This window comes from Passer domesticus, chromosome 6, assembly GCF_036417665.1.
Source record: "Passer domesticus isolate bPasDom1 chromosome 6, bPasDom1.hap1, whole genome shotgun sequence".
NCBI classification, from domain to species: Eukaryota; Metazoa; Chordata; class Aves; order Passeriformes; family Passeridae; genus Passer; species Passer domesticus.
The window spans coordinates 7,282,329-7,352,556 of record NC_087479.1 but is presented as its reverse complement, the minus strand read 5'-3'; the positions used below and the strand labels follow the sequence as shown (position 1 = coordinate 7,352,556).

General features: G+C 46.1%; 1 protein-coding gene and 1 long non-coding RNA gene across 12 annotated transcripts; one reads left to right on the top strand and one right to left on the bottom strand.

Annotated features, from left to right (window-relative positions):
• Window positions 1-17,154: 17,154 nt before the first annotated feature.
• LOC135302524 (uncharacterized) lies at window positions 17,155-26,093 on the bottom strand. Of its 7 annotated transcripts, none has more exons than XR_010364118.1 (4): window positions 24,122-25,218; window positions 21,269-21,443; window positions 18,773-18,922; window positions 17,155-18,631 (listed from the first exon to the last, which is right to left on the bottom strand). It is a non-coding gene; the product is annotated as an uncharacterized LOC135302524 (long non-coding RNA). The 7 variants fall into 7 exon arrangements; XR_010364116.1 differs by having other exon boundaries at window positions 17,155-18,922; window positions 24,122-24,192; window positions 24,553-25,218; XR_010364114.1 differs by lacking the exon at window positions 24,122-25,218 and adding an exon at window positions 25,385-26,093 and having other exon boundaries at window positions 17,155-18,922.
• Window positions 26,094-26,204: 111 nt separating this feature from the next.
• Window positions 26,205-59,119, top strand: TMEM260 (transmembrane protein 260). 5 transcript variants are annotated; one of them, XM_064423033.1, is made up of 16 exons: window positions 26,205-26,259; window positions 31,581-31,612; window positions 32,461-32,609; window positions 44,658-44,835; window positions 46,744-46,857; window positions 48,684-48,863; window positions 51,617-51,657; window positions 52,013-52,096; window positions 52,467-52,584; window positions 52,835-53,010; window positions 54,212-54,383; window positions 54,997-55,145; window positions 55,947-56,123; window positions 56,849-56,902; window positions 57,296-57,386; window positions 57,480-57,958. In XM_064423033.1, exons 1-16 carry the CDS (start codon window positions 26,220-26,222, stop codon window positions 57,795-57,797), a joined length of 2,073 nt encoding a protein of 690 aa, XP_064279103.1. In that variant the 5' UTR covers window positions 26,205-26,219; the 3' UTR covers window positions 57,798-57,958. The 5 variants fall into 5 exon arrangements, 3 of the variants coding, with proteins under 3 accessions (XP_064279103.1, XP_064279101.1, XP_064279102.1); XM_064423031.1 differs by lacking the exon at window positions 26,205-26,259 and adding an exon at window positions 26,380-26,586; XR_010364111.1 differs by lacking the exons at window positions 26,205-26,259; window positions 57,480-57,958 and adding exons at window positions 26,381-26,586; window positions 58,478-59,119 and having other exon boundaries at window positions 54,997-55,134; window positions 55,970-56,123.
• The last annotated feature ends 11,109 nt before the right edge of the window (window positions 59,120-70,228 follow it).

Sequence of the window (70,228 nt, the reverse complement as noted above, 5' to 3'; positions counted from 1 at the left end):
GTGAGCGTTACAGCCACTTGTTTTTACAAGATTTGCACCCTGCTGGGGTTGGGTTGGGGTGGGGGGAGGATTATTCTTTTCTTTCTTGTTCTTGAACCCACTCCAGGGCGAAGCTAATTCTCCTCCCTGGCTGGGAAAAGGCACGGTGGCAGTAGCCATGGTGACAGCAGGGCATGGTGGCAACCAGAACGCAGTAACATTCCCTCCATCTTCCCCAGGTCCTGCCACCACTGCAGGGGACATGCTGTGGCACCAAACACCTGCAGGACCCAGCCAGGAGACCCACAACACTCCAAACCTTTCCCAGCACGGTGCTTCCACCGAGCCTGAAGTGCTCCTTGGCGTCTGGTGCACCCAAAACTGGAGCATCTCCAGCTGGGCTGGGCAGGGCTGTTGGGCTGGATGGTGGGAACCTGGTGGTTTCCATGTGGCCTGGTACCTCTAATTGCTTGAATTCAAACTACGGCTTCTTTGGAACCAAACCTGTGTGATTTTGAGCTATTTCTTGAAGGGAACAAGCCCCACAGTCTAAACTGTGTGATCACAGCCAGGTTAAGTTGAATGTGCCCGTGTATGTGTACAAGTTTTCCATACTAAAGCCAGGTTCTTTTAGGCTGTTAGGAATTAATTCTGTTAGGAAGTGGATCCTCGCTCTGGCGCAGCACAGGGTTGTTGTATTTCTATCTAATTACCCAGGTAATGCAATTAGAAAATCAGGTCTAAGCTGACATCAGGAGGAGAGGCCCCCAGGTTTGCACAGCAACAGGACTACGGCGATTAAATGTGCCACACTCAATTACTGACACGTGAAAGCATCTTTGGGAAACTCCATCTCCACCCACATTCTCTGTGATAATCAACAGGTCTGAGCTGCAGCTCACTGCTTTTGTGGACAGAGAAGGATTTTATGAGGGCCTGGAGGGACAGGACAAGGGGGAATGGATTCAGACAGGCAGAGGACAGGGTTAGATGGGATATTGGGAATAAATTGTTCCCCGTGAGGGTACTGAGGCCCTGGCACAAGGTGCCCAGAGAATCTCTGGATGCCCCATCCCTGGAATTACCCAAGGATAGGGCTTGGAGCATCCTGATCTGGTGGAAGGTGTCCCTGCCCATGGCAGGGAGGTGCGAATGAGATGAGCTTTAAGGCCCAACCCAAACTATTCTGGGATTCTGTGAACACGAGCTCCTTCTCCCAGAGTGTGTGGCACTGGTCTGACCCACCTCTTCAGGGCCTTCTGCTTGGGCTCAGCACCTTCCTCAGGAGACTTTCCCAGGCAGAGAGTGTGAGGGACAGGGATCACCTCTAGCTGGGAAGGACACTGCAGGACAGGTGGGGATAAACAGCAAATAAAGGTGCTCACAGATAGCACAGAGCCCCTTTCCCTTTCCTGCAGCACAGTTCTTTCCACAGAGCATGACCAAATCCCTTTAAACACAGGAGTAAATGGTTCCTGCTGAGGTGAGGACAAATGATGGAGCTGTGGATCTCCTCAGGAGCCCAGGAAGGTCCAAAGGACCACTCCTGGCTGGAAGCAGTGGCCTGGCAGAGCCATGGAGGTGAATAAAAGGTGTGAATTCACCAACCACTCCATGCTTAACTTCTGACCTCCAGCAGCAGCTGCAGAGGGTGGCTGGTCCTGCCTTTCTCTGACACTGCCCTCTGGGCAGCTTTGGCTTAATGCACTTGTATTTAACCATGTCTGTGCCAAGCTTTAATGACAGAATCATTTATTTCCATTTGAAGGAGTTGTGGACTGACTCCTGCTGTGGTTTGTCCAGCCCCATGGCTCTCATCCCTTTTTAGCAGGTTCTGAAAGCACTTTATTGTGTCCTTATGTCCCCTGAGCTTTGCTGGGGCTATCAGCTCCCTTTGGTGGCTGGATGGGTAGACAGGGACATGGGGTGGTCTCTCTGCCAGGCCTGTGACTGCAAGACACTCCACACAAAGCCTGATTGTCCAGACAGCTGAGCTGGTCCAGGTCACCCCATGCCTCAGTTTCCCCCTCTAGAGCTGGGGTGCTGCCACACAGTCCTTCCTTCCTGCCTTCTCCAAGCAGAGGGCAAGACACCCTATGGCCCATTAACATCCTCCCACACCATACTTTATACTTTGGGGTCTTCTTTGGGGTCTCAGTTTTATAGTGAGATCCTGGAAGTCTTTTCACACCAAATCAGATAATCACTTATGCTAGAAAAGGCCTCCAATACCATCAAGTCCAGCCTTTGACTGATCACCAGCTTGTCAACCAGACCAGAGCACTGAGTGCCATGTCCAGTATTTTCTGGAACATTTCCAGGGATGGTGACTCCTGGCCAGCCCATTCCAATGCCTGACAACCCTTTCCATGAAGAAAGACCTCCTGATGTTCAACCTGAATCTTCCTTGGTGCAGCTTGGGGCTGTTTGCTCTCATTCTGCCACTGGTTCCCTGGGAGAAAAGCCTGACCCCCACCAGGCTGCACCCTACTGCCAGGGAGATGTAGAGAACAAAAAGGTCCACCTGAGCCTTTTTTTCTCCAGGCTGAGCCTCCCAAGCTCCCTCAGCTGCTCCTCACAGTCCTCTCTCTCCAGTCTTGCATCTCATGGCAGGGCAGTGGGAATGTGGTCAACCCCATCAGCCCCAAACATGTTCCAGGTGGTCTCTCCTCACTCCCAGCTCACTCCAGGTTTTGAAAACCCCCCCTACCAAAGCCACACCATTGCACAACCTCTTTCTTTGCATTATCTCAGCACCTACCAATGCACTGGGGCCACCACGCGGCATCCCAGCGGGAGCTCCTGAGGGCTGGCAACTCCTCCATCCTCTGCAGCTCTCCCACCTCCTGCTCCTTTACAGGATTCTTGGAAATCCCGCTGGGTTTTGTTTGGGTTTTTGCAAAAGGGGTTTTTTTTGCAAAAGGGTTTTTGCCTGGGTTTTTTTGCTCACCTCCCCATTTTCCGCTCCCTCGGAAGGGGTTGCGCGCCCCACGAGCTTGGCGCGCTCTGAAAGAGACAAGCGTAAGTTCTCCGTCTCCACAGGTGAGCTTTCTGCGCTGGGATCAGCAAGGAGCCCTCACACACGGGGAAACATTCCCTGATTGTGCTCTGCCACCGCCAAAGCTCTCCTTGGCACCGGGTGCTCGGTGCAGTCAGCTTGGAAAAGGGGGAAAAACACAAAAACCAAGCAAAGCGCGGAGTTCGTGGGACAGTGGGGGAAGACAAGAGGTGGTGCTAAAAGAGCAGCAAGACAGGAATGCTGGGCACCACGGGGCACAGGATGAGGGGATAATTCCCCATGGCAGGAATATGCCATCTGTAAAAACCCATTTGGGCTGTTTTTGTAGGAAGCGAGGTGGTAAAACTACATTTGCTAGCAAATAATTTAAATATTGCCAGTCACGTCACATTGTGGTTGTTTGGAAATAATTATATCCATATCACAGACAGTAAATAATAGATGTGCTTTCACTAACATTTTATTCATGTTCTGTTTTAATATGGCAAACTTAGAAGTAATTTAATCTCCCAGTAAATTGAACTGGTAGGGGGTTCTTCACACAGAAGATTGCAAGTTATTAATTCCAGGCAGTCTTCATCTTGTACAATTAGTCACTGTTTGCAGCTGGAAATGTTTTATTAATTTTCCATAGCAGTTGATTTTCCACAGTTTTCTCAGTTTAAATTAAGCAGTAAGAGCCGCTGTTTCTTCTTAAATAAATTTCCTTTCCACAAAAATACATGCCTCTGGCTATGTCAATTTTCCCGTTTGATTAAAGTGCCAGCAGGCAATTAATAACTTAATGCATTTTAAAGTACTTTTGGAAAAGTAATTTGAATAGCCAAACTTGTATATTTGAATTGATTGTTGCAGAAGATTTAACACACATTCTTAAATCACAGAACCTTGTAAAGGACAAATGAAGAGTTGCAGAAGAAGCAGCCACCATCCAACACTGTCTCCTGAAAACAGAGGGATCTTCTACGTCTCCTTCCCTTCTGGGATTGTCACCCAGATGTTGGTCCTGGAAGAGGGGTTGGGGCTTGCAAGGGAAGGGATTTGCTGCCTTGGCTGAGCTCACTGGAGATGAGGTCCTTGGGAAAAGACCTGCTCTGGTAAATGATTGTCCCTTCTCCACTGCATAGGCTGGGACATTCCCAGCCCCAACAGAAGCTTCCAATGGCAGCAGGAATCTGCTCTCAGCTGGGCTCCAGAGGGTCCTTGTGGTGATTCAGACCTAATTTCAATGCACATCCATCACAGGATCACAGAATTGTTTCAGCTGGAAGGAACCTTAAATATTACCTGATTCCAGCCACTTCCATGGGCAGGGACACCTTCCACTAGATGAGGTTTCTCCAAGCCCCATCCAGCCTGGCCTGGAATTCTCTTCGATGGATGGGGCAGCCACAGCTTCTCTGGGCAACATCTGCCAGGGCCCAATCACCCCCACCAGCAAAAATTTCTTCCCAATATCCCATCTAAACCTTGTCCCTTTTAGTTTGAAGCCATTCCCCCTTGCCTCGTCACTTCATGCTACTGACAAAGTCTCTCTCCATCTCTCTTGCAGGCTCTCTTCAGGGTCTGGAAGGCTGCAATTAGGTCACAACAAAGACTTCTCCTTTCCAGGCTGAGAATTCCCAATTCTACCAGTGTTTAGCCGTCAAGAATTTCATCATAACCAACCTAAACCTGCCATCTGCCAATTCAAAACCATTCCCCCTTGTCCTCTCCCTATCTGCTCATGTAAAAATCAATCTCAATGTTCATCTCCAGACTCATGGTTATATCCATGCCCTTTCCCATGTCTGTCCATGGTCAGGCTCATCAGGAGCAGCTCAGCACGAGCCCCTCCTGTGATTCCAACCCTTCCCTGACACAGGAACAGGGACCTCAAAAGGCCACCTCACCCACGCCTGGCTCTCAGGTGGGATCAGTGTCCTCCAGACTGGAGAGATGTTTGTCACTTGCTCATGAGACCCCACCACATCCCCTGGGCACCCAGGCAGGCTTTGCTGCCCTTCCAAGGACTCTGTCCTGGCTGTAGCTCCCGTTGGAGGGGTTTTCCTGGGAAGTTGTGTGCAGGGGTGTGCTGAGGTCACGGCGGGCAGGCGAGCGGGGCGTTTCTCCTCCCACACCTGACACCCTGATCCAGCAAAGCCCTTAAGAGCCCTCATAAATACAACCAGATAAACACCCCCTTTGAGTCAGTGGCATTATTCCTCTGCTTGTCTTAAAGCAGGCGCTTAAGGACTTTGTTGGATTGGATTTGAAATGCTTTAGCCCTCGTCTTTATCTGCCTTAAAATCAGTCTTGGAATAAGGGTTGTCTTGTATTTGTTATTCCTTTCAAGACATCAGCAATCCCATCAACGTTTCCTCCTTTTTGCAGAAGTTGAGGAATGCTGTGGCACTGCCCAGCTGCCAGGAGCTGAGTGCACCATGAGAGACAACTGTGAATTTCACCTGGTGCATCCACCAGCTGGAAAAAGATGATTTTTCTTGATGCTGAGCTGATTTTCTGACCATCCTGGTGTAGACCTGGAGCCAAGTGTGGGGTGGCAGGAGGGGAAGGGGTGGGTGATTCACGTTGTGGCTATCAGTGTTTCACACATCTGAGAGCACGGCGTGCCCCAGCTGAGAACTTCAATCCACTTAGTGCCAGATAAAATGGCAGCTGTGTTGGATTGATAAAAAATAATAATCGTGATGAAATAATAAGATTAATGCCAGCTAGAGCTGTTTAACCAAAAGGTCATTTTGACAGACGTAACTTTTATCAGGAAGCATCAAAATATCAGTTTCATTTTTGCTTTTATTGAGGAGAGGGCACTAAGAAGACAAAGTGGGGATGTTGAACGTGCCAGGAGTTTTCTGGGCTGTGGCATTTGGCTGGAAGCAGCTCCCGGTCTGCAAAGAGCAGGTTCTCAGCTCCAGGGACATGGTGGCCAAAGCTCAGCCATGATCAGCACCAGGCTCTGTGTCCCAGCTGAGAAACTCATCCCCAAACCACATTTCTTTGGGTGAACTCTCAAGGGTTTTATTTTTCTCTAATTTCCTGAAACTGTGGGGTTGTTTCTGATTTCTCCACTAAAAACCACATTCCTGCTTGTCTTGGAAACCCAGTTCAGCATCACTCCAGTTCCCACCTGCCCCTGGTGGCCTGTCTGGTCCCCGTGGGCAGCCTTGGCTCTCCAGGGACTGCTCAGGCTATGCCAGCACTGACAGCTCTGCCTTTCCTCCCTCTCCCTGAACTGGCTTAGTGCCCATCCTAGGGATGATGGGGCTAAAAAACAGACAAATGAAAAAGGAAGAAAAGGTTGTAAAGCTCTTTCCTGGGGCTGTGGCAGAAGGAGAAAAGTTGTTTGGGAGGAAGAAGTCTTTAAGTGTGTCTCTCCCTTCTGCCAGTGGCTTTGCTGGGTCTCCACCTCTCTGTTTTCCCACCAAGCCTGTCCTGCAACCCTGGGTTTGCCCAGTGAGTCTCATGTCCCTCCTGGAGGAGGGACCCTGCTGCCAGGGAACTCTGGGCTCTCCATCTGTCCTTCCTGCACCGTGGTCTGTGCTTTTCCCCTCCTCTGAAGGCCAGGGTGGTGTCCTTGAACCTCCCGTGCACCTCACTGCCATGGGCACCCTGTCCAGGGGTGTCTCTGCTGGCTTCCCCACAACCTGGTGAGCTGGAGGTGTCCCTGTCCATGGGAGGCTGCACTGGATGTTCTTTGAAGGTCCTTTCCAACCTAAGCCATTCTGTGATTCTATGATTCCACGATAGCTTGCCTAGCCATGCTCTGTCAGTCTCAGGCCCCACATTTTTGGAAGCCCCTTGGCAATCCAGGACCAGAGCTGGAGGGCTGTCTCCTCCTTTCCTGCTCCACCTGCCACCTCCCTGCTGCTCAGGGTGCTTTGTGTCTTTCTGGGTGTGCACCCTCCAGCAGAGCCCAGTCAAAACCAGTGTACCCCAGTTCAGTGAGCGAGGGGTGGAATTGCTTTATTTTCACCTTTGGAAGCAAGAGGTGGTTTCCAGCAAAAGCCAAAAGTGGGTTTTCTCCTGGATTTGGCTGCTGAAGTGTGGGGCTGTGCTGTTTCCATCCCAGGAGCTGCTCCCCCACTGCTCCCATATCAAATGCAAACAGGAGCTGTGGGAGGCCAGCCCGTCTCTAACTGCGTGAATCCATCTGAAGGGAAGAGACAAAATCCCCAAATCTCGAAATAATGAAAACAAAGATATCCAAGTAATAAAATCTGTGAGAAGCACAAAGACAACATAACTCAGATCTCAGCTGGCTCAAAGAAAGTGTCCATTAACAAGGGATTAGCGGGAGGGAAGTACACAACCAGTCAATAGGAAGTGAAAACACACCACACAGTCACCTAATATCACAGCCCAATGCAGGGTTAGGATGAAGGAATAACAGCTACTCCAGAAATCTATCAAATCTAAAAAAAAAAAAAAAAAGTGCTGCCAAACCTGCCTTGGCTGTGGAGCCTGGTTCTTAAGAAACCTTGAAAAGCAGAGATTTGGGGTTTTTTTTGTTGGGCCTGTCTCCTCACAGATTTGGACCTTTGGGGTGCCTTCTTCACACAAATAGGAATCAAAAATCAGTGAGATTGATTATGTTCTCCCCACTGCTGTTTTTCAGCTAGTCTGAAAGGGTCCCAAACTCTTCCTTCCCAAAATTGCATTGCAATCACTTGTTTGAAAGGCACTGGTGGCTTGTGGAGTATTTCTTCAAAAGCAGGGCAGGAGCAAGTGCTGTGTAATTAGATATGCAGAGAGCGTAGCGTGTGTGGGTGATACATTCATTTGGAGTAATTCACACACTTGCACTTCCATCGTTATTTAGAGATTAAACCAGTTCAGCTCCTTAGTGCTCACATCTGCCCAACACCCCTGTGGAGTGCAGGCACTGGGGTACCTCCTGAAGCCACAAAATATCAAACCCCATCCCAAAATGCTGCTCTGACACGAGCGTTCACAAGCAAAGGCTTATTTCAGTAACTGCGTTTTAGCTGCTCTGTGTCAGGAGGATGGGGGAGAGGCTGGGTGGTTCCCAGCACCCCTCCATGGTGATTCACAGCCCCCTGGGGGGGTCAGCCCAGCTGCAGGGGAAACGGGGCCAGGTTCTAAATAGGGGCTTAATCTGAGTTAAAATTAAATGGGCTTAATCTGCTCTTAATCTGAAATAATACCTCCGGTGTTCTGGGTGTGTTGGCAGAGGGCTGGCAGGACCAGCCACCGTCCTTCAGGAGCCCTGCTGCCTCCCAAAATCACCTCTGGCTCTCTCTGGTGGTGATCACACCCTCATCCTGCCCACCCTCTGTGGACTAGGGACTCCTGAGTGCAAGACAGAAATCTGTGGGATTTGTAGGTTGGTGAATGCCCTCACAGGCAGTGCAGGTGCTGCTGTAGGTGGCACAGAGCTGTGGGCCCAGCCCCTGGCTGTGACACGAGCTGTCCCCTCGAGGCCCTGGCCACAGGGAAATGGAGCCCTGAGATAGAGGCTGTGGGTGAGCTGCCCGTCCTGCTGGATGCAGGAGAAAGGATCCACCTGGGCCTGGGAGAAAAGGAAACTGTAATGGGCACAGCAGGGAGGATGGGAAGGAGGCGTGACAGGCCTCAGGGACAGTGACACTGGCAGCCCAAGCGCAGCAGGACCTTGGTGGGGCTCAGCCCAGCACTGGGTCAGACACCTGCACTTCAAACATGAGCAAAAATAGCAAAAGGTTTCAGGAGCAGATGAGAGGCTCTCCCACCACCAAAGTCCATATATTCATAGGAGATCCTGAGCTGGAAGGGGACCCCAAGGATCACTGTGAGCAGCTCCTGGCCCTGCACAGACACCCCAGCAATCCCACCCTGTGCCTGAGAGTGTGTTGCAAAAACTCCTGGAGCTCTGGCAGCCTCAGGGCTGTGCCCATTCCCTGGGGAGGCTGTTCAGTGCTCAGTCACCCTCTGAGTGAAGAACCCTTTCCTGATATCCAACCTAAACCTCCCCTGACTCAGCTTGATGCCATCCCCACGGCCAAAACCCAGGGAAAGGAAAAGGGGAGCTTTTAACTTCCTTATTGGAGCCAGTGTACAGCTGAGCCCTTATCCACCCCAAAGCCATCTCAGCACCCATCAGAGGCACCAGCAGCTCCTGCTGAAAACCTTTCCCAGTTCTTCCAGCATCCCCCAGCGAGGGTAGAGTATGCACCCAAAGCCTTGCATGCCTTGCCAGAGGACCTGGAAAACTCCAGCTCAGAGGTTTCTGCTCCCTGGGTTTGCAAACTTAAAGCAAAATTGTTTTTCAGGATGTGCGTCCTGAATCCTGCTCCAGCCTGATGGATTTAGGTGAGCATTGGTCCGAGTGGCATCATCTGACATCAACTGGCACCTCTGGTGACAACTCCTGGACTGGGGGAGAAGTTTCTCAGCTTTGCTTTGCTTTTTGCCTGGCAATTGGCATGCAAACACCCGCTCCTCAGAAAATAATATACATTGTCCTGAGGATTTATGTGTTGCCAGCTGCAATTTATGAGATTCTGCAAGCTCTGCTGGTAGCTTTGTATACTGGAGGTTTCATTTGAGAGTCATCAGCCACAGATTATGACTGCAAGGGGTGCCTGTCTTTAATCTCATTTTTGAAGGAATAAATGTTATTAGTTTTGATGAATTAATGGTATTTAGGTGTGCAAGGTTAGCATGAATTAATGTCCACCTATTTCTGTTGTGTGGCTGACTGTTGTAAAAGGACTCTGGTAAGCAATCTTTACACAGTCTCTTTTTTTCTTCCCCTTCATTCTTTTCTAATGCTCTTTTAGGAGCTTAAAAATAATGTTTGAGAATTCTTTTTTTCCTCTTTCTTTTTAAGTAAAAAGAAATATTGAAGATTTTCCCCTGGGTAGAGCTGACATTAACTTAGCCACTGCTGAGTCACGGAAGGCTAACAAGCATTTGGGAGCCCAACCAAAAGGCTCTGATTTATGGATGCTGCAGGTGGAGGAATAATTCATGGCACAGCTCAGCTTTCTGGGGAGGGCTGGCTTTGCTGAGGATTGTGGATTTACTGGCTGACGGAAGAGCACCAGGAGAGGAGCTGCAGGGAACCTGCCACCTCCAAAGTGGTCACAGGAGTGCAGGACACTGGGATCTGCTGCCACATGGAGCCAGGGACCACAGTCCCCTTTATGAGCTGCTCACCTTCTGCTAAAACAATTTTGTTTTAATTTTGTCCTAGAATCATTGAGCCGCAGAATGGTGTGGGTTGGAAGGAACTATAGAGACAATCCCATTCCAAACCCCTGCCATGGCTGGGACACCTTCCACTATCCCAGGTGGCTCCAAAGCCTGTCCAACCTGGCCTGGAACGCTTCCAGGGATGGGGCAGCCACAGCTTCTCTGGGCACCCTGTGCCAGGGACTCAGCACCTTCACCCTCAGGCAAGATTTTTTTCTGTATATCTAATCTAAATTTCCCTTTTTTCAGTTTAAGCCCATTGCATTCTTCTTAAACTTCCATGTTTTCCTCTGATCAGAATCAACCAACCCTGATAATTACAAAACCTCATTTCCCCTGGCTGATTCATGATCATTGTAACCTGGCTTGTTTGTGCTCCATGCTGTCCATCAGATCAAGGCAAGCGTGCTGCTTCTACTTGTTTGAGATGGTTCTCTAGAAGAACATCACTTTCATGGTGGGGAAAAAACAATCAATACCAAAATTGCATATTTCATGTCCAAATGGTTGTGGCAGGTCATGTTTTGAATTTCTCTGCGTGGGCTGAGAAGGTTTAATTCTGTAATATGTGGACAGTGTGCTGAAGGTCCTCACTGCCACTCCATCCTTCAAAAGTAAGGACAGAGGGATGTATCTGGTGCTTTCTTTGCCCACCCTGCAGAGAGCTTGGCATGGGCATTGCACAAGGTTATGGGGAAAGATTAGACTGGCCTAATGAGTTTGGCCTCTCAGAAGGGGGCTCAGCACAGAGGTTTCTGGTGGCAGCTTTGTACTTGTGAGTGCAAACAAACAGCCTTTCTGAAAACAAGCAGCAATATTCACTTCCAAACCTTGAGGAATAATTCTACCAGAAAAATAATTTTCTGGCATAAAATAAGCATAAAATTGGGTTCCAAATCGATGTGCCATGAACACCTAGACTAGATATTTATTTATAGATCCCTGGCAATGTTCAAAGAAGGTTGGAGAGGCTTGGAACAACCTGGTCTAGTGGAAGGTGTCCCTGCCCATGGCAGGGGGTTGGAATGAGATGGGCTTTAAAGTCTCTTCCAACCCAAATAATTCTGTAATTCAATGATTGTCAACAACCTGGGGACTGAGAACAGTGATCATTAAAAAACCCAAGATTTCTCTGCCATCCCTTGGTCCCATCAACTGGGTACTTGCTCTGCTAAAATATAATAAGATCTAAGATCTGGCAGTGTTATCTGGATGGAAGGAACCTTTAACTGCGGATTTTTTTCTTTCTTAAGGAGGAGTCTCCAGGAACAGGCAGGGAATGCTGGAAGGATCCAGGTTTTATCGTGCTTGTCTTTATGAAATTCTGTGTCACCTGGTGACAGCTACAGAGCCTTCCCCAAAATTGGGTTTGTTACAGTGCATTTGCTGAAAAAAATTGCACACAAAAGATCTGAACCCCTTTACAAGGGAAGCACCTGTAGTATGTGATAGGCTTTTTTCTCCCATATAGGTATATTTAGAAATAACAAAAAGTCTGTGTAAAACTGCCTTGAGCTGTTCTTTAAGTTAATTATCACTTCTTTGGGTACTATGAATGGCTGTTCAATGACACTGTCAGCGAGTGGAATGAACCAAATTACTTTAATTATGGAGTAATTGCACAGAGTGATGGTAATTAAATCTTGATCAGTTTAAGTGAGTGAATTAATTGCTCCAACTTGGAATGCACACGGCAGCAAGAGGAGTTGTTTTGTAGTTTAATTAACACCAACCACTAAATTCTTATCATATCTAAAATGCAGACAATTAATGAGTTTGATGCTGCTCTCACCTTAATAGGAACTAGGACAGAACACATGCTGAGAAAGGTAGTTGTGGAAGCAAAATGACAGAAAACTTAATATTCCTGTCAGTAGTGGAGACACATTAGCTATACTCTCTGCTTTGCCTTGCAGTGAAATGTGCAAATAGAAATATTTCCATATAATTAGCTCCTGGCCCCATTTTGTTTCAATACTCGCTGATCAGGAGACATTGCCAAATTTGTTAATGTTTTCAACTTCAGCTGCTTGTGTTTCCATATGATTTTTAACCTCTTCTCCCTGTGTTGTCCAGCGTGCTGCTCCCACCCTGGATAAATGAGCTGCTCTTTCCTTGTACCACATGCAAAGGTGCTGCCATGATTTTGGGTGTGTGATGGTCACACAGAGCACTCCTGAAGGCAGTGTCCACCTTCTGCCTCACCTGACAGCCTCCCAAAAGTGACTCCTCTCATGGCAAGGTCTTTGCTTCTCTCCTTTTCACTCCTGCCATGATAACATCTTCCTGAAGGGTCAGGGGACGGAGAGGGTGGGGTGTTGACTTGTTGACAAAAGGGAGGAAAGGAAATGCAACCCACAAGTGCTTGCCATGCTGGTGACTGCTTAAGGGACACTTAAATATAAAGAAGAAGGGAGTTCCCAGCAGATGACGTGTCTGTGGGTTCAGAGTATTCATTTTTAACTTAATAATGGAGATCAGAGGAGGGGGGAAACTCCCTGGACTGATCCCAAATAGAACTTGGCTTAAAGGTGCTTTTAAATAATAAAATATCTGTGCTGAACACCTGCCTGGGGCACTTTAACACAGACAGACAGACAGCTCCATCTTTCATTAACAGCATCAGGGGGTGATAATTTACTCTGCAGAGAAGCTGGTGGAGGTGTGACCCTGAGCTGGAACTGTCATTCATGAGGTCACACCTACCACCATCCCACCAGGGCACTGATGGCCACTGGCCAGCATCCTGGAGGGCACTGGCCACAGTGGGAATGCCACGGCTTTGGTGGCACCGAGGTTCTGCAGGTGTCAAGTATTTAATTGGAATTTTCACCCCCAAAGTCTCTGAATTTGAGCAAACAGGGTAAATTTTCCAGTACAGAGAAGCACTCAGCGGTGTGACCAGGGACACTGCCCAGCTGGCAGTGCCAGAGCAGCTGTCTCTTCGTTAGCTCTGATTTCCGCCTCCTCTTTAATTGGTGCTCAGAGCCAGCACTCATGGATCTGCAATGCTGCTCTGCCCAAGGCCAGCTCTTGATCAAATTTTCCACATCTCGTCCCGACCTTGGTCACATTCCCTCACTCCTTCCACACCCCCACTCGGCTCCATGTCTTGGACATAGGCACAGCTCCAGGAGATAATTCCCTGCTGAGTGATATCTCCTCTGATTTGAATTGCTGGCAGTGGCAAAACACCATCTTCTGGAAGCAAAAGAAAGAACCTGCTGAATTAGAGGTATTTCTCCAACCATTTGCAAGATTTCATGGAGTTAATTTGAATGCATGGCTCCTGTGGCTGCCATGACAAAATCAGAGCCTCAGAGATGGCCAAGGAATTCCCATTTGTAGGGATTTTTGATCCCCTGAGGGATGCTCAGCTCCTGCTAAGGACTCAAGCCATGTAAAGGGTTTAGATAGCAGCTCCCTCCTCCTCCAACACCATCAGACTCAAAAAATAATTTTCATTTATTTCAAAGCATTTTCCTACTGTTTTCCAAAAATAACATGGTAGCACAATGTCTGGGGCTCACTACCCAGCATCCTAGAATTTATTTTAATTTTTTTTCTCTTCCTTCTTTGGTGACTTTGCTTGTGGACTGGTGCACGATGGGTTATGTCCTGAAGATATTTGAAGGCAAAAGGTTTTTTTCGTTCTGAAATCTGAGCCTCTTGAGTGAAAGGCCCTGTTGTTTGATTTTTGTGGTGCTGGAGTAATTGGCCACAGGACTTGCCGCAGCTCAAGGTCGCTGTGTTGAATGCAGCATCACAATTTATGTCCATACTAGGAAGGTGTGCCTAACCTGTGTGACAAAGTGGGAAATGCCAAATCATAAAGTCACAGCATTCCAGAATTTTTGGGGTCTGAAGGGACCTTAATGACCATCTCATTCCACCCCTGCCATGGGCAGGGACACCTTCCACTATCCCAGGTTGCTCCAAGCCCCATCCCACCTGACTTGGAACATCCTCAGGGATGGGGCAATCACTTTGTTTCACATTTTCCTCAAAGTGCAGGAAAACCAAACTTTTGCCACTTATTCTGCTCTATGCATCCCCTTCTCCACCCTTTCTTCTCTAGGCTTTACACAGCAGATTTCAGCCCTGAATGAAGGAGGCTGTGCCAGACTAGGTGGGCCTTCATCCCCTTTGGGACCTTCATTCCACTTTGTCTTTCCCCACAAGGCACCACCTTCGTTTTGGCACTGGAGAAGAGGCCACACTGTGATAATTTATTTGTGGGGAGTTTTGAATAAGTTAGAGATGGGATTTTTGAGTTGTTTTTGATCATGTGGTTTATTTTCTTATTTTTTACATCGGTAGGAAGGGTGAGTTTGTTTTACATTGTTACAGGATTGTTTAGAAAGTTATAAGACTTTTAGTTATAAGATTTTTTTAAGGAGTTATTAACTAGTAAAACACTGTTAACAAAGATATTTACATTTTTAACTGAATTTTTAAATATTTAGTTTCAGAGACTCATACTACAGTATAAGTTTTCTTAGTCATGTTATGACACACAAACCTACAGCACTACATTCTAATTATCCTTATTTACGTCTGTAACTACTTTTATTTATTCTATATCTTAAACTCTAAAACTCTAAACTTTCCTTAATGTGTCTCTACTATAAACTGTGAATCCACATTCTCACTTCTAGCACTTAAGTTTAGAAGCTTTTCCCAAAGTCTCAAATCAAATCTTGTATTTAATTCTAAGCTTTAACTTACAAACCCAAAATTCTAAAAATTCCTTACATTTCAAATTCCAACACCACACACCCACTCCACACAGACAGGGCCCTGTGCCACCCACCTTTGGGCACCTGCCTGAATGACCCATCACAATGTTTGCCCATGGAAAGACAGGGAAGGAAGGAATTGCTTGTTTTTACTCTAGGGAGGGTCTGGACCCACTTGGACCTGGATTCCTTCCAGCTGCCCATCCCTATGGCTTTTCTGCTACTCTCCCTACACCTCCTACCTGGGTTTTGCATGGTGCCAACCCTCGCAGTGCCACTGAGATGAGGATGAGCAGCAGTGACTTGCAGTGAGGGTGGAAAGGTTTGAACAGCCCCCACTCCCCGTGCCCTCAGCAATCCATCCCTCCTGCAGGACCCTGGCTATCAGGAAATTCTGCTAATCCCATGCAGCCATAGAGAGCTTTTCTCCCATTTGCTGGATGTACGAAATCCATATGTCATCAATCTCTTTCTGGTGGCTGGAGCCTGCCCATGAAGCTTAAATCTCTGGCATGTGGCTGGGAGCACGAGGGCCAAGTCCTGGTGCCTGCCAGCACAAGCTTCCACCTCCCACTTCTCCTGCTGCCCTCTTGTCTCCCTCCCCTGGCAGCCAGCACCCCCTGCAGCCGCTCTTGGATCTGTTTTAGGGGAACCAAATGGTTCCTGCATAAAGCTGGTGGTGGAGCAGCCCAGATGTGCTGTTGGAGCAAGGAGGGGGCAGAGCTGGGCAGCTGCCTGCGTGCTTTCCCCCGGGAGGGCATCACCAATGCTCCAAAATCTTCTTCCCAAACCACCTGCCAGGCCTCAAGCTGCCAAAAAAGCAATAAATGAAGTGCAGCAGGGTCAGCTGCTTGGCCTCCACCAGCACTGGGGAGCTGAGGCTGCTTAAAAATGATGGCATTGCCAAATTTGGGGCCAAAAATCAGCCTTTTGTCGATATTGTCTTTGCTTCAGCGCCCGGCTTGGGCTTTCCAAATTCCTCTCCAGAGGCTGGGCAAAGGAAATGGGCAAAGGGGGTTGGTCTGGGAAACAGCCCAGCCTTCCACAGTGGGAATGTGTGGCTGAGGGGGTCCTGCAGCTGGCAGGGAGGAGCTGGCAGAGGCTGGGCACCGTGGAGAGGTGACAGACCCGCTGGTGGGGACAGGGTGCCAGGAACACTGCCCCAGCACTGCCAAGCTGCCCCTGAGCCCCAGCACTGCCCAGGCACAGAGCAGATGTGGGAGGATGGGGAATGCTGCCACAGAGAGGTGCACAAGAACAGGGAATGAGGCCCAGGAGCAGCTCAGGGTTGGGATGAGGGGAGAATTCACATGGGGTCAGAGCCCTTCTCCCTTTATCTTTGGGAGATTTGGGTAGCTTACTTTATTTTAGTCCCTTGCAATACATTTATATAAAGCTGCTTTGGGCTGAGTGCTTCTTAGTGCTGGTCTCTGCTCTATTTAAACATAAATGTTTTAAAGTGCACAGATAGGTTTTTAACAGGGGAAAAAATTGCATGTGAATTACATTTATTTCTTGTTTACCCATACGGCTCCAGCCGACACTTATCGACAGATTAACTTTCACTAAACTTTCTGTGTAATATGTTTTAAAAACCCACTTCAAGTACAGATTCTATTAGTTCCTGACCTTATGTTTTAAGAGGAAGAAAGTGGCTTTACACCACATGAAATGTGTTAATGCATGGATAGAAGTCCTCTTATCCTCCTGCTTACATTAGGTCCAATCAGGAGAATGGATTATGTTTTTAATAATCTGACATTAGTCTTAAAAGTAATATTTAAGGCATTAGGATCCATAACTGCTGTGGTGTGTTCAGAGCTTTCTCTTTGTGCGTGTGCACACAGGGCTGGGCTAAAACATATGTTTATGAAACAATGCATTAGCCCAAAACCTCCCCAAATATATGGGGATAAATTGGGGCAGCAGATTACTGTTGACATCACTTTTTCAATTAGAGGCAGAGGGAAGATTTGATGGCCATTTTAAAACTGATTATGGAGGGCAGGGATTAGAGGCTGTTAGGAACAGGAGGTCTTGCTCTCCTCTCAGCCTTGGCCTCCTGGAGCTCTGTGGACTTCAGGACTGGGTGCTGCTTTATGGGGTGGAATAAGGCCAGAGGCACTGGTGGCACTGGTTTTATGTACAGGTCGTCTGTACATGGGGCTGGGCCTCTCTGCCTGTCTCAGTCCCTTGGAAACATTTCATGGGACAGGGGAAGAAATTTGGAGTCTTTATTTAGGGGAAAGCCAAATATTTCCAGCTGGTCTGGGTGGGTAAACACTGAACCCTGCTAGGCTGGATCTCTTCTCTCTGTCTTCACTCATGGTTGGAGGGACATTTAAGTCATCTCAAGCCCTGATGTCCCCTGCATCCCCTGGAAAAGACAAAAGGGAGCTGGAAAAGAAACAGGGAACACCAAGAGGAGAAAATGGTGTGTGTGGCCATCACCGTGCAGAGGAGTGGACTAGGATCTGCCATCCCAGCCAGATTTCTCAGTGTTTAATTCCTTCCACTCAGAACCTTTCTTCTAGGCGTAGTTTGTCTAATTGCAGCTTTTAGCACTTCAGGCTCACTTCAGCTTTGTCTGCTCAATTAATCATCCTTTCAGGATCAGAAATCTCCTCCTCATGGGGCACTCGCAGCCCACGGCCACGTTACTGGGGCACTCGCAGCCCACGGCCACGTTACTGCCCACCCTCCTTTTTGCTAAATTGGAGATTGCTCAGTGGAATTACAGAGGGGCTTTTTGCACCCCTACTGGTGCTCACAGCAAATTTTAGACCTGCCCTATTTTTTAAGAATCCTCCTTGGGAAGCCTAACCTGAGCCTAATGCTCCCATCAGTGCTGGACGCAGATGTAACCCCACGACTGCTGTTTCCTGTTGGCAAGAATTTGAGATCAAAATGCTTCAGCTTTCACTCCTCAGCTGCTGGGAGAGCATCCTCCCTTATTTTCACACACACCTTTCTCTCCCACATCTCCTGGACAGCAGGAATTGCAGGGAGCCTCTGCCTTTTCCCCCTCTGACAGCAAACAAGGCTTTATCTTCCCAACATACGTGCAGTAACTGTTGTTTGGTGGCAGAAGGGAAATCCACAAGCTATCCAGCCACTGCACCTGCCTGCTTGGACCAAATTCCCCTACTCGTGTTTGTTGACTGGAGTTAAACAGGTCCTGGGCTGGGAGACCAGCTGGGAAATCCAGTGATTACAGGCACAAACCAACGAGCGAGGGGCGGGGATGGGCAGCCGCTCCTGTTTGACCACCACTGAGGGAACCTGGCAACACACCATCCTGACTCTTTATTTTAATTCCAGTCAGGGGAAATTCGAGCCAGCCAAAGGAGGTGGGAGACAGGATATCCCCCACCCTCCAATCTGGACTGGTGACACATTTTGTCTGGGGGAACGCAGCGGTTCGAGGCGGCCACCCTGGGGTCTGCAGACTGTCCTGCCTTCCTCCTGCTCTGCCACGGCCTTTTCTAACTCTGAGGGGGTGTCTGAGCAGAGCCTCTTTGTCTCCAGCTTCCAGACACAACAGCTGTTTCTGGGGGTCCTGCTGGCGGCCTCTCACAGGTGTGGTTTTGGCCAGCACAGGGGTAAAAAGTGCCAGGTGAAAGGATGGGTTATGCAGAGCTCGTGGTGTTTAGCTGGAAACTTCCTTCCCCAAAGGTGCTGCAGAGCTGGGTCATTCCTGGGTAGGTAAGAGATGAGACACCACAGATATCTCCATGCTTGGAGTGACTCCTTGAACTCAGCACACAATGAATTTCATCCATATGTAGAAAAATCAAATTAATTTAAAGGTTTTTCTTAGTTTTCCTGGTGTTCTTACCAGTTGGTCAGCTACAGTGGACAAAAACCCAGCCCAGATAAGATGATATTCATGAATACCAGTGGATATTATTCTGCAAAAGCTTTGTTTGGGAAGGTCAAGTTGTACGGCATTATCTCATATTTATGGCTGAAAAAATCCACAAGGTTCCTAGAAAACAGGAAAAAAGGCTGCAATTGCCTCCTGTATTGCAAAGGAATTATCTGTGCTGATTAAGCTGTCACTCATTAGCTCACCAGGCTTATCAAGGCCCCAGCTCACAAGGCCTTTGACTCCAGCAGGAATGATAGCACAGAACATTTGGTCCACCTTGGGTCACTCTGCACCCATTTTGCCTTTTTTTCCTGCTAATATCATGTGTAAATATATGCACAGCTGACCCTGCTGGAGAGTCCCCTGTCCCCTGCAAGAGGCTTCAGTTCCCCTGTGCTTCCCTTTGCAGTGTAAGTTCAGGCAGATTTGTGGAAAGCAGGAGATTTTGTTTGCGCCTAAATCTTTTTGTGGGATTTTCCTTAAAGGCCTTAATGCCATGGAAAAACATCAAGAGGCAAATTCTGCTTTGGGTTACACCAAAAGGGGAGTAAGTCAGCTGAAGGCAGTGAGGGAAGCTGGATTTATCCCAGTGGAGGCAGAAGCAGAGCTCAGCCCCTTGCACTTTGCTATTTTCTGCACCAGCAGTTCTGGCCTTTGAAAAATGAGATGCATTTTTCTCATTGTGGCTTGAGAGGAGCCTGCAAATGCCAGATGACAGAAAGCAGAGGAACAAAAGTCTGAGGCTCCTAAATTAGAAGCTGTGGCAACTTCAGGCATTGTCCTATAGAAGCTGCCCTTGGCTTTATGTTAAATGTTGTTTTCTTGTGATTGTCAGCATTTAGTGTTAAAAAGATGCTCAGGGAAGGCTCGTTTTACCTCAAATCCATGACTGGGCAGTACCAGATTGGAAGATTTGTCTCACTATGGGATGGGATTTGGAGCAACTTGGCTTAGTGAGAGGTGTCCCTGCCCATGGCAATGTGGAATGAGATGGGCTTTAAGGTCTCTTCCAACCCAAACCTTCCATAAAGATTTTGGGGTCCTTCCCACAACATCTCCCACAAGACAGCTGGTTTGGCCATGGATTTCCCATGGAGTGCTCTGGCTACATGGGTGCTGAGCAACTGGTGATGTGAATGGGCAAGCCAGGTCTGGGAATACGCCAGGATTTAATCTGGATTTAATGTAATCCATTTAATCTGTTTCCTAGCCTGGCCTTCCACAGGAAATGGAGATGGAGCCAAAGTATCCTGATCCTGTTTTTGTGCTCCCTGACCTCTAAGGAGAACAGCTGCAGGACCTGGGCAGACCTTGAAACCAGGGGATGGAGAAGTTTCAGGAGATTTGTCTGGAGGGTAAAATTCCATCCTCTGGGGTTGCTGCTGAGCTGGGACATGCTCCTGTCAGCCACCAGCATGCTGAAAGAAACATGCCTGAGGTTTGGTTTGTTTTTTGAAGCTCTGGAGAATCCCACTGTCCCAGCCTGAATTTTTTGTGAGGTTTATGCTTAAATGGTTCAGCCGTTACTGCGAGTGTAAGAGAAGAATATTGTGTTCTGCTCCTGTGTAATAAAAGCAGCAGCTCTGGGACTGTCACCCCCTGGGACAGGAACTAGGGCTGAGCCAGGGATCAGCCTGGGAAAAGCAAACCAGCCAACTCAGTCCAACTCAAAATCCTATCCAGGGGTTGACCTCCCAGTTCTTTTCCCTCCAAAACTTGGATTTATTACATTGGAGGCAATAAACTCCAGGTAATGTGAGCTATCCACAAAATGGCACAGCTCCATCAGCAGGGCTGCTTGGATACAGGGAAATGGGAATTACAGGATCCCAGAATGGTTTGGGTTGGAAGGGACCTTAAAGCTCACCTCATTCCACCCCTGCCATGGGCAGGAACACCTTCCACTAGACCAGGTTGCTCCAAGCCCTGTCCAAGCTGGCCTGGGACACTTCCAGGGATGGGGCAAGCCACCATCCCTCCTCCACTCAACACTACCTGCTGCTCAGCATCTCTACAACTTCATTTTGGCCACGTATCAACACACCACAGTCCTTGTCTGTGACCTCCTCTATGCAGAACAGGGGGAGGAAAGGTTCCCATCACAATCTTACCAGAATGAGATTCATACAAAAACCCTGTGGGAGAACACAGGTTTTGGAGCTGACTCTGGAGCTGCATCAATTTCCAACTGGAATAAAAGACAACCTGGGGCAGCTTAACCATGAGTAGCAGCACCAAGGATTTGTTCAACGGAGGAACACAACAAAGATATGGTGGGGCCAGGCAGGAAAAGACAGGTTAAACCAGGTACAGAGAGCAATTTTGGAGGGTACAGTTCCTGTCTTACTTGACAGCCATTGTGCAAATTCCCTGAGCATGATCCTCAGCTGACACAATTCTGACAGCAGCTTAAAGAAATGGGAATGAAACAGAGAGAACTGATGGAATGTAAAAAATTCTTACCTGAAAGAGTTCCTTGATGAGTTTCACTGGGCCTGTGAGCACAGGTGAAAAAATGAGAGTTTTAAACCCTGATCTGCTGGTACAGATTTTCAGCCATGTGCTGTGTATGGGCATTTCTTGGGCCAGGCTGTGAGTGTGGCCACCAGGGTATGGCCTAGAAATTGATGTCCTACACCTGTAATTAAAATAAGGATTAAAATGTGTAAATTAGTAAAAAATGTTCCCTTTTTCCAAACATTTACCAGAGAGTAATGGAGCAGCCCAGGGATGAAGGGAACAAGGCCCTCAAGTGGTGCAGCAGCCAGAGAAGATGGTCTGGGAGGTGGTGGTGGAGTCACTGTGCAGAACAGGCATTGCCAATAAGGCATGGGGATAAAGAAATAATATTAGTTCAAGGAAACCAGGTGTGAAACCATAGAGATGACTGTCAGAGTTCTGGGAAAACCAGCTGAGACAAATGGGATCCATGACTGCTCACTGTGACAGAAAATCAGCTGGAAGGCCACTGAGACTGGTGCAGGAAGAGACTGGAATCTCCTACAAGTCAATAAAGCCTTTCTGACAAAAATGCAAAACTGTGGGAAACAAGAAATGGGGAAATTATAATTAAAAATTGAACCAAGACACATGGGAAAATTAGTTCAGTCTATTTTCCTACTTGGGGAAAAAAATGAAGCTGAACTTTGAAACAAAGAACAAGCTGTCCTGGCAGCAGTGGAACCAAGTCTATTTTCCTATGGAACTGAGCCCCCGTCTTCTCCCAGACCTCTGATCCCTTCTCACCTGGGAGATCTTTACCTTTCTTTTGAATTTTGAGGGGTTCACAAGGCACTGGGGGTTTCCTGGTGGATGTGAAGCGCACAGATCTGGATCCCTTGGGTGGCCAGGGAGAACACCAGGAACCAGCACAGAGCTTCCCCACGTGCTTTGGGTGACCAGCCACATCCAGGCATGTCCTTGATGGCTGGATGTACCTTGAAAATGTGCTTTTGCAGGATGGGGCAGAGAGAACCCCATGTCTGCTGGGTTTTGGCTTCTCTTTTCTACCTGTGTGCATGTTGGGATTGAAGCTCTCGAGACAGTATTTTGTGTTCAGGCTCAGGTGTTTATTATTTCTTATCTGTATTACAAGTTGTGAAGTCTACAGCATTCTACTATCAAGCTATAAAATGGCTAACTATCCTTCTATACAAGGTTTTTAAGGCTAAACTATCCAATTAAGAAATGACACCTAAATTATTTTCACTTTTAACCCAATAACTAATCACTCCAAGTCCGCAATGCAGACTTTTCTGTCCAATTACAAAATAGCACCCAAACCCATGGAGAAGAAGGAAGAAGAAGGTGAAGAAGAACAACCAGCCACCACCCTAAAACCTCCATCTTGCCCCACATATATTGCTATATTCTAAAACCTTAAACTCTAAACTTTCCATCCTGTGATATTACACACTTCTAATCAAACTGCACATCCATAATCCCAGTGCTATCAATCAATTTTGGAAGCCTTCTTCATGGCCTCAGGTCAAATACAGTTTTTTTCTTGTGGGTCTGTGCCCTTCAGCACTGAAAGTTTAAAGTTCTCAGCATCCAGGTTTCAACCATGTCCAGGGACAACAGGATGCTCTCTGGACCAGGTGTGCTTTTATTCCCCTTGGAAACTCCCTCTGCACCATGTCCAGTGTTGCTGTAGCTGGGATGTGGGAGCCTGGTCTTGCCCCCCTCAAGAAACAAGTCATAAAAAGCAGCTTATTCAAGCAACTTAAGACCAAATAAAAGCAGCATAACCTCCTTTCTCGTTCTTTGCGGGCAGCCATACATCACAAGTGGAAATTCTGCCAAATTTCTTGTTTAAATATAGGAGCTATGCTTTGTATTGTTGGTGGTCCCCATGAGGAGCTGCTCTCCTTGCATGGGGATATTGTTCAGAATGAAGCCTGGGCTGGCTACTTTGCCATTAAAATTCCGTGCCAGCCCAGTGCTGACAATATTGAGGCTTTGCTAAATGTGTGTACGTGTAAGTTCATTAAATGGGTGCTGACTGTTGTTACACAAGTACAGCAGTTGAGTGCTTTCTGTATTAACCTTATCACCTGATGGGCAAAAGAAAAGGTTTAACTAAAGCTTAGGACTAATTGAATGGTATTTCAGTATTTTCTTATGTAAAACTGGTTCTGGTCTATTGTTTTTATTTATTTGCAATAACTGTGCTCATTCAAGTTTGTAATGACACTGCTATGGGTGAATAGAATTTGCTTTAAGTATTATTCTCCCTTTTCCTATCTCCTGCCTCCTCTAAACTGTGTCTCTCAGGAGAAAATCTGCAACAGAGCCTGGTAAAAAGACAACTCTCTAAGTACACAGTCATTTTGGGGAGATACGTTCCCAAGCTGTGTTTTTAAAATTACTTCTAGCAGTTCCTGTTTATTTTCTCTGCCTGCCTTGGGTATTTCCTGTCGGGCTGAGCACTGAGCGTGGAGCTGGAGGAGATAGGAGAGGAAAAGCCTCTCGAAGAAAGGTGGGAGGTGTCTTATCATCAAGACACTGCACAAACCAGAGCACTTTCTTTGCTCGGTTGCCACTAGAGTATGCTCTCGTGCTACAAGTTCCAAGGATTTTTTAGAAATAAATCACTCTGTGTAGCACGAGGCCGTCTTTCAAAGGCTTTTTCCACTTGCCTCAGTGGTTTGGGTTTTTTCCTAAGACTTTTTTTTTTTTTTAGTTGCTGTTGAGCACACAGTCAAAGCTTAGAGAAAGCCAGGAGGGTTGCTCTGTGGTGAGGTGAATCTAAGTTGGGTTTGGATAACTCCCAGTTTCCAGAGCGTGGGTGAAAACGGCCAAAAAATATCTTACCTGTCTCTAAAAACAACAAAAAACAGAGGTTTGCACGTCTTTCCTGTCTTGATCAAGCCCCTGGGTCATGGCTGATGAAGAAAGGGGAGGCAAATCTCACGAATTAATAGATTTCTGCTTACAGAAGAAACATGTAAATTCCCCTTTTCAACATAAAGTGTGCCTGTAATCCCAGCCTTTGAAATGGTGGTAGTTATTCAGTAAGATAAAGGCTGCTGTGAGCCTGCCCTACCACATTACAGCAAAGTACTTTGTCACTGGCACCCTAAAAGTTCCAGCTTCTGCATGACAAAGATATAAAACAACTTGCAGGACAATTAAAGAACAGTTTGTCCTCACCCTATTATTACCAGCCATTCTTCCACGTTTCGATATTTGCCCGTAAATTGCTACCTCCCCCATCAATATAATTGTAATCAGCCACGGCTCACATTTGTCTTTGGATGCCTTTTCCAAGGGAAACACAAAGAAGGAAAAATACGGCAAAGAAAAAAGCCACGCTCCGGATAAAGAGCCTCGCCACCAGCCTGCTTTCACACACAGGCTGCGCACTTTGCTGCTAAAATTACATTTTAGGAGCCCCAACGGGCGCGGGAACAATGACCCCGCTCATTTCCATAGTGACAATGGCTGGCGGAGCGTTGGAACGTGTCTTTTTCCTCTCCGCGATGGTGCTCAGCCAACACGGGCAGAAACCTGCCAAGGAGTTGGGTCCCTGGAAGCTCTCGGTCACCGCGGAGCCGGGAGGTTCCCTTTGGGATGGGAGGCAGCTGCTGTGCCCAGGTGGTGCTCACGGCCTCCAACACCAGCTCCTCCAAGTGACTCCTGAGTGGGTGAAAACTTCAGCTTTTCTGTACAGCCCGGCCGAGTGCACAGAGCTTGCCTAAACTCATAAAGTCGTAGATGGCTTGGGTTGGAAGGGACCTCAAAACCCAAGGGCAGGGACACCTTCCACTGTCCCAGGCTGCTCCAAGCCCTGTCCAACCCGGCCTGGAACACTTGCAGGGATCCAGGGGCAGCCACAGCTTCTCTGGGCACCCTGTGCCAGGGCCTCCCCACCCTCACAGGGAAGGATTTCTTCCCAATATCCCATCTAAACCTACTCTCTTCTAGTGTGAAGCCATTCCCCCTTGTCCTGTCACTCCTCTCCGCTCCCTTGGAGCCCCTTCAGGCACGGGAAGGCCACAGTGAGGTCACCCCAAAGCCTCCCCTGAGCCCCCCCAGACTTTCCCCACAGCAGAGGGGCTCCATCCCTCAGATCACCTTGGTGGCCCCCTCAGGACTCGCTCCAGCAGCTCGATGTCCCTGCTGTGCTGGGGACCCTGGGTTTCCCTTAATGCCTCCCTTGGTTTCATCTTCCAGGGGTTTTGTGCCGCTGTTTCAGCGGGGCCCTTCGGCAGCCGCTTCTCCAGCCCCCAGAACACGACGCACGTTCCCTCAGTTGTGTCAGCCCTTAATCCTGCTCTTTCTTCCTTAATAAATGCAAACCTAATTTTCTAACGTCTCCACTTAGATCTAATCCATAAGGCTGTTTATTATCCTCGTTACCCTCTCCTATACCTTTTTCATTTGTATTCAAAAGCCTCTCTTTAATCTGTCTCAATTCTGCAGGTATGGCCCCGCCGCTCTTTCGTACAATCCCATAATGATTTCCACGGATGTGTTTTAGTCCTCTATCGATAGGTCTCGGGATGCTATTTGCCTTCCTTAACTGCTTCCCACAGCGGGAATCGCCGCTTTTAATAATCCGTGCGCTGACACCTTCAATCTTTTCCTTCACCGGCATCTTGTGCCACCCCATCCAGGGGTTAAATCTTTATTATTTGTGTATGGGCACACCGAGGCTGTGGTGGAGGGGCTGCAGCCTGCATCCAGTACTGTCCGAGGAGGGCTTTGATGTGTAGGAGAGCGGACAGAAGGAGCTGATCCTTAAAAAACCTCGTCCTGCAGGGACGATCCCGGGAGCGAGGGAAAGGCAGGACCCGCGGTGGTTTCGTCCCGTCCCCCCCCGCGCGCCTTGGTCCCGCCCGGCCGCCCGGCCTCACTCACCCTCAGCCACACCCTCTCCGGCAGTACCAACTCTTCTCCGCGGGGGAGGATGGAAGAGAACAGAAGGCCGCGCTGGATCACCTCACCTGGTTCTCCGCTCTCTCTTCTCTCTGTCTGACATTTTTATTAAGAGAAGTGCCGGAATGAGCTTTGGGGAGAGCTAGACGGCGGGCGGGACAGAGGTGCTCCCCCCGCGGGCGGTGGATGGCACAGCCCGCCCGCCCCGCGCGGCCGAACCCGGAAGGTGGCGGCGCACATGGGCGCGGGGCCCGGGCCCGGCGCCGGGATCGGCGTCGGCTCCGGGACCGGGATAGGGATCGGGAACGGGGCGGGAGGAGCCGCCGGGGCCCTGGGCGCTGCCGTGGCTGCTCTCTACACGGCCACGCTGCCGCCCGCCCTGCCCGGCGGGGATGCGGGTAACGTACCGGCTGGGGAGCCTCGGCCCGTAGCGGCCTCGGTGCATCGCGGGGGCGGGCGGGGACGAGCCCCTGGGGACCGGAGCATCCCTGTCAGCCCGCGGGGATGCTGTCACCCCACAGGAGCTCGTGCTGCAGTGTCACCCGTGTAGGGTTGGTGTGCCCAAAGGAGCCGGTGCGTTGGTGTCACCCCGCTGGGCTGTCACCAGCGAGGGCTGCTCATCCTGAGGGACTGGTGCTTTGCTGCCATCCCATAAGGGTGCTCATCCTGAGGGGTGGTACTTCACTGTTACCCCATAAGGGTGCTCATCCTAGGATGCTCATCCTACAGGGGCTTGTACTTCACTGTCACCCCATAAGGATGCTGATCCCGTAGGCACGGGTGCATTGCTGTCACCCCATTAGGCTGGCTATCATCCCATAGGAATGCTGATCCTATAGGGGCTGGTACTCCACTGTCACCCCATAAGGGTGCTCATCCTATAGGGACAGGTGCATTGCTGTCACCCCATAGGGTGTCTGGTGCATTGCTTGCTCCTCATTAGGCTGGCTGTCATTCCATAGGAATGCTGATCCTATAGGGCTGGTATTTCATTGTCACCCCATATGGTTGCTATGATCCTATAGGGAGTGGTGGCTCTCACCCCTATAGGTTTGCTCACTCCAGAGGGGCTGGTGCATTGCTGTTGCCCCATTAGGTTGGCTATCATCCCATAGGAATGCTGATCCTATAGGGGCTGGTATTTCATTGTCACCCCTTTTGGTTGCTGTTTTCCTACAGGGACTGGGGCTTATCCTACAGGGATTGTTATCCTACAGGGATTGGTGTCACTGCAGGGGGTTGCTGTCACCCCATAAGGATGCTCATCCTACAGGGGCTGGTACTTCACTGTCACCCCATAAGGATGCTGATCCCATAGGCACGGCTGCATTGCTGTCACCCCCTGGGGTTGCTGGCCCCATTAGGTCCCTGTAGCCACTCTTTTGGGGTGCTCACCCCACTGGGGCTGGTGCATTTAAAGCTCCCCAAGGGGCACTGGCCCCACAGGTGGGTGCAGCAGGGACACCCTGCCCTGGGGTGTGCACCCCTGGGGGCCGTGGCAGTGACCCAGAGGGGTCAGCACAGCAAGGTCCCCCCTGGGCTGGTGCCCTTGGCCACCCCACAATGGTTTGCCTGTGTTTGAGCCTTTCAGAGAAGGATTTAGCTGGTGGCTTTAGGGGACAGATGTGCCATCCTGCCAGCTGTGCTGTCACTGTCCTGGGAAATCTTTGGATCTGCCTGTCTGCAAGTGCAGCTTCCTGGCAGTGCCAGACTGTCTGAATTTTGGTGTTTGGCACTGCTGACCCCACAGAGGGACAGAGTTCTCCTGTTTGGTCCTGCTCTGGTTTTACTGATTTAACCTGTTCTTGCTGTAAAAATACTTTGGTTTTGTGTGTGTGGTTTGGAGATGGAATGCATGTGTGGCTTGGTTATTCTTGGGAATATGTTGCTAATTTTTATTTCATGGAACAAGTGTCCAGGATACTTTCTTTCTGTGTCATCCCAAAACAGTTCAGTGGCTCTGCTTAATGCTGTGCCTCCTGGTCACCAGTGGTTTCAAATCCAAGCTGTGCATGAAATTCCTTCTAAATAAATGGCATTTTAATGGATTCATGTATTTTACAGGCTCAGGATGTGTGGAGAGAGAGAGAGGCACTGGCCAGGCTGGCCATGTGCATCCTGATGGCTTTTGCTTCTGCTCCCAATTTACTGAAAGGGGGCTGGGTTTGCTCCTTCTGTGTCTATTAATTAATATGTGATAATTGATATATTTACAGTTGTTAGCATTTTGGTGTTCATGATAATTTTTGGCTATTTTTTTGTCTGTGGAAAGCACCCTGTGCTCCGAGCTGTTCATGCTGCACGAAGCCTCAGGAACCTGGTTCTTAGTTGTGCTTGAGCCTGGATTCTCCCTGTGGGATGCAAATAAGCATCAGCAGCCTTTGCAGAGAGGGGTGCAGGTTCTCCTGGTGATGTCATGGATGGATTCTGGGATTTGATTTTTTGTTTGATGTGAATTATCCCAGTAGACAGAGCAAGCAGCCCATGGGTTCACCCCACTTTCCACAGGTTATTGTGGTGTTAGAGGAAATCCCTCAGGACAGAATCCTCACTCCTTGTCTCTCCTTATTTCTTTATTTTTTGAATTTTCTTCTGAATTTGCTGCCTGCCTTCCATGTGTTCACTGGGACTGAGCAGCCACAGGCTCATCCCTGCTGTCCCCTTGTGCCTGTCCCAGCCAGAATCATGTCCCATCACAGTGTCAGGACTTTTTTGGGCATTATTTCTCCTGGTTTCTCATGGCTTGAGCATGGAATACCCCAGCTGGAGTCCCTGGAATGTCTGTGCATAGCCCTGCTCGAGGTGTTTGTGCCTAAAATTTCTGCCACCAAAAGCACTGAGGCTACTTGTGTGAGTGAAGAGCTGCTTAAGGATTTGCTGTATCTGCTTCCAGGCAGGGAGCCTAGGATTTTATTTTATTTTATTTTATTTTATTTTATTTTATTTTATTTTATTTTATTTTATTTTATTTTATTTTATTTTATTTTATTTTTTAAGCTGTCTGTATTTTTAATTGTTCCCAAAGTTTGCAGTAATCCAAAATGTCCAAGGCAGTTGGTATTTCCACTGGCAGCTTGCTCGTGTTACCTAGTGTTAGAATAAAGAAATGAATGAGAGAATAATAGGGGGAGATGGAATTATAATTCAGAAATAGCCACAGATGTTAAAACAGCTTAAAAAGGGATCAGATAAAAAAGAAACCAACCAGATGTTCTCTGTGATGTTTCAAACATCAGCTCCCAAACTTGCTGGGAATAAATCAGAATTCAGGCAGCATTGGGCCTGTTGCCTGAACACCTTTATGGGGGAGACAGAAACTTCCTGTTTGCATCAGGAATCACAGAATATTCTGAATTAAAAAGAACCCACAAGGATCATCGAGTCCAGCTCCTGGCCCTGTGGTGTTGGAGGGAATAAACATTTCATTTTGAGCCAGTGCCTGAAGATGCCACAAGTCATTCTGTCTCACAAGACCTTGAAACCAAGTTTGGGGGTGCTGTAGTTGTTCCTCTGTGTGTTTTGCTGTTTAATATCAGTGCTCCTTACTCCTCCAGCCCATGGAGGCTGTCAGGGATGCTCAGGTGTGTGGGAAGGAGATGGAGAATTATCCAGAGCAGTGGCTGTTTTATACTTATTTTGATTTTCCCACTGGAATTCTACAGGCCTGTGTCCTTGTCTTTTTGGGGTTTATTTTTCCCTTAATTCTTACAAGGCAAAGTTATTCTGTTGTCTTTCAAAACTTGGCAATGGATTCCACCAGTGGTTTATTGGTATTATTTCTGCAGCTTCCTGGTTGATTTGTGGCTGTGTTTCTTTGGGGTTATTCTTGCCTTTGATATAAACGTCACAGCAATGCGAATGAAGTTAAATTTTTGCTTTTTTACATGCACATATTGCTGCATCCCAGCAGGATTTTAGTGGAGGAAAATCCCTGGGATGTGGTGGGTGATGGGCATCACCAGCTGCTGCACACTGGGGAACCCCACAGTGCCAAATTTAGGGTTTGCTTTATTCTCACCATCCTTTGCTGTGTGCAGGAGGATTTATCCCTTCCCAGCCTCACTGTGCCCTGGAAATGTTGGAGCTGCTGAACTCTGAAGGACTCAGAATTGGGATGGATGTTTTTCCCCTTGCATCCACTTTTTGGGGGCTGTTTTGCAGCGTAGGGTGAAATTTTCCTAAAATAGGAAAAGCCAGTGTTTGCAAGGGCAGGAAGCTCCATGTCAGAGAGGTTTTGGTGCAGGAAGGGGCAGGTTTGGTCCTGGTCACTGCCAGCCAACAGCTCGAATTCTGCAGAAGTTGTCACCAGCAGTAATGGGTTGACTTGAATCTTTTTTTAAAATGCAGCATTTACTGCATTTTGCTTTAATCCTGGTTGTCAGGATTTAAAGGTGCCATTTGTACAATCCCCCCTGCCCCCCTTTGCATGGCGTGGTGAGGACGTGACTGTACAGAAATTTAAAATATGGTTAATTTAGCATTTAAAGTCACCAGTGCCCTTCATTTGTTTCTTTCCTATCTAACAATGCTGCCATGACCTTGGTGCTTCCAGAATTAACAGGACAGTAAAATTGGATTATGAAATTTGAGGGAAAAAAGGAAAACCAACTGTAATTTTTAATTTTGTTTCTCCCTGAATGTTTTGTTCTTATTGAATATATTCAATGTGTGCTGTTCAGGAGAGTTTGCTGCAAAATGCTCCGGTGTCAAGTGCTCTAAAAATGTCAACTGTTCTGCTAACGTGGGTCTTTTTGTGGCAGTTATTTGTCCTGGCATGAAATACAAACAAAATGCAAAATCTCAATGTTGTTTCTGTTGGGAGCTGGGTGCAGCATCACTGACAGGTAAAATAATTACTTGTGAAGCAGAATTGCTGTAATATCGAGGGAGAGCAACCTTGCCACATAAATGGATGCAGATTTGCATGATCAGTGATTATATTTCTTTTTAAAAACTGTAAAGCTCTGGTTTTGTGTTGGTTTCTATAATTTTTTTTTTGACAAACAACTGGGTTGTTGAACAGACAATACAGCTTAAGCGTTGCAAACGCAGTGCTTGAAAGTTATTGAGTCAGATGGTTTTAAATTAAAAATACACACAGAGAAACATCTGCATTTTGAGTGTCTCAGGCCATTCTTTGCCCGAGCCTACCTATATTTTCACTTATCTGTTCATAAAAGTCTCGCGAAAAACATACAAAAGATATTTTGTGCAATGACATCAGAGGGAGAAAATATTCTTAGAAAATTTCATGCTGTTAAATCTCCACAGATTTACAGTTTTATCCAGTCAAATTAATGCAAAACCCCAATGCAAGCATTTGGATTTTGAAAACTTTGGAGGAGTGTCATTTCCTAATAGTAATTATTGGTTTTACATTATTTTTTCACAGGGGAGCTGATCACAGCCGCATATGAGCTTGGAGTAAGTATTAGTTTTATTGTTTAATCAATGCTCTCATTAACAGTTTTAGGAATTAAGGAAGTTTAATTAAGCATGGAGTAAAGTAGATTAATTTATTTTCAAACCACAGTTTTTACTAACTTATAAGTACAGCACGCGACAATTTACTTCAAGTTTTAAATCCAATTAAACTAAATTATAAAGCAAAGGCTTTACTGTATATACAGTAGCTGGCTTATTATCAACCCAAATTTTGTATAAGCTGGGGAGAATAAAATAAATCGGGTTAACAATTTTAATAAGTTTTATTATTTAATAAACTTTATTATGGTGCATGATCCCTTTAGGCAAGACCTTAGGACTGTCAGCGCGGTGGTAATCCGATAGCAGTGTGGTCTTTCAACTTGCTAACCAATAAAATAGTTGAGAAGCTGTTCTTTTTTTTAAAAAAAAAAAAAAGGGGGGGAAAAAAAAACAACAGCCTTTTGAATGACCCTAATATACTGTGAACCCAAACAAGGAGCCCTTTAAGGCACGTTAATGAAACGTGGCACCTCCTTTTCCTCGCTGCCTTATTATTATGGGCGAGACGTGGAGCCAGATCCACTGAGGAAAAAACCTTGGTGGGGTTTGGGATGGGTACTGGGGTTTGGGGTGGGTAAAGGGATTTGGGATGGGCTCTGGGGGTTGGGATGGGTATGGGGATTTGGGATGGGTATGGGGATTTGGGATGGGTATGGAGATTTGAGATGGGTACCGAGGGTTGGGATGGGCACCGAGGGTGGCTCGGGGAGCGGAGCCGCTCGGGGCTGCCCTGCTCTCATTCCCAGCCTCTCCCCCTTTCCAACCCCGTGTCCCTGTGTCCGTAGGTCGCCCACCCTCCTGGCTACCCCCTGTTCACGCTGCTGGCCAAAGTGGCCACGGGGCTGCCCGGCGGCTCCCCCGCCTTCCGAGTCAATCTCCTCTGCGGCTTGCTGGGAGCAGCTGCTGCCTCTTTGCTTTTTTGCACGGTTTTCAGGTAAAGTCCTCGGGGGTGCTTTTTCCTTGGCTTCGTGGTGCTTCCCTGGCGGCTCGGAACATTCCCAAAGGCTCCCTCTGCTCCCTGCTGGCCTTCGGACCGGCGTTTCCCGCCCCCCTTCCCTAATTAGTTCCTCTGATTAACCTAACAGCAACTTAATCTGAATTTGACCTTCTTTCCCGCACAAAAGCCTCCCCCTCTTTTATATTTTTTCTCCCCCGTTTTCTTTTCTGTTAAATAATAATAATAGCAGTAATAAAAAGTGCGCCCTTTCCCTTGCCCAGCCGTGACAGGTTGTTCAGGCTCATTATCACAAATCACCGCTCGGTTTAACTAACCAGAACTAATGAAGTTTGTCGTTCTCGAAAGATGCAGATGGTCTGTTTAAATTAACAGGATGAGCTTCACCTATCGGGAAACCGTGAACTTGGTTTAATTGCAGCTCCCGGCGGAGGTGGGTGGGCAGTTGCCTGCCCGTGGTACCCAAGGAGCAGGGAGAGCATCCCTGCTTTTCCCTGGAGCAGCTCCGGGCTGGGGAGGGATGTCCGGAGCCTCCTCTCTGCACCTCTAACCTTGGGAGGACAGGGAACAATCGGGATGCTCACGTGGTTATGGGGTTTTTGTTAACCCTGCTCGTCTTTGATGTGCAAGTTCTGGCTGCTCTTAACCTCAGCCTGACCCATATTTGAGAGGATTATGGCAACCCGCATAAACAATTTCTGATGTTCTTTTGCAGGGAAAATAGGGCATGTTTTGAGGCTACAAATGGTATCGGGGCGCTTCGCGATGAGACCACCGGGATTATTTTGACAAAAGCCCTTTTCTCCCACCCGTTTCCAGAGCCACCCCTTAGGGAAACCTTCCCAGCAACCTAGAAATAAAAGCAGGAATAAATGGGGAAGTGGTGAGGGGCAGATTCTGTACAGGCTGAGAGCCCTGAGCTCGCTTAAACTTTGTTCCACAGGGTCCATCTTTCTCTGCTGAAGAGGAGTTGCTTTTTTGCACATCAGCTCCAAAGCACACCTACTGGAATTGCTTGACTAGTTCCTAAATATTTCTGTAGGCGTTTGAAGTGATTGCTTTCACTGTGGCTAATACATGTAATTAAGTCGGCGTTATTTAATTTAATATCCTGTATTTCACAGCCTATTTGGGAAGCTGGAAGTGGCACTGCCCTCCCGTGCACAGTGCTCGGTGCAGCATCAGAGCACAACTCCATTCTGTTAAAAACTCCTGCAAGCAGTTGCTAAAGGTTTTCTATATTTGGTTCTGATTTCTTTTTTAATGGTGGTTATTCCTTGGGTGCCCGCTTTGTGCTTTGGAAATGATGCAATCGTTCCTTTATAGAAATAAGGATACAGGAGAGAAATGACGGGCTAAATTTGAGAATTATTTTGGGAATTACTTTAGCACTTCTGAAAGTTTAGGTGTTTTGTTGGTGTTTAATTGGATTTGGAAGACGGCGCTTCTGTCAAATTTAGAATTTGCATGAAGGAACGGAAAACGTGGAAGCGAGAGATGATAAAAACTATTAAGACTTACAGAAATTATTTCATAGATACTGACAGGATCAATTATTCAGCCTAACAATGATTGATTTTTTTTTTAAATAATTCTAAGGTCAGTTTTATTTCCAAATTACAATGTTACGTTTTTCATTTCAAGCACATTAAAATGGATGTATTTTTTGGGACATTCATTTGGCTAAAAAAAAAAAAGAAAAATTATTGCTTTTTCATTTATTTATTTTAAAAGAAAAATATTAGAAAGTGTTCACTGGCACTGTCTGCTTGAAGCTGTAGCTGAGGGTGGTGTGGTGTGTTTTAAACCGGGTTTGTCCGTCCTCACAAAGAGACTAAACAAGTCTATCAAATCCCCCCTTATTTTTGTGTTTAAATAAAATTATCTGATGGGGTGACCCCTACGAGGTACCAGTGGCAAAATCAGCACCTGCTCCTCTTGCCGCGTGAAACGCGGATGTTAATATGAAAATATGTAGATGTTAGGAGTACAAATAATTGATGAAGTACACATCCTTCGGGAGCAACACGGTTCAAGTGGCAAATCTGCCTGCTCAAACAATAGCCACCCTCCAGCGGGGAGGAAGCCATCTCTATGGAAATGGGGCTGACGCTGCCCTATTGATCGAGTGAAGAAGACATTATACAATGTCAGTTGGGTTGTTACGATTTCATTTGTCGTCTGACCTGAACTTAACCTCTAAAACCTTTCTTTTCTCCCCGCCAGCCGGGCAGTGTTTGCTGTTTACCCTCGCACCCCGTGCCTCCCTCCCTCCCTCCCAACATCCCCATACAGTAAATCTCTCCCTTTTTAATTTTATTTTTTTTAATTAATTTCCCCATCGATTCTTTTTGTTTGAGTCATTTCCCGGAGTTTATTCCTCGGGATGATTTTATTGCTTAAGGAGAAGAGTTGTGGTTCCCTCTGTGGTGTTTTGGATGTTGTGGCACGTGTGGGATTAGAGTGGAATTTATTCCTTGAGCAGATTTCTCCTTTGCCAGGTGATGGCTGGCGGGATGCTCCGCGCTAGGGTTGAGAGGAAGCGGCCGCCGCATCACGTCTGTTTGTTAATTTTATTGTGTTGCCATGTATGATATTACTCCTTTAATTACATTATTTTTTTAAGCCTGGATTGTTGTTCTCAAAGTGAAATTATGTCGCAGCACATTGGTGCAGAAAGGCTTTTTGTCAGTAATCCAGACTATCGCTGAACGAGCCATTTCTCCTTTGAGTTACTTCTCAAGTATGGATTTTTCTCCCCCCCTCTGCACAGTCTTAATAAATTGCTTGTAATTATCGTAAAATGCCATTTACAAAGAGTTTTCTCGGACTGCTTGTAACTGAGGCAAATAATTCATCTTTGCTTTGAAGGAGGGGGAGATGCTTTATGTTTTCAGGACTCAGCAAGTGCGGCTGTAGGATTGTTTCCTGAAACAACTATTTATTTGTTTTACTGTGGGAGGCAAAGCATAGCAAGTTTACAAAGTAAACCAATTATCTTCTTATAATATGATTGCCAAAGTGTCATTTTCTGCACAGGGGATGCATTCTTTGCATTCTCTGCTGCAAAGAGAAATAGGAAGCTTTCCCCTGCTCGAAGTGCTTTTTTTTTCAGTCTATACCTTTCATAGTTTGGCTGTTTTGGGGTTTCTGAATACACAAAGCTGTTTTATTGCAGAAGCAGTAGCAGAGTAAATGGTGTCATTGCCCAAGTATTTGTAGGAAGTTTTTGCCAGCTTCACTTTGGCTGAGTTGGACACCGGGTTTTGAAAAGGGGGAAGATGTTGCATTAAATTAAGCAATTCACATCTCTTTGGTTTGCTGTTCTGGGTATCATATTAAATTTGGTACTAATACATTATACAAACATATATATTTACATATATATATATGTGTGTATTCCCTGCCCACTAAAACTTCCAGACAACGAATTGTGAGTGTTTATAAAACCCAGAGCCAGCTTTTCTCCCACCGCCAGCAAAGAGGAGAGTTAGGCATGTTGGATAATGAAATCATCAAAATAATTCCATCATTTTGAAATCATAGGGATGTTTTGGGAGTGCCACTTGACCCTCTTGGTGGCACTGAGCTATCTAGCTCCCGGGGTGTGTGTCCTGGAGCTCTTGTGGGAAGGTCCCTAAGGAGGACCATCAGTGACCTTCATGGCCATCCCAGAGGGGCCCCATGGCTGATGCTCCCTTAAAACTGCCCAGTGCTGGGAAAAGTTGTCTTCTGCCCCTGGTGAGTGAGGAAATGCTCCATGCCCCTGGGTACATGGGTTTGCCAGAGCAGGATTCATCCCTGAGAACAGTTTGACTCCGTTTTTTATGGACATGACTTGGGGAAGATGGAGAGATGAGAGAGGAGCCTGCTCAACCAGAGTGGGAAATTAAGAAATTGGGCTTTGGGGAAGGAGGAATCTCCTTAGAGGGCGTGTTTGGATTTTTCCAGATTCCAGATTATCGTAGATTATCTCTGTTGTAGCACAGCAGGAACGTCTTGGGCATTGGGGAAGCGGCTGTGCTTAGTGAGAAGTAGTTACAAAGTTTTAGGTGGGAGAGAAGAAAGGAATGTACTCAGGTACTAATTTGCTTTTAGAAAATCTGCTGTGACCCCTGGCTAATTGATCACATATCTATTTTTATTTTTTTTCCCACTTGTCCCCAGAATAAACCGGCGCTGAGTTCAGTCTGTTTGAAGACGCTGCCAAATCTGTTCATTTGCATTTGGCTCTAAAGTAGGCACACGAGGCTGCAGTAACTCTGCTTCATTTTGAAAAGGGTTGGGGAGGGGTGGGGGGAAGAAAAGCAGGGCAAAAAACCTCTTTTTAAAAAAAAAAAAAAAAGACTGAAGAGTCTTTTCTGACAGCTAGTCAGAGTTAGAATTAGTTCAAGGAAATGTTAATAATGCACTGCCTGGCTTAATCCCTTTGATATCACCAGGTATCCTCCTGTTCATGGGTTAATTGCTTTAAAAGCGGAGGCAATATTCTGAGCGGTGGGCCGCTTCACCTTTTCACAGCTGTTACCATTGAGTGACAACTAAATCCCATGTGTAAGATGAGGAAGAGCTCAATCTCCAATTGGGAGAAAATTTATGTAAACCGCAATCCCTTCAGAATGTGCGGAAGTCACAGACTTTCTTGATTTACTCTGCTTTTCCCAGAAAGCTCCATTGTTCCCTTCCCTAAGTCCCATCAACCCTTTGTAGCAGAATATCACAGCGGCGGCAGATAGCTTGAAATATATAAATGCTATCATAGCTCTGATTAATAGCGGCGCTTATGAGTCAAGTCTGATAACGGAGCAGCTCTCCACTCAATTTCAGATACCGCTAATGGAATCTGTCTCCTGCAATTGTAATGTGAGAAGGGCTAATTTGCCATGGAGCTTGGAGCTGTCACCAGCCGGGGATTGGGGGGTCAGATGGGAGCTGCCAGGTTTTTGCCCTGCAGCTTGTATCTCTCGCTTTGAATAGCGCAGCCCCCTGCCTGCCAGGGAGCTGATAGGCCGCCGGGGGGTTTATGCCACTCGTACAATAGCGAAGGGCTGCATGGGCTGACTTGGTAATTGTGAAGCCAGCTCATTTTTATTTTATTTTATATTTTATTCTATTTTTTCTCCCCCCCTCAACTCCTTCCTTTCCGCCCCCCCCCTTCACTCCTTTTTTTTTTTCTTTCTTTTTTTTTTATACGGCTGCATAATTTCTAATAAGGGGTTTTAACAAATGTCAGATTAGGAAAAGTTTCTGCAATTACCCAAAAAAAAAAAAAAGAAAAAGCCAACTTATAAAACATTTAAATAGCTCAAGTCGGCTCCTACTGCGGGTTGGGGTTTTTTGGCTGCTGGAAGCAGGCGCTGGTTATTACAGGAGCCTGGGATAAAGGTGTATCTATTTTCCAAGGATTGTGAATCAAATAATGGGTTGAACTAATACACCCTTTGCACTTGCAAAGACACCAGGAGAGAATTTCTCATTTGTAATGGCTGGAAGCACAGTTTGTACAACTCAAATGTGAGTATGGGGTGATATTCCTTAAAGCAGCGCAGCCCTGTGAGCATTTTATGGATGTGTCATGAGCTGTTCCACTCGTTGAGCTGCTCTGGAATAGCTTGGCATGGAAGTGTTGAATTTAAATACCAAACTCCCTTGGCAAGGGGCTGCTGCAGGCAGGCTCTGCTCCAGTGGTGATGGACATCCTGGAGCATGCAAGGTGTGAGGTTGGGATGTCTCATTCCTCGCTCCCCTGACAAGTTGTCACGGGGGGCTCTTCCCATCCCTGGTGTCCAGACCCAGTGTAGACCCACAGAGGTGCTTGCTGCCATCCCAGAGCAGTTTGATCCTCCCAGCAAGAGGACCCAAGGTGACTCTGCCCCAGGACACAAGGGATAGGGTGCAAGATGGCTCTTGCACGTGCTGGTGACCTTTACAGGTCCACATTTCCAAAGGGATGGGCAGAGACAATATCCTTCAGAGGTGGTGTCCCAACTGGACACCTCCAGTCTAGGAGGATGTGTGTGGGAGAATGCAAGGACCAGCTCCCCTTTGCCAAAATCCTCACTGGCTCAGCACTCCTTAAGCACCCGGGACCATCCCCTCTCCAAACTGTGGCATTTCAATAAAATAACTACAAGAAGGAAGAGTCAGGAATTGATGGCAGTGCCTGGCTGGGTGTGAGGCATCCCATGTGGTGGGAGGTGAGAATGCTGTCTGCTCACCCCCATCCCAGAAATCACAGTCTGTGGGAATGCTGGAGCTGTGGGATGCTGAAGTCCCGTTTCACACCAAGGACAGCAGCTGGTTGTGACCAGACTGCTTTGGTTTTATTTTATGGTGGCTCTGCCTCTTCGCTCGGTCTCTTTTCCCTTGGCTCCTTGTGACCATGGGGCTCAACCAGGAGAGATGAGCCAAGCCCTGCTCTCCTTCCTCCTCCTCCTGCTGCGGGCAGGGCTTAAGTGGCTATTGAGCTCCAGGTCCTTGAGGAAGAATAAAATCTGGTTTGCTATTCCCTGTAGTACCTGAGCTGGCTCTTCAGCGCTGAGAGCAAGAGAAACCGCCTTTTGTCATGGAGTGTTTGTGGCTGAGAGGCAGGCAAACCCAGAGGGATTGGGGTTTTGGGGGATGATTATTGTTACTTAAGCCCTAAAGTCCTGTTTGGATTTTAATTTTTAAATAATTCTTCTATTTCAGCGCCAATGCTCATGCACACTTACAATTTATCAGTGGGAAGCTTGGTTGTTGAGTCTTCTACGTCCTTTTCTGTTTGGCCTCATCAAAAAAATAGTTGTTTTCTTTTAAATTGATTGATTAACAAGCAAACCTCTTAAATCCAAAATGTTAACTCTTTAGTGCACTGCCTTGAAATAAAAATACATTGAAGGAATGTATCTTTGCTGCTGCAAAGAGACAGAAGTTGCTGGTGATGTACCTGGAGTCTGTGGAAGTGAACAGGGAACCACTGACATCAAGGTCATCATCTGCAGGTGCAGGGACAGACAGAATTTTTTTTTAAAATCCATTATTTAGTTAATTAGGGGAGATTTTAAAAATAAGGAGAGTTTTTTATTATTCTACTCCCTAAAAAAAAATAAATGAAAGATGCAAGGCTAAGATCTCCTGCCTATAAAGTTCTGGAGGGAAAAGAAGGCAGAAATAATCAGCTTATTTCACTAGGTACAGATAGGTGTTGCCAGTGTTAAATACATCAGCTTCAAATATAAACCATTCCCATTATCTTACTTTTCTTAATGAATCCAGTGCACTGAAGATTGCATTTAACGGAAACATTTTAATTAAATTCCAGTTCCCATCCATGTGTAGCTTTATGCCGATCATTTAATACGTTTTGGGGAATTATTAAATAGAGAATGTCTACTGTTTATTTTATAAATAAAAAGTAAAGATGCTGGTGGAATTTTTTGTTAAAGGCATATGACTTGTAACCTTGGCTAAAGGAAAATTTTACTAAACTTAAAAGAAAGGCTAAATTTTAAATTGCAGTCTTGCGTGTTTTAGTGATTGTCAACAAATAAGAAGCTAAAAACTATACTTGAAAAAAAAACCCCGGGTTAATATATTTAATTTCAGTTTTCCCAAATGTTCCTGCAAACTCTTAATTAAAAACTTGTAGCTAAAATAGTCCTGATTAAGGCAAATTCCTGCTGGCTGCATCCTTGGAGCTGAGGCTCAGCAGCACATTCTTTCACTTGCATGCTTGAAAAAGAAAACAAAATCATAATTTATTTTTTTAGTCTTTTCCTAAGGGAAAAGGGATGTTTTATGTTTAGGGATGCCATGGGAAAATACTTCTTAGAAAGGACTGTGTGACCTCTCCTTTGCTGACTCTTTCTGTCCTTTCTGAGTGTGTTTTTAGATGATGGTCATGAAGACTTTCCCCAATTTTGCCATGGCTTAGATTCTTTTCTTCTTCCGTGAGTTGGCTCTGGTGCTGAGGCTGTTCTTTCTCGTACTGGGCCCAAGACTGGGGAAACAAGCTGGATTTGGGGGAGGAGCCATCTACCCTCCCTGCTCCCCAAAATATTGGGATAAAGCTCTCCTGAGATGTTGCTTTTCCATGAGGCCAGTTGAGGATTCAGCTGCTGGGTGTCTTTGCCATGTTTTGTAGCACCTCAGCTCTCTTTGAAAAATGTGTTTAAAGACAGAAGCACAAGTAGAAGTTGAGTGAGGATAATTCTCTGCTGCTGTCTGCTCTGCAGTCCTGATCTGCTGTCCAGAGGAAAGACAGGTTAAGCAACTGGAAGGTATTTTCAGGAAAAAACCCCAAATGTTTCTTTCTCCCAACCATGGCACAGGTGGGAATCCTCCAGCCAGTGCAGATTGCAGAGTGTGAGGCTCCAGGCAGGGTGACTGAGCCCAAGGGCTCTGTGCTTCCTTCTTGTCCAATATTGTTCCTTGTTGTCCAAATATTTCACTGCAGGAAATATGTGCATTGTCACTGGCAGGCCTGGTGTTGATTTTGGTGAGACAAGTAACCACGTGCCATGAAGAACTTCTTAACTTCCATACAAATGGCCTCTTCCTCCTGTTCCCTCTGTCTCCACATTGGCCACTGGGTTGCTGTGCTCTTGTGGGCTTATGGGAGGTCTCCTTGAGCTCTTGAATTAACCTTCTTCCACAAAATACTCTGTCTTAACCACAAGAATTCTCTGCCTGTAATTAAGGCAGCCATTATCTTCTGGCTCCCTAATGTCCTGCTTCCTTGTGTAACATGTCACCAACATCTCCAGTTGTAGATTGCACTGCACTCCTTTGCAATTTTTTTGGTGCTTTTTAGAGAATTACAGAATCCCAGGATGGTTTGGGTTGGAAAGGATCTTAAAGCTCATCCCATTCCAACCCCCTGCCATAGGTAGGGACACCTCTCACTAGACCAGGCTGCTCAAATCCCCATCCAGCCTGGTATGGAGCACTTCCAGGGATGGGGGAAAAAAAATCTTGGCCTTGGGTTTCTTGACCTGAGTTTCAAAGCTCTGCCCCATCCCTTTGCTTTTTCAGTTTTTCCAATCTGTTTTACTCTAGGTTTTGTGCCTTTTCTGGAGAGTTCTTTGATCTCCCTTTGCCTTCCATCACTGAACACACATCAGTGTATTTTCCACCTTTAGGTTGGTCTTTGGTCCAGAGTGGTGTAGGTGGCTGAGCTTTCCATGCCTGAGGTTTTTTATCACTTCCTTGGACAGGGTGTGCATTTGAGGTCATCTTGGCTCTGAGGCAGCAGAAATGTGGCACATTGTCACTCTGTGCTGGAGAGTTCCAAGAGGCTGCAGAGGCGGAGGAGCATGGAGACCCTCATGTTGATCAAAATGAGCTGGAGAACCACATTACCCCAGCTGCAGGGCAGGATTGATTTAATTTATCCCAAAATCATGCTGACAATTGCCTGGGATTAATTTCTGTTTGTCCTGCTGGTGCTACTTTGCACTGTGGATTGTTGCGTTTCTTCTGCCAGGTGCTCTTCATCCTCCTCTGGAGATACCTGCTCTGATTGCTTCCACTTCTGAGAGTCTCCCTCTGAATCAGCAAACTCACAAACCCATCATTTCCATTGCTGGTAACAGACCCTGCAGAAAAACTTGGTCTCTTGGTCTTGGGAAGCTTGCACTTCCCAAAGCTGTTTTCTTGATGTTTTTCAGGAATGCAACATGTTCCCCTTTGGTTTTTTGACATCTGTGGTACTTAGAGGAGCTTAGTGCTCTGAGCATGAAATGGGCTGTCACAGAGGGGGCTCAGCAGCCTGGCTTTCCCATGAGTTTCCTGGGAAAGTTGTTCAGCCTGGAGAAGATTCCAGGGAGACCTTAGAGCTCCTTCCAAAACCTAAAAGAGCTCCAAGAGAGATGAGGAGAGACTTGGACAAAGGCCTGAAGTGACAGGACAAGGGGGAATGGATTCCCACTGCCAGAGGGCAGGGTTAGGTGGGATATGGGAAGGAATTCCTGGCTGTGAGGATGGGGAGGACCTGGCACAGGGTGCCCAGAGCAGCTGTGGCTGCCCCTGGATCCCTGGAAGTGTTCCAGGCCAGGCTGGACAGAGCTTGGAGCAACCTGGGACAGTGGAAGGTGTCCCTGCCCATGGGTTAAGTTAGAACAGGCTGACCTTTAAGTTCCCTTCCCACCTGAGCCGTTCTATGATTGTTTTCATGATTCTGTGGACAGGCAGGTCTGTGGGCTGTGCTTAGTTTGGGCTCCTGACCCTGCTCTGCTTGGTGAGCAGAGGTGTCCTGTGTCCCACATAGCTGGGATAAGCCTTTAAGCTTTGGGTTGAGTGGCTTTTGCTTAAGCCTGGTTTCATAAAACTCAACTCTCAGGTTTGAGACTTTTTGTCAAGAGGATGGGATTTCTTTCATCTCATTTGAACTCTCATGATATGTTTGAGTCTTTTCTGGGAAAGACAAGGAGAACTGGTGAATGATTGGGACGTTTGCCTAAAGTGCTGCTTTTCTGAAGATTTTTGGAAAAGTTGTTTCACCTTTTTTTACCTTATTTCCCTGCAAGAATTTCAAAGGGATTTATGGAGTTGTTTCTTTCTAACTAAAAGTTTGAACTGTTTAAGTGGTTTAGTCAAAACAGGAACATTATGAAGTGGATTTATGTATTGGGGGTCTCTTGGTTTTTAATTACACATGGTCCTGCTGCCCTTTCCTGGTATTTTTCTTCAGTTTTGGTTGTTTTTGTTTTTTTTTTCCAGTTCTGGTGATTTTTTGAGACTTCTTCCCACAGTCTTGATGTTGAATTTGCTGTCACCTTGACCCTGGCCTGGAACACCTCAGAATTGTTTCCTTTTTTCCCAATGTTAACTCCATACTTCTCACCCTTTGGCTACATCCCGCAGGTGCAGATCTCAAAATACTTCACAAAGGAGATAAAAATCATTAGTCCTATTTTCCAGATACCTTCAGGTACTCTGGCAAACCAAGCAGAGGGGCCCTTGTAGAGAGAGCTCTATCAGGAGCTTCCTCAAGTGGAAATCACACGTGTAGCTCAATGAAGAGTTGGGTATTTTATAATTTTTTTGGCTTAGACCAGCTAGAATTGTTAGGATTAAATGGAACTGTTTGTGTCTGTGGTGAAATTAGAAAAATACCCAATTTGTGGTGGAGACTAGCTGAGTCTTACAGTGGAATAGTGAATTTCTGGAGTGTAACTTTGACCACAGCCACAGCTATTTGTATTTTTGGATAAAGCTTGGTTGAGCATGTTGTGGTGCCCTACACTGCCTCTTTTCAGGGTGACTTCCTAAAGGAGAGAGCTTCCAGACAGGCAGAGGCAGAGCTGCTCCCAGTGAGGCTGGGTGGGAAGAGCACTGTGGTGGAATGGGTTTCCTGAATTCCACCTCGTGGGCTGCCTGTGCTGGCTGCAGCATCCAGCTGAGCTGGGCAGGCAGCTCCGTGGGGAACGTGCCATAATCCCATCTGGGAGTCACAGGGATGGCCAGCTTTGGGCTCACAGCCATCCCAGCTGTGGGTGCTTCACCCTCTCCCTCCCTCTTGCTGGAGCTGGCACCCATTTCCCACACTCCTGACCTCTCCCTGCTGGGACTGTGGGTGCTGCAATCCCCAGGACAGCAAACCCCCACCCAGGAAAGCCCTGCCAATGCTGTCCATCCTGAATATCTCTAATCCATTCTTAATTCAGCTCCTGGATGAATTGAAGGCTGCACCCTTGCTGGCATCTCCTCCGGAGTATCCCATTAAAGCCATGACTCCCTGGCTCCCTGCACCCTCTGGGCCTTCCCTCATCAGGATTTCTGAAGCAAATTCAATCCTGGAAGTTTTTCATGGCAAGAAGAAGCAAATTCTTTGGTGCTGGGTGGCTGGCAAACAGGCTCTGCTCTTCCCAGTGGCAATCCTTAGCAAAGAAATTATTAGGGAGATCTTAACCATATAATATTTTGGCAGGGTGCTGGGTGGCACTCTCTGCTGCTGCAGTATGGTTTAAAAAAAAATAAAAAAAGGACAATAAAGTAGGCTTTTTTTTGTTGGAAAAGAAGATTTCATGTTATCTGTGTTTGCAGGCTTTCTGGCTCATATGCTGGAGGAATCCTTGCTGCGGGGGTGTTTTCATTTTCCCGTCTAACATGGCAGTGGTCCATCACGGCGGAGGTTTTCAGCTTAAACAATCTGTTTGTGGGGCTGCTGATGGCTCTCACTGCTCATTTTGAGGAGGCATCCACTGCAAAAGAGAGATCAAAGGTAAAACATCTCAAGCAAAGTGAATAGTTCTTTATTTTTTTCGTAATTGGTTTGCACCTGTTTGTTTAATTTCCTGTTCACTAACTGCTGATTTAGTTTTGTTTAAATAAAAAGGCCAAGGTGTGGGTCTTGCTTCAGCACCTGTGCTGGGTGGGGTCCATCTCTGACCTACCTGGATGTTCAAAAGTGACAAACATTGAAAAAACCCTGCCCACTTTGCTTAAGGATTGAGTTGGGACCTGTTGGATGGGTTTGGGATTGATTTATTTAATACTCACAGGATGGAAGCAGAAAAATCAAAATAATTTCCGTCTGAACATTTTAGTTCATCCTGCATCAAAGACACAAACTAGGCTGTGAGCGTTCAAGGTTTTGTTTTAAGAATTGGTAATTTTCTTGGGGGTAAATGGGTATATTGTACAGAAAACTTCATCTAATCAGAAACCAGGTTCCAACTCAAAAACAGGAACGAGCAAATTTTCAATCATTTTTTCTTTTGAAATTAAATGTGCCCCTAAAATAATGGCATTGTTAAACACAGAGACTTTAAATTTCATGCTGTATTTTCTACTTTATAAGCAGACTAGTCAGCCAAATGATATTTTTGCTCAGCAGTCTTGTTCTTTCTACTTTTGTTTGCCCGAACATCTGATCTCCTTTCCTCCGACAGACTTGCCTGCTGTGACTCCTGTAAATTGTGTGAATAAAGGGATTTTTGTCGGGCTAGGCTAGAATTTCAGGAGTCTGCAGTAGTAGTTTACTCAGCTTCATGAGTTCTCAAATAACATGTTTTATCAATGGCTACAGAGACTGTGTTTTACCATTGGATTTTTTAACAATTATTATTATTTTCTAACGAGCAGCGTCCCGAGATCCCCACAACCTGAACTCCACAGACACGGAGCTGGGCGTTTTCCAGCTTTCTCCCATGTTTCACATGCCCAGTTTCCAATGGGATTTTCAAAATTAGATTTTCAGAAGCAGTTAAGGAGCTTGTTCCAATGGTTTTTGGAGTGTCTGGCATCCCACGCCTGGAAGAAGCCAGGCTGCCAACAGCAAGCTTGCAATGCTTTTCATAAATCAGATGGTCATACAGACATCATATTGGAGCTCATCTATGTACTTAAAAAATGACTGAGGTGGTTCTGAGCTCTTCCAGGCCGCTCTGAGACCCACAAAGGTTTTTCTGAACTTACAGCAAGGTGCTTCCATGGCAGGGCAGTGTCCAGCATGGAATGCTGTGCACTTAATTAAAAATTACAAGGTGATCCCATCAGTACACCAGGGCAAGTGTTTGCATCTCATGCAGCACCCTCACCAGGGGCTGAAACAAACAGGGGAGGTTTAGGGTGGATATCAGAAAAAGGTTCTTTCCCCAGAGGGTGGTTGGGCACTGGAACAGGCTTGAGGTTTTAGAATAATGAGGTGTCATCTTTAATTCCTTTGGCTTAGGAAGTTTGTGCAGCCCTGACTTTAGCCCTCTGTGCCTAACAAAGAGGAAAAAATCATTCCTGCTACAGAAAATTATATTTATTTAGATAATGCCTTTATTTTAGAACATTTCTGAAAAATCACAGAGTGAACTGCTGGGCAGCCTCCCCTGTGCAGCTGGGTTCAGGAATTGGACTCATCCCATCATTATGATATGATGATGCTGCACAGGATCTCTGTATGCATGTAGGCATGGCTGTTCAGCTGGACACTTCTTAAAGAATGTTTTCTGTTAAACACTTGAAATCTCCCTGTAACAAATAAAAAATCCCCTGAGTTCTGTGTTGCAACTGACCACTGCTCACTGGTGTATTTGCCTTTCTCCTCTAAGGATGCTGTGCTGAATCTTTTTGATCTCTGGACGATTTTGAAAACTTGTAAATAGTAATTGTGATTTTTATTTTTTTTCCCTCCCAGATCTCTAAATGGGGTGCCTTTTGCTGTGGGCTCAGTCTGTGCAATCAGCACACCATAGTGCTTTATGTTGCTTGTGTTGTGCCCTGGGTTCTCACACAGCTTTTCAGAAAGAAGGTATGTATTTATAGACATTTACACACTCACACCTCTGTTTTTCTAAGGCTGGGGTTATTTCTTCTCCCTCAGGACTTGGGTCACTTCTAAGTTGATGTATGTGATTAATCATGGCCCACTGAAGTTACAGTCTGACACCACAGCCATTGATCTCAAGGGGGTGTGGTTTAAAGAGGGGCTTTTGACAAGGGCATGGAGTGATAGGACAAGAGGCTTTAACTGATAGGGGGTAGGGTTAGATTTAGATATTAGGAAGAAATTCTTCCCTGTGAGGGTGGGGAGGCCCTGGCCCAGGGTGCCCAGAGAAGCTCTGGCTGCCCCTGGATCCCTGGAAGTGTCCAAGGCCAGGCTGGACAGGGCTTGGAGCAGCCTGGGACAGTGGAAGGTGTCCCTGCCCATGGCAGGGTGTTAAAACAAGATGATATCTAAGTTCCCTTCCAACCCAAGCCATTCTGTGGTTCTTTGATCACAGTTTAGGTCTTTGTTCATGTTGGTGATCTGTGACCCCCGCCCTGGTGTCCCCTGGCACAGGAGTGCTCTGCCCTAGCTGTTTGCAAATACCCTGTGAGCTAAAATAATAGTTGGAAGTAAAAACTCAGACTTCCCCATGCCATCAGCTCCCCTGGAGACGAGTTGCTGTGTGTTGGCTCCCTGGTGGTGACCAGCAGAAGCCACATCCACCCTGAGAAGTGTGCCACTTCTCAGGAGTGGCACAGGGCATAACTAAGCCTGGGTGAAGCACATGAGCTGCAAGAAATGTGATGCAATTCAGACAAGCTTGATCCAAAATCTCTTCAGCATCCCCAGCAACGCCCTTTTCTGGCCATGTATTTCCATTAACACAATCAAGAATCACTTCTGCAATATATTTGTAGTTTGTTTGGGGTTTTTTTTTGAGCAGGGAGGTCCAGAGAGACCTCTGTGATTTCCAGCAAAGGCAATGCTGTGCCAATATGATAATCCTGGGAAATACTTTGCACAGCCCAGTAGTGCCTGCTGCAGGAAACCACTGAATAAGATGGAAATGGATGGAAAACTGCCTTTTTAAAGTACAAATGAGCCACCTTTCTTCTGAAGGAGCTTTGACCACCATCATTATCAAGCTCCTTTCTCTGCTCCATAGATCATCACTCCCAGTAACCCCAAATGCTGAGGAAGTGCTTTGATTGACAGGGCAGTGGCTAACGACAAAGCAAGCGTGCAATATTCTAGGGTGGGATTTTCCAAAGCACTTAAAGGAGTTAGGCACAGAAGTCCCTTTGAAAGTCTTGTCTCCCTGACCCCTTAGGCAGTGTCGAAAATCCCACCCCAAAAGTTGGCCTATCCAATTTAGCCAGCGTAATCACGATCAAGGAAATGGCAAAACTGACTCCTGATGATGGTGATGATGTGTGCAGTTGTACTAGAGCAGCATTTATGTGGGGTGTTTTTGTTGTTTTTTTTTTTTTGCCAGATGGAAAACCAGCCAACTCTTAATCGCTGCAAAGTGGGTTATCTCAGCCTTGCAGTGCTCCAGCCATCTATGCATGTCATGCCATGATTTAAATGTGAAAGATGCAATGAGTATGATACTCATGAGTCCTAGCTAATATTATTTGCTTCACTTAAATTTCACCCTGCCATGCAAAGGAGATCAGTTTGATGCAGTTTCCTAGTAATCCACAAAATCGTAAGGTTTAACATAGCATTTTGTAGGGACTTACTATAAATTGAGAGATCAGCTCTGTGTAAATATATTTGATGTTTTTTCTTTATCTGTTCTTGAAGTTCCAGCGTGATTAAACCAAAATAAACATTGTTATGCAATATGACATATTTTGGTGCAGGAATTGTCCCTAGGCCATTTGCTGAAGTTGGGTTTATGCTTTTTGGCTGGATTGCTGCCTTATCTCTATCTGCCGGCTTCATCCTACCTCAATCGAGCCCGCTGGACATGGGGAGACCAGACGACTTTTCAAGGATTTTTGACCCACTTTCTGAGGGAAGAATATGGGACATTCAATCTGGTAAACAAGGGTCACTTCCTAAATTGCTTCCTTTTCACTTATGCAACAGCAGAAGTGTTCTGTTTGTGACGATTGAGGGCTTGCGGGGAAGGAAATTGAAAATGTTTCATTTTTTAAGCATTCGTTTTGGATTTCGACCTCCTGACCTGTCAGGTTTTCTGGGAATGAATCACATGGCTGGGAAAGCAAAGAGATAATTCTCATTGCCTTATGGGGTGAGCCATATTATTTCCTGGGAGATGTATGAGTGTCTTGTGTGTGTTGGAGCCCAAAGAACAAACTGTGCCAGAGGGAGTTTGTGACATCAATTTTATAGTGTTTTTAAGATGAATATTGTCTTATTTTTCTATTTTTAACTCAGACATTTAAAGAGGTCACAAGCAGTTTTCATTTAAAAGCTATTCCTCTTTAATTTACTGATGTTGAATTTAAGTGAGTGGTTGGTTTGAGGGCTCTAAATTATTCCTCTTAACTTACTAATGTTGAATTTAAGTGAATGGTTGGTTTGAGGCTTCTCAGGAACATCTGATCTGAGTTATTGAGGTCTCTGCTCTTGCCAAGAGAGGGAAGAGTCTGTGGTTGCTTTCAGAGTGTAGGGTTTGCCTCTCCTCCTCCTGCCCTGACTTGGATGTTGGGCTCTGGCCCCCCAAGGAAATCACCAGCCCATCACTTCAGAGTCTGTCCTGCTTCCAAGTTTTCAGAGCAGAGGGCTGGGAAATCACACCACTGGAAAAAAACAAAAAACAAAAAACAAAAACAAAAACAAACAAACAAAAAACCAAACCAAAACAAAACAAAACAAAAAAAAAACAAACCAAAAAACCCACAAAACACTAAAAAGGTGTGGTCTACATGTTCTGTCCCTCCCTGGAGTCCAGAAGCCCCAGATCCTCAGAAATCACCCTTCTCATGCAGCCAGTGTGACACAGCATCACTGTCACTGTGCCCTTCCACCCTTCTCAGAGAGCTGTGTGGCTGTAGCATGTGTGTCAAAAGACATGAAAATTCCTGCTGCCGCCACTAAATCTGCCCAAAAACTCTTACAGAGATCAGGTCCAGCCTCTGAGGGACTTGTGAGACTTCCCCTGTTGTCCTGTTCCCAGCTGTCTCCTGAGAATCAGCCTCCACCGGGCAGAGCAGTACCAAGGCATGCAAATCCCTTAACTCCTCTCTCCATCAAATGTGATGAATTCAAGTTGATGTTCAGGAGGCTTAGGGATGGCCTGTGTGTAATCCTGCACCACAAATCACATTTAGGATGAACTTGTCTGAAGCAGGAGCAATAAATACAGCCAAATCCAAGTGCTTGGTCCTGGTGCCAGTTGGGATAATGCCAGAGCACTGCTGGATGGACAGACAGCTTCTACATCCCATAGCTCTGTTTTAAGGGTAGGCAGGGTCAAAAAAAAAAGCCCAGAAAATATTTTGGAGAGGGTTCCACCTGTAAGCCATGGGTCAGAAATGTCATCTCTGTGATGGATGTGTCCCGGGCCATCAGCTGCCAGCAAGGTGGGGCTTCAGGAGCTGTGAGCTGGCTCTCCATCCTCTAACACTTATTTTTTAATCAAATCCTGATGCAATTAGGTATTCCATTTTTACTGAGATTAAATATTCCTTTCAGAACTCTTGAATCTGTTCACCTTATCTTTAATCTGGTAGCCACCACTTTTCCAACAAGCAGCAATGAAGGGAATTCCTCTCCTCCACACAGCATATCTTTTTCCCCAGACCTGTGCCATGGATTGCAGGTCTCTGCAATAAAAATTCTCATTATCTCACAAAGATTTTGTACAGCTCTGCATTTGTCAGGGCAGAGGAGACAGGAGCAAGTCTGGTAAGCAAGGAGGAATTGAGCTTGTTCAGGATGTGGGGAGATGTCACAGCAAATAATTGCATCATGGAGATAGAGAACATGGCCTCAAGTTGTGGCGGGAAAGGTTTAGGTTGGATATTAGGAAAAAAAAATTCACAGAAAGAATGGTCAGGAATTGGAATAGGCTGCCCAGGGATGGAGAGTCCAGCACTGCCCTGGGCAGCCCATTCCAGTGGCAGCTCCAAAGCTTTTAAGGGCTGGTGTGACTTTTTTTTTTTTTTTTTTTATGTGAATGAAGTGCTGATGAAAGTTATGGGATTGACAGCTTTGCAAACTCAGTGTTGCTGTTTAATCACATAACCCAGGGTAGTGCCTACAAGACCTGCAGGAGCACGTTGTCCCAGACTTCTGTTGTCTCTGATTTTAGGGACAGAGATCAGAGTCCCCCAGTCCAGGCTAGGAGGATCCAGGATCTATTTGTATATCTCTACAAGAAAAAAAAGCATCCACAAATTTGTGAAGTTGGGAAGTGGTGGAGTCCCTGTTCCTGTAGGGATTTGAAAGCTGTGCGGATGTGGCACTTAGGGACATGGGTCAGTGGTGGCCTGGGCAGTGCTGGGGGAGTGGTTGGACTCAATGACCTCAGAGAGCTTTTCCAACCCAAATGATTCCATGATACAGCAGAGATCATGGTTAAACCATATGACATGCTCTAATCACAGGATAATGAGTTGTCAGCACCTTGAAGAAGTGCTTATCCAGGGGGTGAATCCCTCAGTGTCATCACCTAAAACAGGGATGTGGGACAACACCTTGCAGTGAAGGCTTGAGCAGAGGCTGCTGCCTTTCTTGCAAACAGAAAATGAGAAGATTTTCCTTGCCCTGGTGATACCCAGTCAGTGTGTGGGTTCCTCATGGGTTTCCTTTGTTTTTATTTCAGGCCAAGTCCGAGACAGGATCCAGCATGGGGGAGATGCTGCTGTGAGTAACACCTTGGCTGTGCCTTTCACCTGTTGCTGCTGCTGTCCTTTGGGCCAGAGTGGCTCCTGTCCTTCCTTTCCTCACCCTGTCCAGAGCTGGGCCATGTCTGTCCAGCACAGGGACAGCATCCTGCCCTCTGTCTTCCCCACTGAAGGAGAAACATTGAATCCTCCATCCCAGTGATTTTCCCTTCAAAATTCTTCCATATAACCCACCCATGTCCCATTTCTGGTAGACTCAATCCCAGCAGAATGGGAATATGTTCTGTTGTGCTTATTCCCTGTCTCTTCTGACACAATAATTGAGTGCAGGGAAGATTTTGGGGTTACAAATCCATGCTTTAATTTCTCCACAGTTTCCAGCTGGCACAGATGAAGTCAGAGCTCTCCCTTCCTGTCCTTGCCCTGGCACTGGTGGCCTGTGTGAGCACAGCACTGCTGTAAGTTGAACAATATTTGCTTCAATGTGCATTTTTTCCCCATTTTTCTTACTGCCTGCATGGGCAGCTTGTTTTGCCTTCTGCTTGCTGCTGCAGAAATTGCAGCAATTGGCTGTGGTCATCAATTATTAAGAGCAAAATATCCCTTACTCCTGGTTAACCCTGTGGCTTGGTAGGTGGCAAGCTTAAAACTCCTGAAATGCTGATGGCTTTGTGCTTTGAAAACAGAAGTTTCATAGATGGCAAAGGTAAAGAAAGACTCATCAGCTCCTTGTGTTAAATGCATTTGGGTATGCAAGTACAAGCACATATAATTTTTGCTTTGTTTTCCATCATGTCTCAGGAGTGATACTTTTTTTTTTTTAAATAGGAAAAAGCAGCAGAAATCACCTGTGATCTGGCTCTTCACTGGAATGCTCTGCCTTTATTCCCTTTTCTTTGCTTGGAGAGCAAATTTGGATGTTACAAAGCCTCTGTTTCTAGGCGTGGTAAGTTGCACTCCCAAAGTAGCTGTGGCATGTTAATTTTTGAGAGAAACATTCAAAACCTTAAAACCACCTGACCAGCAGCAGGCACTTGTCTTGAAACTCCAGAAGGTGCCAAAATACAGCTCCAAGGGCAGGTTGGACAGGGTTTGGAGCAACCTGGTCTAGTGGAAGGTGTGGGATGGGGGGTGGAATGGGATGATCTTTATGGTGCCCTCCAACCCCACCCCAGTTGTGGGATTCTCTCTCCTAGGTGGAGCGGTTTTGGCTGCAGAGCAGTGCTGTGGTGGCTGTGCTGGCAGGGCTGGGGCTGGCCACACTGGCCAGCCTTGGGAGGGGCACTGTGCTGGAGGGCTCCTGGCTGCTGCCAGGCTTGGAGTGGCTTCCTGCTCTTGCCCTCGTGGCTTCTCAGCTTTGGGCAAATTACAGGTGAGGAGTTCCCTCGGTGTCGCCTTGCAGGGTGACCTGGGGTGCTGCTGGGGTTTCTGTGCTTGGCTGGGAGTGGGAAGGGCACTTTTCACACCTCACCTAAGCTTACATGCTCACAGCCTCCAGAACTCCCTGGTTTGGTCTCCTCAGAGTCACCAACTCCAGGCTGTAAATGAGGATGTCACAGAGGTTGAGGGAAAAAAACTCTGTAGGTATGTTAACTTCTAAAAAACCCTTGTAAATCTGTGCTTTTTCTCCTAAGGAGGTTTGCAGAATTTATGTGGCCCAAACTTCTCTTGCTTTCCTTCAGGCTACCTTGTGCCCTGAAGGTTTTTCTGATTTTTTCCCCATTTTTGTAGATTTAAATTTGTAGTTTTGGGCTTCCTTATCCCATAACCTATGCAGTCACTTGGATAGAATCAGTGTCCTGATGAGGATGCTCAGGTACAGGCTGACCAAGGAAGTGTAGACTTCATCCTCAGGAATCCTTTTTTTGGCACACCTTTGCCAAAGGCTTGTCCATAGGTGAGCCAATCATAGCTCCTGTCCTCAAGTGTCATCTGAATCCATACCTGGAGTATGTGGACACAACTTCAGTGAAAAGGATCCAGTCTTAGATCATGTAAACCAACATCTGCCTGACACTACAAAAACTTGGGGTTTTCCATCTTAAAGGAAACATTAAAGGATGAGGAGGATTTCAAATACTCTATGGAACCATTGTTGTACTGGCACTTCCAGTACCATCTAATACATTTTTAGATTTCGCCCAAAAAGAAATCAGAATTAAGGTGAAAGTGTGCAGTTAGTGTGTATTTTGGCAGAACTGTAGTGGGTAGTGCTTTCTGCAGGGGCCTGTGCTTTAAATGCTTTCTTTCTGCATCTCATTTTCTCTGGAAATGGAGATATTAAGTTGTTGTAGTGATTCAGTTGTTGACACTCTCCATCCCTGGAAGTTGAAGGTCAGGTTGGATGGGGCTGGAGCAACCTGGGACAGTGGAAGGTGTCCCTGCCCATGGCAGGAGTGGAGTGAGATGTTCTTTAAAGTCCCTTCCAGCCTAAACCATTCTATGACTCTGTGATCCAGCCTGACCAGGGTGGATTTCCCCTGTGGGTGCCCGTTGATAAAATTGTCCTGAATTTCTGCAAAGCCATGCAAATACCTGGTTTAAAGATTCTGTTTTCCATCTGTTCTCTTCAGCACTTGTGATCAGAGCAGCAACTATGTTATTGATAAGTTTGCAAGGAACGTGCTGTCCTCCATGCCAACGGGAGCAGTGATCCTGCTAAGAGGAGACCTGCCTGGGAATGCTCTTCGTTACCTTCATTATTGTGAGGGGATGAGGCCAGATGTCACCTTGGTGGACCAGGAGGTAAGTTCAGAAAGTGCTGTTTAGAAAGGCAGATTCAGACATCAGCTGCAGAAGTTCAGTTGTTCTTTGAGAAGGTCTCTTTAAAACTCATTATGTGGAAATTAATAAAATTGATGTTTTTTTTAAAGAACTGTGGGTAACCCTGGGATGGAATGTGCACATTCCTTTTTCAGTGAGAAATGGGAAAACAAACAGTTACAGGATGGGTCACCCACACTTCCACTGCCACATCATCCTCACACCTGTCTTTGCAGCTTTGCATACCCAATTCTTGGTGTTTAACCAAACCAAATCCCTGTTGTGCGTCTTACCAGCAGTGGCTGTTTTATGGTGGAGTGAGGACCATGTACCTGTGATCAAAAGACACTGGTGACCCAGTCTGGTGCTGTGGTGTGACCATGGTGGCCCAGTCTGGCCATGGTGACCCAGTCTGGCCATGGTGACCCAGTCTGGTGCTGTTATTTAACCGTGGTGACCCAGCCTGGTCTCGTGTCACTGCTGACGTGGTTGGTGACATCCCTGACCAAATGGTCATTGCTCCTGCAGAAACCGTTTCTTCTGGATGCAAATCTTCTGATGGCTGTTCAGATGGTGACAATGGCTTCTATTCCAGATGATGACTTACGGGTGGTATTTACCCAAGCTGGCAAAGCATTTACCTGGTGTTTATTTTCCCGGGAACCGGTGGAATCCTGTGGAAGGAGCATTACCCGACGGGACACTCGCCTTTAATCTCCATCGTTTCCTCAAAGTAAATAAACAGTAAGCATTTCTTTCATATGTAACAGCTTTCCTAAAATCTCTGACCTTTTTTTTTTTTTTCCTCTTGAAATTGTTTATGGAACAGCTTGGTACTGCATCCAAAAGACCAATTTTCTCCACTGACTTCCTCCCTGGTGGCGAGATTATTTTTGCAATTAAAGCAAAATATCTCTGCAGAAGTAACTCCATCCGGATATAATATTGCCTGTTGTTTTGAGGTTGGTTTGGTTTTTAGGAAGGAGAGGGAAAAAAGGTGATCTGCAGAGTGTTTACTGATGATTTTTTTGTTGTTGTTGTCAATACAATTCATCACAGAGAATAGGAACATTCCTGTGTACTCAGAACGACGATGGTTGGAGAGCAAATTGCTGCTGCTTCTCCTTTGTGAACATTGTGGCCAACTGATTAGCATAGAATGAATGTATTCCAGGAATAATCATCATATAAAAATAGCTTAGTAAGAGTGGAGAAAGGATTAGATACTCACACGAATAAGAATAGCATCTGCATTTAGACTAGCTGGGGTGAGCCCTGCGAGGCTGGGGAGGCACAGGAGCACAGCCAGGTGCCAGTGGGCAGAAATGGGCTTCTCCTACAGCTTCTGGCCTGTTTGGGAGGTCCAGGAGAAGGGGACAGGATGTGCTCAGGATGGGCAGATGGGAATTCTGTTTTCCAGACTGCCCCAAAAGGTGCCCCAAAAGGTGCCCCAAAAGGTGTGGTTTGGTTTGCTCAGGGACACGGGGTAGCCCATGGTCTCTGAGGTGGTTTCACCATTGCTCTCTCTGTTGGTTTTTTTGGCAGTAAGGAAGTGTTTGTCTGCATAGGTCTTCATGAAGGGGACTCGACGTGGAGAAGGAGCCACTCGCTGTGGCCCTGGGGGACGTGTGAAAAGTTGGTTCCTTCTGGGGCTGTGTTTGACCCAGCAGAGTGGATTCGTCTCACAAGGAATCTCTATAACTGGACTGAAGACTATGGCAGGTACGAGGCAGAGGAGCCTCTGCTCCTTCCTGCTCATCATTTTCTGCCAGCAGCATTGCCACACCTACTGCAGTGTTAAAGGAATCAAACAAGAGCCATTATCTCAATATTTTGTGTTCTGGAGAGGTAGCAGGGAGAAATTCTTCCCTGTCAGGGTGGTGAGATGCTGGCACAGTCCAGAGAGCTGGGCTGCCCCATCCCTGGCAGTGTTCCTGGCCAGCTTGGACAGGGCTTGGAGCAACCTGGGATGGTGGAAGGTGTCCCTGCTCATGGCAGGGAGTTGGAATGAGATGATCTTTAAGGTCTCTTCCAACCCAAACCATTCCATGATCTGTGATTTTTAAGAGTGTGAAAACCAGCAAGGACATCTCTAGTCAAATATGAGGTACAATTCTGACCTTAAAACTTGATCAGGATCTAAAATTATTGAGACATCCAGAGGTTTGAATGTCATAGGCTGACCTGTGGTGGTAAAAAACATCTCTGGCTCTGAGATCTGGGATGCTGTGAAACACCTGATATGCCAGAGTCTCCTTCTGTGGAGAGAGAGGCACAAAGTTTTTTGAATCACAGAGAATCAGCTGAATTGCCTGCTGTCAGAGCCACAGGCTTCATGACAAGTTTTCTTCTGCCTGGGGTGTCTGTAGCTGGGCTGGAAGGGTTGTGGTGGGTGAAACCCAGCGACGTGGATCTGATGGCTGAATTTTATTTCCATTCCCATTTAGTTTCAGCCCCTCTTCCTGGGAAGCTGTCGCCAATGAGGAGATGTGGCAAGCCAGGTAATTTTCCTTTGCTCTCTTCCAACAGGCAGTGGGCACTGCCAGCTCAGTGGTGTGGAAACACCCACCAAAGCAGGCGGCTTGATGGGCCGTGGCCTTATTGGGTGTGCACGTGCCAGGCTTTAGAAGGAAAAGGCTGGCAGGATGAGATGAAGCATGCAAGGCTGCCAGCAAAGCCTTCAGGAAAGTGGCTGTTTTGTTCACCAAAAGGTTCTGCTCAAAGTGTCTCAAAGGTAGTTGGGGTGTAGGGTGAGGAAATAGGTTATGGAGAGAAATTTATGTCACTGATGGCTTTGCTGTCCCATGTGGACGTGTTGAAGCTGTGTATAACCCTGTGATGGGAGCTGGTTGCATGAAGCAGTTACCACATGGAAGTTTTTCTCCTTTTCCTAGGATGAAAACAGCTTTCTTCATCTTTGACCTCGCAGAAACGGCCAGTGTGACTGCAGAAATGAAAGCACAGCTTTACACATTTGCATACACTGTAAGTCCTGGCTTGGGTTAAGAGTGCTCCCTGCATCCTAATTTTTTTGCCTCCCTCATAATTTTTTTACCCCCTTTTCTTTTACATTTCTAGAGTCCATGGAAATACAGTGTTTCCACGCTGCAATCTTCACTCCCCTTGTTCATCCAAACTGGGAGCACAGCCGATTCACAGAGATTTGTTCAGGGATTTGATCCATTCCTGCTTGCCCCTTGGTCATGGAGGATGCCAGCAGCAAACCAGTCAACACCCTGCTTTTGCTATAATTATGTTGTCTGTGCTGGGCTCCAAACCCATGCCAAGAGATTGCTTGTCCTGAAGTCCCCTCTATGCACTTGTCCCCTCTGTCATTACACAGTGCAGTCTGAGCCAGCAAGTGTAAAATCCGACAGTCTTCTCACTGCAAATTAATTCTGCTGCATTTCACACCAAAGAATAACACCCATAAGCTGGTGTAGGTATCTCTGGAAATACTGGACTGCCTGAGATGCCAACAGATGCATGAAGTGATCAGTGTGTGTCAGCAGAGAGGAGCAGTGTTTCGTACTCCAGCACAGAATCAACAAATGGTTTCCTTAATTCTTGCCCGTTTTGCTGTGATTTTTGCTGTTCTGCAAAGTTCCCGGGCACATGCCTGCTGTTGAGCTTATGAATATTCCCACTCAAGTCAACAGACTGCTTAAGTCCTGTGGAAGACATCCTGATCTCCTGAAATATTGAGTAAATGTCTTGCAGGCGCGGCAGTTAAATCTCCTTTTTCCCCCAGCTTGGTGTAACACCTCTCCGGGGGAAGCACATAATGTGCTGTGGGGTTATCACCATCATCTGTAATGTTTCTAAACAAACAGCTGCTGTTGGAAGGGAAACGTTTCAGCCCCCCTTGGATTTCTGATTCATGCTGCTGAATGGCAAACACAGAGCAAATTACAGAAATACTCCAGCTCTGGACTTGGACATCTAAATAGCATCTGTTTCTTTCCAGGCAGTTTTGAAGCACTGTTAAAAGCTGTTGCTCCCACTTTGTTCAATTAATTTGCTGCCCCTAACTTCTCTCTTTTTTTTTCTTTTCTTTTCTTTTTGTTCTTTTATAGTCATACAAAGAAATTGTCAACTCCCATCCCCATCACCCGGTGAACTGGCACAAAAACTACGCCATCGCCTGCGAGAGGATGCTGCGCCTCGGCCGGGGGGACCCCGAAACGCTGCTCTCCCAGACTGTGAAACACTTCCTGCTCTACACCCAGAGGGCAGAGGATGATCCCCAGCGCCAGGACATCCTGCAGGCTGTGCAGCACCTCAGGAAGGAGCTGCAGGGGCTGAGGAGGAGGAAAGCGGAGCTGAGGCGCAAAGCTGGGTAGCTCCTGGTCCTGCTGAAATGTTGAAGTTGGAACTTAAAATCTGAGATAGTCCTTGGCAGTGTGAGAGTGGTTTTAAAAGGTGTCAGAAATGGCAGCAGAGAGGAAATCCAGTGTGATCCCCTCTGCAGGAACATAGTGATGTTTGATTTCTGTTGCCAAATGAACTTTTTGGGGGGTAGGGGAGAAGCTCACCACTAAATAAAATATCAGGTTTCAAAAAAGAAAGTCTTCTTTTACAAGAAAACTCTGAGTTTGTACTGTGAATATATATATTTTAATGACTGCAACATCCATTCTAGATGTAAAAATGTATTTAGCATTTTATTCTTTCCTCTGTTGCTGAGCCAAGAGGTTTCCTAAAGCCATTTTTCATTAGCTGTGCTGTGCCTGTGTGTTTTTGTGGTGGGTTTCCAGCAGGACAAGCTGTGGGATGGTGCCCTCCCAGAAGCCTGGTCATTCACTGTTTGGGATGTGCTCTGAGCCCTGGCTGTGCCTGTGCCCAAGGGCACTGCAGAATCAATCACAGAATCCCAGGATTGTTTGGGTTGGAAGTGACCTTAAAGATCATCTCATTCCAACCCCCTGCCATGGACAGGGACACCTTCCACTAGCCCAGGTTGCTGTAAACTCTGTCCAGCCTGGCCTGGAACACTTCCAGGGATGGAGCAGCCACAGCTTCTCTGGGCACCCTGTGTCAGGACCTCACCACCCTCCCAGGGAAGAATTTCTTTCCAATATCCCATCTAACCCTGCCCCTCCTTCACTTAGAAGCCTTCCCCCCTTGTCCTGTCACTTCATGCCCATGTAAACAGTTCTTTTCCAGCTCTCTGGAGCCCCTTTAGGTACTGGAAGGACAGGGTGTCCTGCTGGAATGGAGTGGATAGAGACCAACCCATTTTTTTCTGCCTCCCGTGCTTTTCAGGGATTTCTGCTTTCCTTCCTTTGGGATTTTATGATGGGATGGTCTTTATTGCTTAGAGTTCCAACAGTGAGCAAGAAACTCGTGTATTTTCCCTTGCAGAGGGTCTCTGCTGCAGCAGTGTGACATCTCCTGCACTGGGGTGGGGGGACTGTGGTCCTGAGACCCACCTGGGATGTAAGAGCAGCTCCCCTGGGATGCTGCTCCCCTGGATGCTGCTCTCTCCATGGGTCATGGCATCCCTGCTGTCGCCTGTCTGGGCTCTGCTGGGGATGCCAGAACTGCAATTTTGAAGATATCAGGGCTTTAACCAAAAGAATTGGGTGTGGATCCGCCCTGCTTTTTAATCTGCCCCAACAGCCAAGTGACTTCTGGGGTTAACAAGAACTCATCTTCTTCTTTTCAATGAAAAAGACATAAAATGTGGTTTTCAATATTTTTGTAAGTTAACAGTACTTCAAATGCTTAAAACAGACCCAGAACTCTGGGGGTGTTCCTGTAAAGCCCCATTCATCCGAAACCTCAGATGTTATTCTGTGGTTTTGTGATACCTCAGCCCAGTGTTTTGCAGGAGACAAATTGCTGCCAGGTCAGGATTTCTTTTGGACTGGTAAAATTGTCAGAGAAGAAAGAAGTACTTCTGTAAAGATCACATTATGAAACAGCATCTCTGGAGCAGGTTGGGATGGGGGCAGGAGAGAGGGGTGTTGCAGGTGGATTCTCTGCTGGTCTCGAGTTTGAGGTGTGTGTAGGGACACGTGGCTGCTACTCCTAATAGATCATTTTAAAAGTGGATCACCTCTCTCTCTCCAAGTGCTGATTTTTCCCACTTTCACTGAATGCTTCCCATATAAAAATCAGGCTGCTGTCTAGGAATCTCTAACTCCAGTTGCAAAATAACATCCTTTATTTTTCACTCTCTCACTCTTGATTTATTTTTGTAGTATATGATTTCCATAGCAATTCCCCCTTAATTCCTGTGAGCCATTCCTGTACGAACAGCAGATGGGAAATGAGCAATAAAAAGAGGGAAAACTGTGGCTTCTGGGTTGCAGAGCCACAAAGCAGAGGGGTGAGAGGGAGCAGGAGCAGTTCAGGGGTGTCATTTTAACTCTTTGTGTTGTAATTGACTACATTTCAGGTCGGCTGTGCCTCACTTAAATCTTTTCCCTCCTCTCAATCCCTGCAGAAGTGTTTGTACAGAGAGAGGGAATATCACACATTCCTCCGTGCAGCTTTCTCAGCGCAGGCTTTCTCCTTCCCTTCTCCAAACCAGTCCTCCAGCCCTGGCAGAAAAGCATCAGGAATCCAGTTTTTGAATGCTTTTGTTACCTGCATTATTGCAAATCCATTCAAGCAAATATACTGAGCTGAGGGTTTTCTTTATCTTGATTAGATGCCCCTCCTTAAGCTGCATAGTCTTGAAATAATTGGAAGCTCTTGTGGACCCCACTATCTGCTCCGGGAGAAAAGAGGAGCTGTGCTGAGTAAAGTATCATCCTATATTGTAATAAGCAGTGGTGGTGGCTGCAAAAAAGGACTTTACCACCAGCAAAAGCCTTCCAGGTGTGAAGAGCAGTGGGATGGTGATGCCTTTTTTAGGGAGAAAATCAGAACCGTGCCGTTGACGTGCTCCGTGTCCTTACAAATTCTGCTCACACGAGATGCAGGGATCCGTGCTGGGTGTTCAGCACAAGATATGCCACGGAGGGGGAAATATCCAGCACTGATGGAACTTCCAAAATTCCTCCCCCTGAACCTGTTCAAATGAGATTTGCTGGTGCTCGCAGACGGAGACGCTGCGTGGATGTTGCTGAGCCTGTTGGCTAAAAGGCGGTGCGGAGGGATGCTGGCAGAGTTTAATTTTTATCAGCTCCTCTTAGGTGGCACCCTGAAGTTTATCAAACAAGCAAAGCTGATTTGCTCTTCGTTAGTCTCAGTTGCATGAATCGGTTGCCAAGTAAACAGGATTTTGCATTTTCCTAATTACTTTCATATTTGTGTTTTACCTCTATTTGTTCTCTTGCAAAACGGGTCCTAATAATTAGTCAGGCTCCTGCTGCCTAGACCTGAAAAAAAAAAAAAAGGGGGTGGGGGCAGAGGGGAAAAAAGACTTCTGAGGGTTTTTTCTCCCTTATAAATTCATTTTTGTTACAAGCATCTTTTATACATATTACTAAAGGGAGCGCACTAAGAAATGCAAATAATAGTTCTTTATTTTATTATGACAGTTAATTAATAGCAACCTGTTTTAATGAATAAAGTCACTCAGAGTCCTTCAGCACTTCCTAAGTAGAGGCCAGAATCTGTAGGGATTCTTTTTTCCCCCCCATTGTATAGCTCCAAGACTCGGCGCACTATATAGGGGCTGTATAGAAATGCTCGCTAATGAAGAGGGAGGGTGAGGAACTTGTCTGCATTCAAAGATCACTGGTGAGTCATTCAGCGAGAAAAGGCCCCTTGCTAGGAATAGTCACAGTTCCGCGGCATTGTGCTAGCAAAAGGGTTTGATCAAAGGTCTCCTGCCGAGCTTGCATGGTTTCCTTTCATACGACGACCATAATTAAAACCACTAATTCTCTTTTAAAATGCTGCAGGATGCCATGTAGGCATCTGTCTGGAGTGTCCTTTGTGCTGTCGGGAGCTGTTAAGGACCAGCGCCGAGGGCTTTTCAGCGACATGCCAGTCAGGAAGGTGATTCGACATAAGGGTGCCTCTGAAGGCTTGACAGGGCCTTGACTACACAATTCCAGCTGAATTTGCCCCTTGTCAGCTGCCAGTAAATAAATCTCAAAGAAGAAGGAGGAGGGGGGAAAAAGCTGAAGTTTCATTACCTGATCCCCGGGGCTTTGTTGGTTTTGGCATCGCCCAGGGGGAAGCCCTCGCCCCTCAGGGCCCGGAGCTGGAGTTGGCCATTGCAGACCCCGGCGCCCGGCGTTTGAAGACCGTCAATACTTGTAACAGTTCAGCTGTTAGGAAGACAAATAAATGGAAGAGCCCATTAATCCCCTTTGGGTACTCGGTGCCTTTTGCCCTTTTATCACAGCCTTATTAGGTTCCTACTCATCTTGAACCAGGAGGGATGAATTGAAGTTGTTGAGCGCTAATTGGCAAAGACTTTTCATTGCGGGCCAAGAACTTTCACTGACTTGAAAGTAACTTCGCCACGGGGAGGATCAGCAAATTTTTGCCTTGCCATTAAAACAAAACCCCCAAAATCCCTTTGGGATTTGATGTGGTGTTTAGAAAAAAAAATTAGAAAAATATATTTAAAAAAAAAAAGAGGGAACTGCAAAATTGTTGGGCTTTTCCTTCATGAAGATGTTGGCAGCTTGTGTTTGCTCTTTAAAAGAGAGTGACGGAAGCAGATGTGGCTCAGGGAGATCCACCCAGAAATGCAGTTGGAATTCATGTATCCTATAGGTGTGCATTACCCAAACCTACTCATGGGACTTCCCAAAAGCAGTGGGAGATGGTCTCTGAGGGGGAACCACTGTTCTGGGCAGTTTGGAACCACGGCAGGGTCTAGCAGAGCTGTGCTGAGGTTTCCATATGCCAGGGGACAATTCTGGCTGACCTAGAGTATCCCTGGATTTAGTGGTGGGATTTATAGATGGGAAGTATTTCAGCATGGAGGCATATGGATGTTCCCATGTAAATTGGTTTTTAATGCTGATTTTGGTAAGTGCTGCATGAATTTGAAGGTACTAATTGACCACTCTCCTCATGCCCCCCACACTGAGCATTTTAAACAAAGACAGAAACTTTTGCAAAGTTATGAAAGCATCTTGTACATGAGAAGTGAGAATGTCATGGGCAATCGCCACCTGGAAGGCATTGAGCTGAAAGTTTCAGAGCATAAAATCCCACTGATATGTCCCCCAAACTCTGCATTTGAGGGACTCATGAACCAAGGTGTCCACACTAAGGATAGCATCTCCCACTGGGATGCCAGTGCGTGTACCCTGCAAAACCCACACGTTTTTCCAGGGACTTCCAGGACTTGGAAATGGTGCTACCTGGGCAAAAGAGCAGCTGAAGCTCTCCCATCACACCGTGGAGAATGAAGACATCATTGTCAGTACCCTTGGAAAGGCTGTTTGGATCTGCCTGGTGGGTTTGGAGTGTTGCTCCTGCCAGGTGGCTGTGAGACACTGCCCAGCCCCACGTATTGGAGGGTGCTGGTGGCACCACACTGTCCCTTCTCAGGAGCACTTGAGTGTTCTTGGTTGTTCTGGAGCTGTAGCATACTGCTGCTGGTCAGATAGAGCAGCAGCTTGCTGAAATTTGGGGAAAAAACATGTAAGAGGAGCATGGGTTTGGGTAGTTTTGGGGTCATGTTCTTTGATTTAAGTAGTAAAACCACTTGGAAAAAAAAAAAAAAACACATCTGAAAAGACCCCTGTTCATGAAGCCCAAGGAGGATCTGCTGCCTGCTTCAAGCCTGAAGGATTTGGCTGCCCAAATTTTTTCCCAAAATTTATTATTTCTCCTTTGCTGCATCTTGAATCTCCTGTTACATTCAAAGTTGACTTTTCAATAAAGGCTTTTTTTGGAACAGAGTGAAAACAAAGAATCAATACAGAATCACTTTATTCAGATGAATGGAGGGAATTTGTGCCGGTGGAGGGCTGGTTGGAGAGGGTGCTGTGATTGACAGCATTCATCCATCCATCCATCCATCCATCCATCCATCCATCCATCCATCCATCCATCCATCCATCCTTCACAGCCTGCTTCTAACAAACTGGAGATTTTGCCTTCTGTTGGGTTGAACAAACCCAAGGCAAACATACTTTTCCCAGTGTATTTTATCAGTATGTGTATTTTAATCCTTGATGTTCCCATTCAAAACTGGGCTTTGCTGGTGAATGAGGATGAGACATGATGGCCTCCAGGAAGATGAAGGTCAGCCCTGATACTTGGTGTACACGAGGGTTGCCATTTTTGGAGAAAGAGAAGTTCTTTGGAAGTGATTATTTCCAGCATTTGTGAAAGAATAAGTCAGAATTTACTACTCAGTTACAAGCTGTAAGGTTTTGGCATCAAGAAAGTGGGGTTTTTTTAGAAATCCACAATCATAATTTTGATCTTTAAACTTAATTGAACTAATTCAATTAGACCATGCCAGTCTTGCATTTGATTGAAGACAGCAGCTTGGTTTTGCTAGAAGGTAAGAATGAACCATGGATAATTCTGACTAGATATGAAAGAGGATTTTTCTATCTTGTGGGGGCCCAGGAGGGAGGTCGGAGACTTCTTTGGCTCGGTGTATCAGCTTATGTTGATATTTGGTCAATACACCCTGCTCACCCGTCCCATTGACTCTCCTCCAAACCTACTGAGACCTGCTCTTTGTCACTTAAAAATTAGAATCTGTGACATGACATGAAGCTTCTTCACTTGCTGTTTTATTTAGAACCATTTTGAGCAACGGTCACCTTCAAATAAACTTATTTGCAGAAAACATGAGAAAGGTGGCCAATATGGGCTACATGTTTTGTCCTCATTTTCTGAAGGCAGTGTCCTATCAAGGTCCCCAGCACATGGGTGACTTCAAATATCATTGAAAATATTGGGGTTCATTGTGCTTTTAAATTCAGTGACATCACTCACAACACTTTAATTCTTCCAGTTGTCCCTGGTGCTAAAAACAACCAGTTTGAAGAAACCCCAGGAACCCCTAAATATCCCCCTTTTTTTTTTCCCCCCTCTCCCAACCGCGATCTAGCTTTTTACCATTTCCTTAATGTTTGCAGCTAGAAATACAGCTTAAGTGGCATTATGCTAAGTAATTATTCTTACAGGATGTGAAATGAAACAAATTTTGCACAGCATGAAATTATTCCTGCCATGGATGGCGTTCGGCGGCAGATTTCTCCGTTTGGACCACAAACAAGGCTCGGTGGCAGCGACACAACGCAAAGCCAGAGGAGGGGGGTGAGCAGGGAGGAAAACACTACCAAAGGTAAGTCCTTGTAGCAAAAAAACATTTTTCTTTTTTTTTTCTGTATTTTTTTTTTTGGCTGGATCAAATATTAAACCTGCTACTACAAATTTCACGCTTTGCATTCCTAACGCAGATGCCAAGGGATGATGCCAAAAATTAATTGGAAATAATATTCCTTGCCTTTGTGTGCTGCATCCAGCAGAGGGCACAACGGATAAGTGATGGGTGAGACGCCGGATCCGCCGCCACTGATAAGGCTGCTTGGAATTATTTTCTGCAAAAATATGTAGCAACATGCTTTGGTGCTTATTTCCATTTGGGGATGTGGTCTGGAATAGAGGGTTTAGATTTATAACCCTTCCTCCCCCATCAGCCCCATAAAACACTTTCGTGTTTTGCCCACTTTGTGTTTTGTTAAATTGCTGGGGTTGGTTTGGTAAAGTGTGGGAAGCTGGTTTGGTCTTTGAGTGGCGTCTTCAGTTAAAAATTAAATCTTGGCCGCTGACAGGGATGTATCTTGTGGTAGTGTGTTCTTCCAGCAGTGTTTTTGTGTGGGTTTCTAGGGGTAAATAAAAATGTTACAGAGTGAAAAAAAATCCCTAAGGCAAAACAGGTTGGAGACAATTATAAGGAGGGGAATATTGTCACTTTTATTTATGGAAAAGTGTGAGTCACTGGTTTATATATAACAAAACAGTGACTGGGAAGAGAAAGTTTCCCATTAGTTTCACACACTATAGAATAAATCCTGTGATGGCACTAGGCAGGGGATAGGTGGGGAGAACATGTAATAGAAGCCTAAAACAACAGATTTTTTTAGAAATTTGCATTCAGTTAATTATGCAATTAGAAAAATGGACCATTGGGGCACAACAGTGCTTTCACTAGTGCAGAGAGGGTAGGTATTCCTATGTACAGTCAGTATTCTGAAGCACATCCCCAGGAACCAGGGGAAACCATAAACCACAACCCTTAAATCAGCCTCTCTGATTAGGGGAGAATTTTTTTCATAAATTATACAGATAGGAAAACCACCCTGTTAACGGGTTCTTCCCACCCATCCTCGTTTGGAAAGCCTGATACTTCAAATTATTCCTACTGCTTCCAGCCCCCTTTGCACAAGTGGGAAGGAAGGAAGAGAGGGAAATGTGTGTGAGGAGAAATACAACAGCACAGTCTTTCTCAAACAACTGAAAAATGTATTTCACACTGGTTCCTTCCAGTTTCCCAACACCTAAATAGATGCTGCCCTGGAACAAGTCAACATTTCATGCAAACAACCTCAGAGCTCAATCTGTGCAAGGAAAAAAAGGAGTCTGTTTTCATGTTCTAGTCTCTCCCTATCTTGTTTCAGGCTTTTTGTTTAAATCAACACCTTCCAACTGTGTAGATTTTAGCTGGAGGTTTTTTTGCTTGCTTGTTTGTTTTGGAGAGGAGGGGGGTTGTAATTTCCCAACGTATGGGAGATAAATGAGATGTTTAAAGTGCCTCAGTGGAGTGGCATAAAAGCTGGGAAATCAGAGAGATTGTAAAGCTATGTTTGTTTTAGAAATAAAATAAAATAAATCAAGCAAGAGCAGGTTAGAGCTGCTAATACTGAGCTGATTAAGAGCAGCAGTTACATAAAAAGCAGCTAGAGTCCATATTGTAAGTAAGTATTATTGCAGCCATGAGAAATGCAGCTCCAAAGCTTTTAAGGGCTGGTGTGACTTTTTTTTTTTTTTTAATGTGAATGAAGTGCTGATGAAAGTTATGGGATTGATGGCTTTGCAGACTCAGTGTTGCTGTTTAATCACATAACCCAGGGTAGTGCCTACAAGACCTGCAGGAGCACGTTGTCCCAGACTTCTGTTGTCTCTGATTTTAGGGACAGAGATCAGAGTCCCCCAGTCCAGGCTAGGAGGATCCAGGATCTATTTGTAGATCTCTACAAGAAAAAAAGCATCCACAAATTTGTGAAGTTGGGAAGTGGTGGAGTCCCCATTCCTGTAGGGATTTGAAAGCTGTGTGGATGTGACTCTTGGGGACATGGGTCAGTGGTGGCCTTGGCAGTGCTGGGGTGTCACAGTCATATTTTCTGGAAAATTCCCTGTGCCCAGGATTCTTCTCCTGGGAAGCTGAGAAGCCCTGGAGAAAAAGGAAAACAATTCTTATCTCATTTGCTTCTCCTGTGTTTTGCTCCTTTGGAATGTGGTTGGACATTGTTTACCCACAGGTGATTGTTTCATTGGTTTCATGTGAATTGTTTTGACTCAATGGCCAATCAGGGCCAAGCTGTGATTAGACTCTGGAAGGAGTCATGAGTTTTCATTATTATCTTTTTAGCCTTCTGTAAGTATCCTTTCTGTATTCTTTAGTATAGTATAGTTTAGTATTCTTTAATACAATATAGTATCATAAAATAATAAATTAACCTTCTGAGAACATGGAGTGAGATTCATCCTTCCTCCCTTTGTCTGGGAATCCCACAAATATAGTACTGGGGGAATGGTTGGACTCTGAAAGGACTTTTCCAACCTAAATGATCCCTGGTTCCAACTCTCGTAATCCCAAGCCATTGTGCAACCACTGAGCTGTCCCTCAGACCCCAATTCCTCCCACCCCTTCTGCCAAGCCTGAGGCTGCTGAGAAGGGCAAACCTGCAGCTCCAGCAAGGCAGGAGAGCAAAGGGGCTGCTGTTCTGGTGGGACTGAGCCAAAACACCCCCTGGAACTGGATGTGCAGGATCTGAGCAGGAGGGAAGGCTGCTCTTGCCCTGGGTTTCACCCAATATGTTGGAAATGTGCAGCAGCCCTGGCAGGCAATTCCTTTTCCCTTTAGAGGGAGTAAAAGCCAAGGGGATTGCCTGAATGCCATGAGGGAGGTTTTGAGTCTTTGCTAAGAACAGGGTGGTTGCTCTCCTCAGGCTCATGGCAGGTTGATGGTAGTGGATATTTCTACAACTCACAAGGCACTGGTAAGCAGGAATTCCCACTGGGAAATATGGAAATTATTTGAAGCCAGTTTAGATTAGACTAGGTCACTTTTCTTCTGCTGTTGAAACATTTCTTTGTGATGCTCCACTCAACAGCAGTGGAATAATTTGCCCCATTTGGAGCATTATTTGAGCATTTTGATTTCAAAGGCTTCTTCCTTATAGGACCATTTTAGAATGAAAACTGTTGAAAATGAGAAGTCATATATTTTGAATAAAAAAAAGAAAATCCAAACAAAACCCCCTCACCCCTGAATTTTCAGACCTAAATTCTGAAAATATAAAATCATGATAAATATATACTTGGTAGGAAAAAAAAAAAATCATGTCTCTGTAGGTTCCACTGGAATTTCCTACAGTTCCCTCTGTTTCCTCAGCTTCACTGATGTCTCCTGGAACATGGCACACATCCTGGCCTGGTTCCTGAGTGGCTCTCCAGGCTGGGGCAGCACAGGATGAAGATACCTCTCCAATTCCCCCTTTGCATCTCAGCCTTTCCCAGGGAAGGATCTCCTGGAAGGGCTGCACAGTGCCAGGTGATCCATCCCATCCTAAGGTCCACACAAGGTGGCAAAACCTTCTGCAGCTGGAATTTGCATTTTCTGACCACAGCAAACAAGGAAACAACCCCATTTAGCTCTCTTTGTGCACAAGGTTTTGAAAAAACAGGATTTATACAGATGTGTATAAGCTAAATATTGAGATATGACTGAAACAACGTTTTAGAGCTCAGGCCCACCGGTATATTACACTCCAAGATAATGTGCAGCATCAATTGGCAGCTGCCTGAAAGAAAAAATATGAATAGAGACAGCAGGAATAAGTTGCAATGGGCCAATTGAGCTGTTTTTAAGAGAAGAAAATAAGGGCAATTGCTGATTTATTTGGCCTTGTTCTCAAGTGCTCTGTGCCATAGCAAAGACTTGTGATGAATTTGCACAGGCTTAGCTGCTATGTAAGGAAAAGAAAAGGATCTTCCACTCTTTTATTTTGTTTTATTGGCAGGAAAAAACCATCTCTCCTATGCAAGATGATGCTAAGGAATAGAAAAAGAGGAGAGTGATGTCCCTGAGCACTGCACTGAGCAGCCAGAGCAGGGAGTGAGGGTGATTGGAGGGACACAGAGCCCAGGGAGGTAAAGCCTTGTCTAATGCATAGGAAAAGTGATATGTGGTCAGTGGTATTGTATTTGCAGGAAGCTTTGTGGCAGGGAGGAATGATGAATCTGACTCCCATGTTTTCAAAAGGTTAATTTATTATTTTATGATACTATATTATATTAAAGAATATTATACTATACTATACTAAAGAATACAGAAAAGATACTTACAGAAGGCTAAAAAGATAAAAATGAAAACTCATGACTCCTTCCAGAGTCTCATCACAGCTTGGCCCTGATTGGCCATTGAGTCAAAACAATTCACAGCAGAAACCAATGAAACAATCACCTGTGGGTAAACAATGTCCAACCACATTCCAAAGGAGCAAAACACAGGAGAAGCAAATGAGATAAGAATTGCTTTCCTTTTCTCTGAAGCTTCTTGATTTCCTAAGAGAAAAATCCTGAGCAAAGGGATTTTTTCCAGAGAATGTGAATGCTACACAGTGGGGAGGCAAAGGCAACTTATGTGAGTCCCTCTT

Excerpts from the sequence above, each read along its gene's own strand:
- TMEM260 (XM_064423031.1), top strand. The coding sequence starts at position 26,427 with ATGGGCGCGGGGCCCGGGCCCGGCGCCGGGATCGGCGTCGGCTCCGGG. Across the intron at positions 51,658-52,012 it reads AGCATGGGGGAGATGCTGCT|TTTCCAGCTGGCACAGATGA; the intron begins GTGAGTAACACC and ends ATTTCTCCACAG. Across the intron at positions 56,124-56,848 it reads TGGACTGAAGACTATGGCAG|TTTCAGCCCCTCTTCCTGGG; the intron begins GTACGAGGCAGA and ends ATTCCCATTTAG.